Source organism: Mobula birostris, chromosome 4 (assembly GCF_030028105.1).
Source record: "Mobula birostris isolate sMobBir1 chromosome 4, sMobBir1.hap1, whole genome shotgun sequence".
NCBI classification, from domain to species: Eukaryota; Metazoa; Chordata; class Chondrichthyes; order Myliobatiformes; family Myliobatidae; genus Mobula; species Mobula birostris.
The window spans coordinates 23,231,129-23,303,217 of record NC_092373.1 but is presented as its reverse complement, the minus strand read 5'-3'; positions in this window follow the sequence as shown (position 1 = coordinate 23,303,217).

Here is a 72,089-nt window from a genome sequence, read left to right as displayed (position 1 = left end):
AGATCTTTGAAATCAGAAAGATCCATACATGTAATTAACAGAAAGCAAGACTGGGGTCTGTTGTAGACTGTACATGACGAATGCATCAAATAGACAAGTGGATCATTTTTATTTATTCTTAAATCTGCAGTTACACACATTAAAATGCATAAATGATTCTCTAAGAGGTGACAATATAAATATATTAAGATGTCCAATTTTAAAGCTGTAATTTGATGTATTGTTAATGTTCTCTGTTTTCTGGCACAGATGCTGCATATTGCAATGATCCCCGGCGTGCTGATTTTGTTATTCATTAGTTAGTTACTAGAAGTTGAATTTCATAAAGTTAACTTACAATCATCTCCAAGAGGACCACAGTCCCATTATGGTTTGGAGGCTTGTGTGCCTCAATGACCCGAGAGCTATGTTGGCTAGAGTCAGGGCTTTGTGCTTTGGCTTTTAGTAGGATCTCCTGTGCCAAACAGGTCAAAGGGTAGAGGCCAGACCAAGAGCGGTCCACTGGTCCTGCAGGTTTGGGGGCTGCATTGCATTTAGTGTCATAGAGTGGTCTTCACTATAATGGAGAAAGCAAACATGGGTAATTGTTATGCATTCTATGTTCAGTCTGCACAGAGAAAAGTGAACTTCCATTTACCTGTCATTTTAATTTTCCATCCTACTTCCACTCTGATCTATCTGTCTGCACTTTTCCAAAAACACTCATTGTAAGCTTTAGGAACATCATCTCTGCTTCCAACTGACCATATTTCTGTATTTAGACTCAGTCTCAAATTCAACAACTGCAGATTATTCAGTTTCTCCTTCTCTATCAAAACGGGCCAGTCCAGTGTAGATCAACTGTCTGTAATATAGAAACATAGAAACCTACAGCAGAATACAGGCCCTTCGGCCCACAATGCTGTTGCCGAACATGTATTACTTTAGAAATTACCTTGGGTTACCTATAGCCCTCTATTTTAATGAGTGCCATGTACCATAAGCTGAATATTAATACAGCTTTTTTCTTTCCACAACGTTCAGCTCTGAACTGATTCCACAATCTATGAACTCACTTTCAGGGACTTTACAACTCATGTTCTCAGCATTTTTGATTTATTTATTATTACGTTTTGTATTTGCACAGTTTGCCTTCTTTTGCACATTAAATGTTTGTCAGTCTTTGTGTGCAATTTTTCATTGACTCTATTGTATTTTTTTGTGCTACTGTGAATGCCTACAAGAACATGAACCTTGGGATTGTATATGGTGACATACACATTCTTTGATAATAAACTTACTTTGAACTTTGAACTTTAAGACTGCTTGAAATGCTGGACATTTCTTATAGTTCTGGCTAACAGTTCACGGCCTTTAAAGACTCATCTGTTTATTTTCTCTCACTCTCTGCTTTTATTCACGCAGACTCATCACCTTGACAGCCAGCCAGTGCAAGAGTAAACATTTTTATATATTTTATTTATTTACTGGATGTGAAAACTCTTAGAAAGACTAGCATTAACAGTCTATCCTGTTCATTATAGGTCTAAAAATCTTGCCCATTTCAAAGAGTAACTAAGAGTTTGCTGGGGTTCAAGAGTCAAGTAAGAGTGGGTGATGAATTTCCTGTCCTAAAGGATAAGCAAGCCATAACTACACTTGAATATTTGGTTCTTACCATTGCTCCCTACAGCTGAGCACATTGCGGCATTCAGTATTCTATCCTATGTGGATTTATAATATAATCTGAGAGAAAGATAAGAATAAACCTGTGTCTAAAGTTGATAGCAACACACATCAAAATTGCTGGTGAACGCAGCAGGCCAGGCAGCATCTCTAGGAAGAGGTACAGTCGAGGTTTCAGGCCGAGACCTTTCGTCAGGACTAACTGAAGGAAGAGTGAGTAAGGGATTTGAAAGTTGGAGGGGGAGTGGGAGATCCAAAATGATGGGAGAAGACAGGAGGGGGAGGGATGGAGCCAAGAGCTGGACAGGTGATAGGCAAAAGGGATACGAGAGGATCATGGGACAGGAGGTCCGGGAAGAAAGACAAGGGGCGGGGGGGGGGACCCAGAGGATGGGCAAGGGGTATAGTCAGAGGGACAGAGGGAGAAAAAGGAGAGTGAGAGAAAGAATGTGTGTATAAAAATAAGTAACAAATGGGGTACGAGGGGGAGGTGGGGCATTAGCGGAAGTTAGAGAAGTCGATGTTCATGCCATCAGGTTGGAGGCTACCCAGACAGAATATAAGGTGTTGTTCCTCCAACCTGAGTGTGGCTTCATCTTTACAGTAGAGGAGGCCATGGATAGACATGTCAGAATGGGAACGGGATGTGGAATTAAAATGTGTGGCCACTGGGAGATCCTGCTTTCTCTGGCGGACAGAGCGTAGGTGTTCAGCAAAGCGGTCTCCCAGTCTGCGTCGGGTCTCGTCAATATATAAAAGGCCACATCGGGAAAACCGGACGCAGTATATCACCCCAGCCGACTCACAGGTGAAGTGTTGCCTCACCTGGAAGGACTGTTTGGGGCCCTGAATGGTGGTAAGGGAGGAAGTGTAAGGGCATGTGTAGCACTTGTTCCGCTTACACGGATAAGTGCCAGGAGGGAGATCAGTGGGGAGGGATGGGGGGGACGAATGGACAAGGGAGTTGCGTAGGGAGCGATCCCTGGGGAATGCAGAAAGTGGCGGAGGGAAAGATGTGTTTAGTGGTGGGATCCCGTTGGAGGTGGCGGAAGTTACAAAGAATAATATGTTGGACCCGGAGGCTGGTGGGTGGTAGGTGAGTACCAGGGGAACCCTATTCCTAGTGGGGTGGCGGGAGGATGGAGTGAGAGCAGATGTACGTGAAATGGGGGAGATGCGTTTAAGAGCAGAGTTGATAGTGGAGGAAGGGAAGCCCCTTTCTTTAAAAAAGGAAGACATCTCCCTCGTCATGGAATGAAAAGCCTCATCCTGAGAGCAGGTGCGATGGAGACGGAGGAATTGCGAGAAGAGGATGGCGTTTTTGCAAGAGACAGGGTGAGAAGAGGAATAGTTTAGATAGCTGTGAGAGTCAGTAGGCTTATAGTAGACATCAGTGGATAAGCTGTCTCCAGAGACAGAGACAGAAAGATCTAGAAAGTGGAGGGAGGTGTCGGAAATGGACCAGGTAAACTTGAGGGCAGGGTGAAAGTTGGTGGCAAAGTTAATAAAGTCAACGAACTCTGCATGCGTGCAGGAAGCAGCGCCAATGCAGTCGTTGATGTAGCAAAGGAAAAGTGGGGGACAGATACCAGAATAGGCACGGAACATAGATTGTTCCACAAAGCCAACAAAAAGGCAGGCATAGCTAGGACCCATACGGGTGCCCATAGCTACACCTTGGAGGAAGTGGGAGGAGCCAAAGGAGAAATTATTAAGAGTAAGGACTAATTCCGCTAGACGGAGCAGAGTGGTGGTAGAGGGGAACTGATTAGGTCTGGAATCCAAAAAGAAGTGTAGAGCTTTGAGACCTTCCTGATGGGGGATGGAAGTATATAGGGACTGGACGTCCATGGTGAAAATAAAGCGGTGGGGGCCAGGGAACTTAAAATCATTGAAAGTTTAAAAGCGTGAGAAGTGTCACGAACATAGGTCAGAAGGGATTGAGTCGAGGTATGCAGAAACGAGTTCGGTGGGGCAGGAGCAAGCTGAGACAATAGGTCGGCCAGGACAGGCAGGTTTGTGGATCTTGGATAGGAGGTAGAAACGGGAAGTGCGAGGTGTGGGAACTATTAGGTTGGTAGCAGTGGATGGGAGATCCCCTGAGCGGATAAAGTCGGTAATGGTGTTGATAGATCTATTCTGAAATGTTAGTTTTATTTTTTACTTTTATAGACTGTATAAAAATAGCAATGATTTGCCTGACTTATTTACCTTTCCTAAAATCCTTGTGATTGTAAATTACATGTTTAGTTTAGTAGCAGTCCTGCATGAATCAGGATGCTTTGAGTTCACTCAAGAGGACAACAACCCAGGTTTATACTGTGGTGTTCTTGGGAGAACTATCCTAATAGATGGATCAACTTTCAAATTAAACATTTAAAACCTAAAAATAAATGAACGTAGAAATTGAAGTAGGCTGTTCATCCTTTGGCCCACTCTGCGATTCAGCATGATCATGGCTGATCCTGTATCACGATATCAACTTCGTACTCTTCCCCCCATACTGTTGATGCTTGTTTTGGTGTGGGAATCCAGCCATCTCCTGAAGTGACCTTGCTTGCTTTCCCTGCTGAACTCCCATCATTTCATCACCTTCGTACTCCTCATCCATATAGGCCATCCTAAGGCTAGTTGTAGAACCCCCATCCAAAGGGTTCATCCTCCCAGCTTCCTGTCTTTTGAGTCCTGCTATTTATCTAACTCCAGTGAATACAAGCATAGCCCAGCATCTGTAGCCTCACATTTACACTTATCAATTTGTAGCCTCTACCTAAACATTCACCTTCCCCTTCCTCCACTTGCCTCCATCTGCCCTCCTTGTGTTCTCTTTCCTTATCTGCCTCAACCTATCAACCTCCAGCCACTCTCTCTTGACTCCAACTCTCCCCCTTGGCTGGCTTCATTTCCTCATCATCTCCTTTCTCACCTGGATCCAGTTGCTGCCAGCCAACCCCTGTCTCACCCTTTCCTCTCACTTTGTACCAGCTCTCTCACCTCTACACTCTCAATCCTGAAGCAGGGTCTTGCCCCAGAATGTTGACTAATACCTTTGCTCCACAAATGCTGCCTGATCGGGTGAGTTCATCCAGCAGTTTGTATATTTTTGTTCCAAGTCTTTTTTTTTTGGTAACAATCCCTCTAGAAATGAGTCTGGTTAACCAACACCTTTTGGAAGCAAACATTGCAAGCACTATCTCAGGTGAGGCCTCACCAAGGCTCTCTGTAATTGTAACAAATCATTCTTGCCCCTGTATTGAAATTCTCTTGCTATGGAAGCCAACAAAGCATTTGCCTTACTTGCTTGTGCCACTTGCATGGTTGCTTTCAGTGAGTAGGACATTGGTGGGGCCTATTTTGAAGTATTGTGTGCAGTTTTGGTCACCTACCTACAAGAAAGATGTAAATAAGTTTGAAAGAGAACAGAGGAAATTTACAAGGGTGTTGCTGGGACTGGAGGATGTGAGTTATAAGGAAAGATTAAATAGGTCAGGACTTTATTCCTGAAAACATAGAAGATTGAGGGGAGATTTGATAGAGGTATACAAAATTATGAGATAGAGTAAATGCAAGCAGGGTTTTTCCACTGAGGTTGGGTGGGACTACAATTAGAGGTGATGGGTTAAGGGTGAAAAGTTAAGAGTTTAAGGGGAACTTGAAGGAAAACTTCTTCACTCAGAGGGTCATGAGAACGTGGGATGAACTGCCAGCACAAGTGGTGCATGCAAGCTTGATTTCAACATTTAAGAGAAGTAGAATAGTGGAGACGAGGATGACTATAGTCCTGGTGCAAGTCGATGGGACTAGGCAGTTTAAATGGTTTGACACAGACTAGATGAGCCAAAAAGCCTGCTTCTGTGCTGTAGTGTTCTATGACTCTCTGACTCTAGTGTAAAAAACCATCCACATACCATTTTTCACATCTATGTGGGGTCTCCCTGTTAACTTGAATGGTTCTGGTGGGTCTCATGACAATGTTTCAAAGAAGGGTAGAGGAGATTTTTTTTCTTTATTGAGAGATACAGCATAGTAAGAGGCCCTTCAGCCCCAATGAGCCTGTGCTACCCAATTACATCCATGTAACTAATTCACCCACTAATCGGACGTCTTTGGAATGTGAGAGGAAACTGAAGCACCTGGAGGAAACCCACACGGTCATGGGGAGAACATACAAATCCCTTATAAACAATGATGGGAATTGAATCCAGGTCGCTGGCATTGTAATATTCTTATGCTAATTGCTAGGGTACCCGGCAGCCCGGTGCCCTGATAAATATTTATGCCGCAATCAACGTCACTGAAATGTTTTCTGGCTATTTTCACTCTGCTGCCTATGTGTGCTTCTGAATTCACTCTCTTGTATCATAGAATCATATAGCACAGAAACATACCCCACAACCCATTGAACCTGTACTGACTGTCAGCCATCCACTTTCAATAAAATAATTTTATTCTCCCTATATTCCCATCAACTCCACTCCTGCCCCCACCCAATTCTGTCACTCAACAACATACTGTACTGAAGATTGTTTTTTTGAAGATTAGCTTTATTTGTCACATGAATTATTGAAACACTGTGAAATCTGTTGTTTTGCATCAACGACCAACACTGTACATGGATTGTGCTGTGAATCAGTCCTTTTGATTTTCAGGCTCCGATCTCACTGGTCTGCTTTACTTCATTGCATGTTAGAATTGGTATTCTCCTGGCACTGACGTGTTAATGAAGAATTAAATCCACCAAGTCTAAAATGCCATTTGTTTAAATTTAGGTTCATGCTTTAGGGAATTTCGTTTTGAAACTGAGATCAACCAGATGGCTAATAGAATGTTCTCTCTAGTGATATGATACTGTAGTCAGAACTCTGCCAGAAGTTATCAAGAAACATTCTACGAGGCAGTAATGCTATTTTGGGCAACATATATGCATTTACTTATTAATTAGTGGTTTCATCTGACTTTCTCCAGTGACCTGGAATTTGGCAAATCAATAGTGCTTTGTTGTTGTCACCACATAAGTTTCAAATTTTGTAAGGAAAGCAGTATTTTAGTAAATATGGTCCAAAGTGGAAGGACAACCCACCTTACACTCTATGAATTTGTCAGGTTGTGCACTGGCAAAGTTAGAACCTAAGTGTGGAGGAAAGACAAACTCCATAGAAATCTACAGCACATTACAGGCCGTTCGGCCCACAATGTTGTGCCGACCATGTAACCAACTCTGGAAACTGAATAGAACTACCCTACCGAAGAGCCCTCTATTTTTCTAAACTTCCTGTTTAAGAGTCTCTAAAAAGACCCTATTGTATCCGCCTCCACCTCTGTCACCGTGTCAAAAATTTACCCCTGACGTCCCCTCTCTACCTCCTTCCAAGCACCTTAAAACTATGCCCCTTCAGCCCTACGAAAAAGCATCTGGCTATCCACACAATCAATGTAGAGCTGGTGACCAGAGGTTATTCATAAGGATTCCAACAGAACAGCAGTGACTCAGCCAAGTGACACTGCGAGTTGTAACATTTTCAAAACTAGTACTCTGCGATTAGTGCTAATCAGACACCCACTTAAATAATAACAGTAGCACAGAATCCTTGGAGCGCGAGGCGCTGGAAGAAGTGGTGCTAGATGTTTCTGCAGACCTGGGCAACTTCTTCCAGTTCATCTGCAAAACAGCTTATTCTTCTTTTCTCATCTCTCTTCTTTTCTTTTCAAGGTGGTTGAGGTCCTCTCAGAATCCGTGATCTATAGCTGCAGCTGAAACTATGGTCCTCCACAGGTGCTGGCTTCTTGGGGTGCAGCCTTGTGGATGACCCACTTCCTTGTCAATGCCACTGACTGAAGTATCACAGGGGATTGAAATGTTAAGATAGCAGGCAGTGTACGCTGATGTCGAAAGAAGACCCCCGCACTCGAGTGATCCATCTTTCTCTTTCTCTTGCTCTCGTTTGATGGTGAATGACAGCCTTTCAGTTCCTCATTCGGGGGGCTCGGAGAAGCGGTGTGGCAGATTGTAACATTGAAGCAGTGAGCTGCTGGACTCCCCTCTCTTTGTTGTAGGAGTGATCCCTCTGAGATGTCAAAGTATTGGGATGGACAGTAGCTTACTGATGGACTCTCGATCATGGACCTCTTGGGCGCTTTGCTATTGCTTCCATGGGGGTAGGGTGTCAGTGCTTTTGTTGGAGCAAGTGGGAGGGTTGATGCTTTTGCTGTGTCTGAGGGGGGAGGGGGTCTTTGGCTTTCTGATATTTCCGTCACTCATTCTTTGGCTTTTTTCTATTTGGTGTATGTCTGTAAAGAGTAAAAATTTCAGGTTGTAGACACTTGCCCTCGACCTTCCAGCTTGGTGCAGCAAGATCACCACAGGAGCCTGTGCAGCTGAAGTCAGGCGCATCATCGAGGCGCAACGAAAGCGTGCTGTGCGCAAGGCCCGAGCAGCATCCACTGCCACGACAGCACCCACCCACCTGTGTCCCACATGTGGGCGAGCCTTCAGGGCCCGGATTGGCCTCATCAGTCACCTCCGGACCCACAGCCACCAATCTCCCATTTGACTTTGAAGCCGTGGTCAACTTCGACTACGAAGGACGAACAACAACAACAACATACCGTATACATTCTCTGATATTAAATTGAACCATTGAACCATCCCAGAGCTTATCAAAATAAACATTAACAAGTTTAAACAGAAAGCACCAGGAGACCACATTACAAAGTGAGATTTGCTTGAGAAAAAAACACAAAGAACTCTAAACGATTAATGACACTTGTTAAACACCAATTAACCATTTCAGGTGCTCTAAAAGTCTTGGAGTCCAACACTCTCCAGCCTTTGCAGAAGCCCAAAGAGCTCATTACAATGTTCCCTTTGAATACCAACCTGGCTTCTAGAGACAGTTATTAAGAATAAAAAAATAGGGCAGTGAGTAACAATAATGGTTTCAGAAGGTAGTTGATGGACAGAATTTATGAGCAAGCTATCATTGTATCATAATTACAGTATACTATGCCACAGCTTGAGAACAGAATAAATGCAGTCATTGAAATCCAGTATTTGCACACTAACCCAAAGTACCACAGAGTAAATAATGGGGAAATTCATTATTTATGGAATTATTGTTGGTTCTTTCTTGCTCTCTGTCTTGCTCATAAAACCAGCATTAGTAATGAGAGGCCTGAAATTATTGATAACAAAACAGTTAACTTTCTCTGGTATTCCCAGATTACTAAATCGTATATTAGTTATCAATTAGTCCTCACTCCCAGTTCATTTCCCAACTTTGAAACATTGTTGCTGGATGAATTCAGGTAAATGGATGAACCAGGAGATTCTGCTTACTCTGACTTATCTTTTTTCTCCAGTCCTGATGAAGGTCTCGGCCCAAAATGCTGACAGTTTACTTTTTTCCATAGGTGCTGCCTGGCCTGCCGAGTTCCTTCAGGATTTTGTTTGTGTTGCTTGGATTCCAGCATCTGCAGATTTTCTCTTGTTTGTGTTTGAGCCAGGAGATTCATCTTCTGCTGAGGGCTTGATCTATGGCATTCAAGATCATTGATCCAGAACTACACAAGAAATCCAGATCAACCCATGAAGCCTATTTTAAAGGTGAAAGAAACAATTCTGATTGAGGTTAGAGACAGATTCAGATGCAGTTTAGCTCTAGCAGAGTTTGAAGGCCATTCCATCCTACAAAGCGAAAGCTAACATCCTGAATGGCTGTGATGCTTTACTCCTGGATGAGCTCAACATCTCTTATGGGGGGAATTCAAATAATCTGTGAAAATCCCTACAGCATCTGATGACCCTGTGATCTCTGTTGCAGAGGCCAATATCAGAACACCTCTCAAGCAGGTGAACCCTCGCAAGGTATCAAACCCCAATGGTGTATCTGGTGAAGCTCTGAAAACCTGTGCCAACACCTGCTGGAAGTGTACAAGGAATTCTGAATCTCTCACTGCTGCAGTTAAAGGTTCACACCTGCTTCAAAAAGATGACAATCATACCAGTGCCCGAGAAGAGCAGGTTAGCTGCCTCAACAACTATCACCTGGTGGCACTGACATCTACTGTAACGAAGTGTTTTGAGAGGCTGGTCAAGGTCATAATGAACTCCTGCCTATGACCACAATAGGCCTACAGCGAATGCAATATCACTGACTCTCGGCCTTGGATTGCCTGGACAATAGCAATACCTACGTCAGGTTGCTGGTTATTGACCACAGCTCAGTGTTCAGCATAATAATACCCTCAAGCTGCAAAATCAGGTCCTCTGTACCTCCTTCTCCAAATGGATCCTTAACTTTCTCACTGGGAGACCACAGTCAGTGCAAGCAGAAATAATAACACCATAAGACAAAGGAGCAGAAGTCGGCCATTCAGCCCATCGAGTCTGCTCCGCCATTTTATCATGAGCTGATCCATTCTCCTATTTAGTCCCACTCCCCTGCCTTCTCACCATAACCTTTGATGTCCTGGCTACTCAGATACCTATCAATCTCTGCCTTAAATACACCCAATGACTTGGCCTCCACTACTGCCTATGGCAACAAGTTCCATAGATTCACCATCCACTGACTAAAAAAATTTCTTCGCATTTCTGTTCTGAATGGGCGCCCTTCAATCCTTAAGTCATGCCCTCTTGTACTGGACTCCCCCATCATGGGAAACAGCTTTGCCACATCCACTCTGTCCATGCCTTTCAACATTCGAAATGTTTCTATGAGGTCTCCCCTCATTCTTCTAAACTCCGAGGAATACAGTCCAAGAGCGGACAAACGTTCCTCATATGTTAACCCTCTCATTCCCGGAATCATTCTAGTGAATCTTCTCTGTACCCTCTCCAACGTCAGCACATCCTTTCTTAAATAAGGAGACCAAAACTGCCCACAGTACTCCAAGTGAGGTCTCACCAGCGCCTTATAGAGCCTCAACATCACATCCCTGCTCCTATACTCTATTCCTCTAGAAATGAATGCCAACATTGCATTCGCCTTCTTCACTACCGACTCAATCTGGAGGTTAACTTTATGGGTATCCTGTACGAGGACTCCCAAGTCCCGTTGCATCTCCGAACTTTGAATTCTTTCCCCATTTAATTAATAGTCTGCCCGCTTATTTTTTCTGCCAAAGTGCATAACCATACACTTTCCAACATTGTACTTCATTTGCCACTTCTCTGCCCATTCTTCCAATCTATCCAAGTCTCTCTGCAGACTCTCCATTTCATCAGCACTACCGGCCCCTCCACCTATCTTCGTATCGTCAGCAAACTTAGCCACAAAGCCATCTATTCCATAATCCAAATCGTTGATATACAATGTAAAAAGAAGCGGCCCCAACACGGACCCTGTGGAGCACCACTGATAACCGGCAGCCAACCAGAATAGGATCCCTTTATTCCCACTCTCTGCTTCCCGCCAATCAGCCAACGCTCTACCCACATATGTAACTTTCCCGTAATTCCATGGGCTCTTATCTTGTTAAGTAGCCTCATGTGTGACACCTTGTCAAATGCCTTCTGAAAATCCAAATATACAACATCCACTGCATCTGCCTTGTCTAGCCTACTGGTAATTTCCTCAAAAAATTGTAATAGGTTTGTCAGGCAGGATTTCCCTTTAAGGAATCCATGCTGAGTTCTGCCTATCTTGTCATATGCCTCCAGGTACTCTGTAACCTCATCCTTGACAATCGACTCCAACAACTTCCCAACCACCGATGTCAAGCTAACAGGTCTATAATTTTCTTTTTGCTTCCTTGCCCCTTCTTAAATAGCGGAGTGACATTTGCAATCTTCCAGTCCTCCGGAACCATGCCAGGATCTATCGACTTTCGAAAGATCATCGCTAATGTCCCCGCAATCTCCACAGCAAATTTCAGAACACGCGGGTGCATTCCATCTGGTCCAGGAGATTTATCTACCTTTAGACTATTCAGCTTCCTGAGTACTTTCTCTGTCGTAATTGTGACTGCGCACACTTCTCTTCCCTGCCACTCTTGAGTGTCCGGTATACTGCTGATGTCTTCCTCAGTGAAGAGTGATGCAAAATACTTGTTCAGTTCCTCTGTCATCTCCTTATCTTCCATTACAATTTCTCCAGCATCATTTTCTATCAGTACTATATCTACTCTCACCTGTCTTTTACTCTTTTATATACTTGAAAAAGCTTTTAGTGTCCTCTTTGATATTATTTGCCAGCTTCCTTTCATAGTTAATCTTTTCCCTCTTAATGACCTTCTTGGTTTCCTTTTGTAAGGTTTTAAAAACTTCCCAATCCTCTGTCTTCCCACTAATTTTTGCTTCCTTGTATGCCCTCTCCTTTGCTTTAACTTTGGCTTTGACTTCTCTTGTCAACCACGGTTGCATCCTTCTTCCACTCGAAAATTTCTTCTCTTTTGGAAGGTCTTGCACCTTCCTCACTTCTCACATAAACTCCAACCACTGCTGCTCTGCTGCCTTTCCCGCCAGTGTCCCTTTCCAGTCAACTTTGGCCAGTTCCTCTCTCATGCCATTGTAATTTCCTTTACTCCACTGAAATACCGACACATCAGATTTCGGCTTCTCTTTTTCAAATTTCACAGTGAACTCAATCATGTTATGATCACTGTCTCCTAAGGGTTCCTTCACTTCAATCTCTCTAATCAACTCCGGTTCATTACACAATACCCAATCCAGTACAGCCGATCCCCTAGTGGGCTCAACAACAAGCTGTTCTAAAAAGCCATCTCGCAGACATTCTACAAATTCTCTCTCTTGAGATCCAGTGCCGACCTGATTTTCCCAATCCACTCGCATGTTAAAATCCCCCACAATTATCATAACACTGCTCTTCTGACAAGCCTTTTCTACTTCCCGTTGTAATTTGTAGTCCACATCCCTGCAGCTGTTTGGAGACCTATAAATAACTGCCATCAGGGTCCTTTTACCCTTGCTATTTCTTAGCCCAACCCATAAAGATTCTGCACCTTCCGATCCTATATCATGTCTTTCTAATGATTTAATAACATTTCTTAGCAATAAAGCCAAGCCTCCCCCTCTGCCTACCTGCCTATCCTTCCGATACACCGTGTATCCTTGGACGTTCAGCTCCCAGAGGCATGCATCCTTTAGCCAGGTCTCAGTGATGGCCACAATATCATACCTGCCAATCTGTAGCTGTACAACAAGATCATCCACCTTATTCCTTATGCTGCGGGCATTTAAGTATAACACCTTAAGACCAGTATTTGATACTTTTCGCTTTGATTTCACTGCAACTTTATTGCACTGCAACTCATTCCAATGGCTACAAATTTGCCCCATCACCTGCCTGTCTTTCCTGACATCTTTACTGCTCACTATCTTAGATTTATTTCTGTTTTCCCCTTCCTCTGCTCTGTCATTCCATTTCCCATCCCCCTGCCAAATTAGTTTAAACCCTCCCTAACAGCTCTATTAAACTTTCCCGCCAGGATATTGGTCCCCTTCGGGTTCAGGTGTAACCTGTCCTTTTTGAGCAGGTCATACTTCCCCCAGAAGAGATCCCAATTATCCAAGAATCTGAAGCCCTGCCCTCTACACCAGTCTCTCAGCCACGCATTCATCTGCCTGATCCTACTATTCTTGCCCTCACTAGCACGTGGCACAGGTAGCAATCCCGAGATTACTACTCTGGAGGTCCTGCTTCTCAGCTTCCTTCCTAACTCCTGGAAATCTCTCTTCAGGACCTCCTCCTTTGTCCTATCTATGTCATTGGTACCAACATGTACCAAGACAACTGGCTGCTCACCCTCCCCCTTCATAATATTCAGGACCCGATCTGAGACATCCTGTACCCTGGCACCTGGGAGGCAACACACCATGTTGGTATCTCTATCAGGCTCACAGAATCTGTTGTCCGTTCCCCTGACTATGGAATCCCTTATGACTACTGCATTTCTCTTCTCCCTCCTTCTCTCCTGCACAACAGTGCCAGGCTCAGTGCCAGAGATCCGGTCACCGTGGGCGTCCCCTGTCAGGTCATCCCCCTCAACATTATCTAGAACAAGATATTTGTTGCTGAGGGGGACAGCCACAGGTGTGCTCTCCACTATCGGGGCATTTCCCTTCCCTCTCTTGACAGTGACCCAGTTTTCTGACCCCTATAGCCTAGGGATGACTACCTCCCTGTAGCTGCTGTCTATCACCTCTTCACTTGCCCTAATAAGCAGTAGGTCATCAAGCTGCAGCTCCAGATCCCTAATACGGTCTCTGAGGAGCTGCATCTCAGTGCACCTGGTACAGATGTGGCCATCAGGGAGGCTGGAGATCTCCCAGGATTCCCACATCTGACACCCTGAACAAAGCACTCACCCTGCAGGCATGCTATCTAATTCTACAGGAATGAAACAGGAAAAAATAAGTCTACTCACCCACTACCTCGCCAAACAAATGAACTTTTTAAACCGTTACCTCGTACCGTTAGCTGTGTGAGACCTGCTGTTCCTGTCTGTACAGGCCAATAATGTTTCCACCTCGCTAACAATCAACACTGGCGCACCTCAAGGATGCGTGGTTAGCCAACTGCTCTACTCTTTCTGTAGCCATGATTGTGTGGCCAGGCACAGGTCAAACACCAACCTTTTAAGTTTTTCCAGAATCTTCTGAGGCACATAATGTTGTTCTTGCTTCTGTACCAAAGGTTTTGAAGGACTTCCTTGGTGGCAGGCAATCATTATATCTGTGATTGGCATCCCTAGCATTTCCACACATCAAATTCTACAGACTAAATGGAAGTATTTCTGTGCCTAACATCATTGACTGGATGCTTTCATCTCTGAAACTACATGCAAAACTGTCACTGTGACAAATTCAGAAACTATAAAAATTTACTATATCTCAAAAGGTCTTTGAATCCAGTGATGTATTCACACATGGTTTCGTCCAGTTGTCTACCCTCTGCACGAGGTACCTAGCTTTCTACCATTTCCAACAGGTGTGGTTTGAAGTAGTTTTCTAACTTCTGTGGCTTTCTGTGGATGTACAAACTTGGTGCATATGTAGTACACTTTACAGTTGGTTTCCATCAGTTCTCTTTCTATCTTTTACCCCAGGGTCAAGAAAATAATTGACACATTCGCCCTCTGAAAGCAGGATTTATTGGATTTTCCTTGTTCATCATTAAGGATCCTCACCATCTGGGACATGCCCTCTTCTCATTGCTACCATCAAGATGGAGGAACAGGAGCCTGAAGATACGGATTAAACATTTTAGGAACAGCTTTTTCCCCTCTGCCATCAGATTTCTAAAGGGACCATGCACCTAGGAACACTATCTCACATTTTGCTCTCTTTTTTTAATTACTCATTTATTTATATACAGTGGATTCAGGTTAATTGGGCAGCTATTTGCTTGGGACAACTCTTAATGAACAAAAGCTAGATCAAGAAAAAGGCCAGGATTCCTTTCATTTATCTGGCTCACTATGCCAGTAGACAGTTGCCGAACAGTTTCTAGCATCAGTCACGCACATTTCATGGCCTTTATACACCTTGCTGTGCTTAGTTCGAACAGTTTTTAAATAGCATCAGTTACACGTGTTTGTGTTCACTGACTTTATTTTTTCCAGTGATAGCTGGCAAGAAATAAGCAGTAAGACAACTCAGAACTGTTTTGTTCACTATGATTTCAAGCATACAGTCTTGGAGATGCCAGAAACTGCCAGGAGTAAAAACGAAATTATTTCACTACTTCAGCAAGTTAGGGATTATGAAGAATTTGAAGGTATGAATAATCATCTTGAATGTTACATTGAAAATGAAGATTTGGAGGATACAATCTTCTAAAACATTATATGAAGAAGTCCATATTTGCACAAGGTATCTGTACTGACTTTGTTCATTTACAGTCAATCAAAAGAACGCTGCAGGTGAATTCCTCCGTTGATAACTATTAGAAATTAGTACACAGTTTTATAGTACTGTAGAGGTAATTTGTTCTGTATTTCATTTAAATACATTATTCAGTTAAACGGTGTTTGTCTTTTTTAAACTTTTTAACTATTTCTATGAAACTTCGGCTCATTGGGCCAAAATGTACTGGTCCCAAAGTGTCCCAATTAACTGGAATCCACTGTATATACATTTCTTTTTGTAACTTATAGTAATCTGTTATGTATTGCACTGTACTGCTACCACAAAACAACAAATGTTGGTGATAATAAACCTGATTCTGATTTTGACATTCAGCCCATTGCATGTATGCCAGCCCTCAAAGCAATCCCATTCACCCACTTGTTTCCTCAATGACTATTCTGGATTACATGCCCATCAACTCCCCTCTGATTCTCTGAACTCACCAACAACAACGCCTGAGGTCAAGTTTGAACTGAAGTGGCCAGAGTTATGAGGCAGCAGTTCTGCAGTCCTTTCCTATCAAAACAGAGCTATGGTATTCTCCCTCCTGGGTTTGCACTTTAATTCTCATTTTGTTCTACAAATTGCAGACTTACACTGTCTTCCTTGCTTTGAATTTGCTTCAAAAATGTTTTGATGCAATTTAGAGAGTACATGGTGCTGCTTGACAGTGAAGTGAATTGCCTGCAGTTCTCTCTATCTCCCTTTGGTGTGGATCCACACAGAACTGACCTGCACTGCCTGCAGCCAAAGGAGTCAGTATTGAAGGTTGCTATTTGCTGCTTTGCCTTCAGCCACAGAGATCCCACAAAGTCCATGAAGTATGAAAGCTTTCCATAAAGCTGTGATGCTGATTTTTTTTTCTGATCAATTTCCATAGTAGTTCAGTGGTGTATTTGGTAGAGCCAATGACTCAAAGCTCCAGTGGCACCTATTTTGATCCTGACCTCCAGTGCTTGCTGCATCGAGCTTGTATGTCCTTCCTGTGACTGTGTGTGCTTCCCTCCACATTCAAAGTAAAGGCCAATGCAAATTATCCCCTGCAGTGTGTTGATGGGTATCTGATTGAAAATAAAATAGCATGTGGCTATCAAAAAATGAGGAGGATGGAATGACTGGTATTGGTACTGATGTTGATTTATTATTGTCACATGTACCAAGACACAGTGAATTGCCTGCTGTTCATACAGATCAAATCATTACACCCTGCATTGAGGTAGAATAAGGTAAAACAATAAGAAAAATGTGGATGGCACTGTGGTATAGTGGTGAGTGCAAAACTGCACAGTACCAGCAATCTGGGTTCGATTCCCAGTGCTGTCTGTAAGGAGTTTGTATGTTCTCCTCTGCGTGCTTCGGTTTCCACCCACAGTGCAAAGGTGTAGGTTAATCAGTCATTGTAAATTGTCCCATGATTAGGCTCGGGTTAAATCAGAGGATTGCTGGACGGCGTGGCTAGAAAGGCTTATTCCTCGCCATATCTCAATAAATAACAAAGACTAAATACAGTGCAGTAAACGATAAAGTGCCAAATCACAGCAAGGTATTTGTCTGCACCAACCACCGCCACTGGGCTATAACCGTGCAGGAGCAATGTGTGGTTAAGTGCATTGTTCAAGGACACAACACGCTGCCTCAGCTGAGGCTCGAACTCGCGACCTTCAGATCACTAGTCTAACACCTTAACCACTTGGCCACGTACCAACATTGTGAGGTCAAGAGTCCATTCCGTCAAACAAGAGGATTCTTTAAGAGTCTGATAATATTGGGACAGAAGGTGGTGGTACAAGCTTTTAGACTTCTCCATCTTCTGTCCACTGGGCGAGGGGAGAAGAGAGAATGTCCGAGGTGTGCGGGGTCCTTCTTTATTCTGTCTGCTTTATTGAGGCAGCGGGAAGTGTAAACTGAATCTATAGAGGGCTGGCTGGTTCATGTGATGTGCTCAACCCTGTCCACAATTCTCTGTAGTTTCTTGCGGGTATGTGCAGAGCAGTTGCCATACCAAACTGTTATGCATCCAGATAATGATGCTTTCTCCGGTACATCAGTTAAGAATCTATAAGGGTTAACAGGGATGTGACGAACTTCCTTAGGCTCCTGAGAAAGTAGAGGCATTGGTGAGCTTTTTTGGCTGTGGCATCAATATGGTTAGACCAGGACAAGCAATTGGTGATGTCCACTCCTAGGAACTTGGAACTCTCAATGCCCTCAGTCTCAACACACAGCAGCCCTCGTCGAGGGATCAAAAATAGAAGGGGAAAAAATATCAGGTTCCTGGGTGTCAACATCTCTGAGGATCTATCCTGGGCCCAACATATCAACACAGTTGCAAAGAAGGCATGGCAGCAGCTATGTTTCATTGGGAGTTTCAGGATACTTGGTATGTCACAAAAGACATTTGCAAATTTCTATAGATTTACTGTGGAGAGCATTCTAACTGGCGGCATCATCGTCTGGTATGGGGGGGGCGGTACATGGCACAGGATCAAGGTAAGCTGCTTATAGTTATAAACTCAGTCAACCCTATAATGGGTACTAGCCTCCCAAGAATTCAGGATAGCTTCAAGGAACCTCAAAAAGGCGCCATCCATCATTAAGGACCCCCATCACCCAGGACATGCCCACATGCCCTCTTCTCATTGCTACCATCAGGGACAAAGTACAGGAACCTGAAGGCACGTATTCAGCAAGTCAAGGATAGCTTCTTCCCCTCTGCCACACATGATGACTGCCTCGCTATGTTTTTTTCTCTTTTTTTCCACTACTTCTTTAACTTTTTAAGTACGTATATATGTGTGTGTTTGTGTGTGTGTGTGTGTGTGTGTTTGTGTATGCGTGCGCGCACCATTAACTCTTGGTGGAGTTGTCGGGGCGCTATCATGACAAGCTTTTTTGGTATGCTCATCGTACAGCATGTCTTGGGCATCTGAAACCTGGCGAAGCCCATCCCTCTCCAGGGTTTTTTTTTTACGAGGTCAAGTTGTGGGCCAAGGAGCCTGTACTGTGCTGTAATGTTCTAAAATGAAACAGCACTACAACTGATTTCCTAAAACCCAGAAACACTGTTGGCACCCATTTTGGCCTAAGGGCACCAATACTATGCCTGCTATTAATCAAGTCGTACGACCTTTTTATGCTTTTTTTTTGGGAATTCCATCTGGTACAATGGATATTGATGGAATTCCACTAGTACACTATTTGTTTAATAGTGGAATTCCGTTAATTTGTAGTCCACTGCCTGAAGAAATTTGCCCAAAAAAGAATGGATTGCCAGAAATAAAGTTCTTTTACAAATCGCTGCCCATGCTCCAAGCAGCTGCAGCTTGAGATAACTGGCTCGGAACTGAAAGCAGCTTGACTCTATTACTCAAACAGCCTGTTGGACTGTGCTTTTTTTTCACCTTCTATCCATATTGAAATATAGTATCTCCTGTCTTTGATCTGTATAGAGGGGTTTCACTAAAGTGGTAGAAGGCTGAATCAAAAACAAAGCTTGCCTTTGTACCTTTGGCCTACTGTGTATTTCATGACCCAGGACATCCGAAGTTACATTCTGGCAAGTGAAAATACTATACACATAAGCTGTGACACATCAAACACAGCACTGAGTATCTCTGATGCAACATAACACTTTACAATATTCCCATGTGTAAAGAAGGGCATTTGCCTCATCAGATATTTATCAGGTGATGAAATTACGGTATTTCTTTGCACTGCTGTAACTATATGTTATAATTATGTGGTTCTGTCTGTGTTAGTCTTTGGTTTGTCCTGTTTTCTGTGATATCACTCTGGAGAAACATTCTGTCATTTCTTAATGCATGTATGCATTTCTAAATGACAATAAAAGAGGACTGAGAGTTCTCATAATCTAAAAATCTCATCAGTTCCAATTCAAAGATTCAAAGCAAATTTATTACCAAAGACAGTATTAATTATACTCCTTGAAATATAGTCAAGAGGCTGAGTACAGAAGAGTGGTGGATAACGTTGTTGAGTGGTGTGGGCTGAATTGCCTGCAACTCAACATTACTCGGACAAAGGAGTTGGCGGTGGACTTCGGGAAGGTGGAAACACCCTGCATTCCCATCTCCATCAAGGGAACGGATGTGGATGTCGTCCTGGACTACAAATACCTGGGAACTCAACTGGACTAAAAATACAGGGGTTCTGTACAAGAAGGGACAGAGCTGACTGTATTTCTTGAGGAGGCTCCAGTCATTCAATGTTCTACAACTCAGTGGTGGCCAGCATTCTATTTTACGTCGTTCTCTACAGGGGCACTAGGGTGAGAGCAGCTGATGCGAAGGAGATCGATAAGTTCATCAGAAAGGCTGGTTCTGTTCTGGGGGAGGAAATGGATTCCCTGGTAGTTGTGTCTAAGAAGAGGATGCTGCAGATGCTATGGAGCATTATGGACATCCCTCTCTCCCCCTCCATGACATACTGGACAAAGAGAGGAGCACTTTTAGTAACAGATTTATTCCACCAAGGTGCACCACTAAATGCCACAGGAGAATCTTTCTCTCTGTCGTTATAAGACTCTACGACTCCTCCTCCTTATGTATATAAGTATATGGCTTCATTGTACATCTGTATTTTGCACTATTACTTTTTAATGCACATTTTGTATTCTTTTTCATATCACAATGCTTACATTTTGTATTTTAAAGTATATATTCCTGACTGAGCAACTTTAGAACAATAATCTTGTCCTATCTTAAATTGGTCTGTTTACAGGCAGTCACAAAGCATGAAACCCAAATAACCCAATTTAAAAAGAAAAACTAAAAATCACTGCACAGAGAAAGAGAGAGAGAAAAAAGAACCACAAGTCAAGCAAATAATAGAAGCAAGCCAACAGCATTCCAAACCAGAATGAGTCCTAGTTCCGCTCCCAGAGCAGCCAGAGCAGGCCCAAGCTTCGGTCCCAGCCCATCACACCAGCGGGCCGAAAACCCACGCAGCAGCCGGATCAGTTCATGGCCTCAGTACTGCAGAGGAAGAAGTGAACATTCTCAGGAGATCGAGTGAACTCGGCCTGACCTTTGCCTCCATTCCCGACACTTGGGCTTCCAGACTCTCCGTGCCAGTGTTTAAGTTGCCAACGTTTAACCTGCCCCTCCCGTTAGGGTCGGGACACCAGCACCATGATACGCTTGGGCTGCCCAGCCTATAGCTATTCTCAATCTCACCAAATTGGCTCAGTGCCGATTTGTCACCTGTCTCTCTGTAACCTACTCTCTCTCACCTACTCATCAATTTCCCTTTCACTTTCCTGCCAACTACCTGCAGCAGGAACAAGCCCAGAACCTCCCGGCATATTTTTTTCATGTGTGTGGGCAGAAATCAGAATACCTGAGAGAAACTCACCTGATAACAAGAATATGTAAACTCCACAACGGCAGTACATTACACCAGCTGGAATCCAGGCCCCAGGCCACTGGAGCTGTGAAACACCGGTACTACCAGCTCTGGCACCCACTGCTCCACTGGCCAAGAGAGGACTATTCTTTGCAATAACTAAAACAATATTCAATGACCACTGCTTTGTCACAATCTGTCATTATGAAATATTGTAATTTCAAGTATTTTCTCATTTTGTATTGAGACTCATCACCTTGTGGAACTCAGCCTTATACTTCTGTAGCTTGGTAGAGAGGATCATCACCTCATCATTGCGGCGTGGCTTGTGAGTTCTTGAGATCCCAAGGCGGATGCCGCCTGGAACTTATTCCTGATTGGGTCAGGCATGGTGGTAAGGTCAAGGGGGACAAAGAGCGATCCAACCCAGATCTCAACATTTGAACTGGCGGAGGAGGATGGCACATCACAATCGAAATGAACGTGTAGGAAGGCTGCAGCAGTGAAGAGTCACTATTCACATTGTATTTCATGCCACCGGACCCTGATCCTGATCTGTCAAGCTCTATGTATTAGCTTCTCATGCATCAGCCTCCCTCTGTAAAACAAAGTCATACACAAGTGTTCTCCATTTTGGGAATAACCCCCTAGCAGAGCATCATACACAACTTAAGTAATAGCATTACTCCTAATACTCTGTCATTCCCTTGGATACCAAGGTAAGTAAGTCAATTTTTACTGGATATAAGAAGGGTACCAAACTTAATCAAGTCATACACCAATAAATAAAAACATTGTCTAAAACCCAGAGGCTACTTATGTTCATTTCTAATTTTTAATTGCCTTTTTTACCAGCAGTTTCATTAATTCAAAAACTATTCAACAACATTAAAATGCTCATAATCATTTTCACCAATACAAATGGCAAATATGTTCTACTGTAAGTAATAACAACTTCAGAGACTCCTGATGCAAATCTGCAACTAACCACCACAAGTCACGTTAGGAAGTTAACTGGGGTTCTCTGCATAATGTTTGTCCTTTATACCACATGAACAGCCTGCTACAGGCATTGCGAAAGGCTTCCTCTGCTCTTTGAATCCTCATCCAGTCTATGTGCAGTAACCCTTGCAGTATAATGCTGGTGCAAAGTGACTGGTTTGTACAGCGATTAACCAAGCCTAGTGTAAGTACAGAGTTCTTCTCACTACAGCACAAAAGAGAACAAGACTCAGGCTGCATTTACCTTAGAGTACAGCTTTCTGAGGCTTGTACCGCCAAGTGACGTTAAACTGCAATTAGTAATAACCTGGTTGCCAAACTAGAGGCGTTGCCAACTTGGCAAATTTCACCTTAATCATTAGTGTCACACCAATTCACACCCATGTTATATTTCTAGCGTAAATATGACCTCTGCTACATCATTGTCTTTCTCTCTTTCGGCTCAGCTTAACAGTGTAGTGGGTCACTTTGTTATCCATTCTTCTAACAGAGTGCATCATTCTGTTGCAAAAATTGTAATAGACTCACAAGGTTTGTGCCAGGACTGTTCTGATCTGAGAGTAAAGTGATGTTATAATTGTGTTTGCAAAGGCACAATCGTGTCCCTTTGGATTACTACTATGATTCTGCTGAAATACCAGTTAAGCAATTGACTAGTGAATGAGTATGCAACATGGATACACACTGAAAATTTATATCCTCCCTCAGAGTTGTTGACCAATGCACCAAATATGGTATAGAGAATTCTGATATTTAGACAGTTAAAGTCGAAAAGAAGGTAATAACTTTCTCAAATTTAGGAAGTATGAAAGAAATTTGAAGTCACTATTTTTATTGTTTAGATACAGTATTAGTAAAGGAGGGAGCCAGTGAATGTATGGGAGGATCTGTGCTGAGCCGAGTGGCTGTTACGCCGTTGATGTTTAGGGCAACGATGAAGGTTTCCCGCTCTGGTGGTGTTCAGGGCTTCCCTCGTCATGTCTGTAGCTTCCTCTCGGTTTTCTCTACTGCTGGACTCAGGAATCCACCGCACTCAGATGTAGAAAGATTCTTCATTTCTGTTTTCATAACAATTTTGTTTTACCAGATAGTGTTGTTAGCCCTGAACTGAGCCCACGCACCTGGAGAAGTGGTGGACCACTCTTAGTCTGACCTCTACCCTTTGATTTGTTTGGCATGGGTGACCCTACCAACAGCCAAAGTATGAAGCCCTGACTCCAGGTAACAGGGCTCTCTGGGTCATTGAGGCATGCAAGTTGTGGTTGTCTTGGAGAAAGGGAGGATCCAACAGCAATAATAATTGAAATGCTTACCCTACTTTTTTTTTCACAAACCCGGCTAGGCAAGAGCTGTGGTGAGAAACAGTGTATCTACTGCCACCAAGACACCTTTTCTTGCCTTCTCATGGATGCACAGAAGTTGCATTCTTTTCTTTTATACATCTGCCCATGTTAAAGCTGCAAACATAATCATAGTCATAGTCATAGTCATACTTTATTGATCCCGGGGGAAATTGGTTTTCATTACAGTTGCACCATAGATAATAAATAGTAATAAAACCATAAATAGTTAAATAGTAATTTGTAAACTGTGCCAGGAAATAAGTCCAGGACCAGCCTATGGCTCAGGGTGTCTGACCCTCCAAGGGAGGAGTTGTAAAGTTTGATGGCCACAGGCAGGAATGACTTCCTATGACGCTCTGTGTTGCATCTCGGTGGAATGAGTCTCTGGCTGAATGTACTCCTGTGCCCACCCAGTACAAACCCGACCAGTGATAGCATAAAGGGTTCTGATTCTGATTCCTTACCACCGAACCTCTCACACTTCCTTCTACACGAGCCCATAAATTACTTGTACTTCTTTCTATTTATCATTAGCTTTCTTTATTGATCATTACTGACACACCATGGCGTGATTTGATCCTTTTATCACTTGGTGTTTTAAAACCTTGTTTGATGGGGTGGAAATACGTCTCTACCAAGGAGGCATAAGGCATTCCTTCCCTCCGGTAGCCTGCTGGTCACCCTTGGGTAAGGTGTAGCCTTGCTTAATCCCCCCGATCATGGTCATGTGAAGCCATAGGAGTAGGTGATGGAAGGTCAGATGAGTAGCTGGTGCACATCACAAGTCCTGGTTTGTGGCCACTGATGCCAGTCAGACAACCTCTGAAGAGTAATTGATAATGGCTGGGGTCACCCGTCTTGCAACGACACTATCCAGAAGAAGGCAATGGCAAATCACTTCTGTAGAAAAATTTGCCAAGAACAACCATGGCCGTGGAGTCCATAACTGCCCACATCATATGATATGGCACTTAAAGATAATGAAGATACTTTAGAACATAGAACACTACAGCACAGTACAGGCCCTTTAGCCCATGATGTTGTTCCATCCTTTTAACCTACTCCAAGACCAATCTAATCCTTCCTTCCCACAAAGCACGTGTATATCCTAAGAGTCTCTAATGTATTAAAATAATAATAACTTACTTACACAGCACTTTTTATATGTGCTTTACAACAGAATAAAGTGGAAGCATAAAAATAAAAGGCAAAATTATATTAGTTAAAGGCAAGGTTAAATAAATTGGTTTTCAGTTGGCTCTACAATAAATTTAATAGTTTTAATTCCCTGCTATACTTCCATTCTGACCTCTTTGTTCTTAGCCCTTGGTACCAATGAAGTCCCATCAGCACTGAGAAATAGCATCTCCACTTTGAACCCAGCACTCTATAACAGTCCAGTTTCAACAGTAAGTTCAGGCAATTTTGATTGTAACTGTATTTTAGAAGACAGGAGTTTTTCTGTTCTCCTGTTGCCATTTATATCTCCTCTGACTCCCCCTGCCTTATTACCTTCTTTCTTTGGCCTTGCATTATCCACCAACTAATTTGCTCACCCAGCCCATACTTTACCCCCTTTTATAGAGCACTTGCTTTATTTAAGTGGCCCCAAAAGATTCCAGTCTCCGTGATAAAAACTGAGAGTGCTGGAAGCACTCAGCAGGTCAGCAAGCATCTGGAGAAAGAGAAACGGGGTTAACGTTTCAAGACTAAGACACTCATCAGCTACTAATGAGTGAATAGTGTTCAAAATAAAGCACTAACCACAGTTTCTCTTTCCACAAATGCTATTGCTGGTAATTTCCAGCATTTCTGTTCATATTTCACATTTCCAGCATCTTTCTGATTTTCAGGATTGATGGGTGTGACATTACCTGCCAATTACAGAATTATCTGCTTTTATTTCCCATGTTCAAATTAATGTGATCAATCTACTTATCTGATGCTAATTTGAAGAGTATGTGTATACAAAAGGCACTCTAAGAACCTCTTCTGTTTTACTAACACTCTCAACAATTCAACCCTTCCAAAAGGTAGTTTCAACTGTGGAAAACAATAGCCATGTCCTTCAGATGGTTGGGTTGTTTTTTATTAATCATCTTTTACCAATTAATAATATCTCAATGGTACAAAATTTAAATAAAAGCCTAAGAATAGGTTGTACTTAAATATTTATACATGTTTCACCTCCCTTCTGCAATAGGTTAATATGAATGAAGAGATAAGTGGCAAAATAACAAAATGCTTACTTTACCTTGGAAATTATTTTTTAAAAGATTGAGTGATTAGGCAGGCCATCTTTTGAGCAATAAATTAATCTTAATGCTTTATTTCCATTTTACTTCAGCTGGAAGCATCTTGTCATCTATTTCCCTCAATCAGGCAACTTTCCAGCTTTCTCACTGCCAACTTAAGTGGCCATATGGCTGGTGCCCTTTTATCATTCTTCTGGCATTAGCTTGTCACTACCTCCTCTTGGGTAAATCAGGCTCGATGGAAAATCCCACTCTAAAACCTGTGACAAAGTGTGTCACAAAAGAACATGGCATATTACGGCACACACCTATTTCCTCCAGGACTGGTTCACTAGAAACTAGATTATTTTTTGATATTTCTTCATTTTCTTCAATGTAATTATAATGAATTGAACAAATCCCATATTTACAAAAAATGTGACAGACCCTCATCTGCTTTACTCTTATTTATAAAATATATATGCCCTGAGAAGAAAAGAATGTATAAATCTGCAGGAGTTGATGTAAGACTGACTTCACTGTATTATTTTTTTAAAACCTGAAAAGTTAGGGTATCATCTGCCAACTTGTACTTCTCTCCCTTCTCCACCTTTTTATTCTGGATTCTTCTCCCTTCCTTTCCAGTAATGATAAAGGTTATCAGCCTAAAATGTCGACCATGTATTCCTCTCCATAGATGCTGTCTAACCTGCTGAGATTCTCTAGAATTTTGTGTGTGTTGCTCAAGATTTCTGCCATCTACAGTAAAGTGCGGGGTGCCTAAGACTCTTGCATAGTACTGTAGTAATTTTATGTATTGCACTGCACTGTACTGCTGCAAAAAAAGCAAAGAAACAAATTTCTTGACATATGAGAGTGACAATAAACCTGATTCTGATATGGGTCTCTATTGTGGACTGAAAGTGGGAAGGGGGCAGGGAGAGGAGAATCATGGTTGGGAAAAGGGGAAGGGAGGGGGAGTGGGAAGCACCAGAGAGACATTAGGTAATGATCAATAAACTAATTGTTTGGAATCAAAGGACCTCTGCTGGTCTCGCAGGGCTGGGTGTGTCTGCACCCTTGCCACCCCCCAAACCCTGGCACATCTTCTCTTCCACCTGTCCCACATCCCACATGCAGCACTCCATCCTCACCATTCCCAAAAATCTTTGTTCCCACCAGATTTACAAACTCACTCTTGTTCCACATTGACAAATATAGTACTATGCAAAAGTCTTAGGCACCCTAGCTATATATATGTGCCTAAGATTTTTGCACAGTCCTATACAAAATCTATCCTGTCTGAAATATACATTTCTAAATTTCCATATTAGCTGGTTGTTATAATGAACTAAATCATTCATCTTCATAATCTATATCAATAGAAATGGATTTAAAGGTGTCAGACCTGAAACAGTAATTCAGCTTCTCATTCCACAGATTCTGCCTGACTTGCTGGGAGTCAGCTGCTTTAAAATCCCAAGTGTTAACACATGGGATCACCTATTCTAGGCCAGCACATTGATGCAAGCACTAGGAAAAACTGCCACCATCTCCACTTACTAAGAAGGTTCAAGGGATTCAGTGTGCCACTAAATATATTAACAAACTTCTATAGTCATACTATATATGTTAAAGGTATCCTGACTGGTTGCATCATTGTCTGGTATGGCAATTTGAACGTGCAGGAATGTAAGATGAGTAGTCAACTCGGCCCAGTACATCATAGAGTCATAGAATCATAGAACAACTGCAGCACAGAAACAGGGCCATCAGCCCATCTAGTCAATGCCATACCATTAATCCACCTAGTTGCGTCAACTTCTACCCATAGGCACATCCCTTCCCATCACCAATAGCATTAACACAAAGCTCTCTCTCAAGAAGGTTGAATCTATCATCAAAGGACTGCACCATCCAAGCTATGCTGCATTCCTGCACCTACCATTGGGGAGGAGGTACAGGCTCTTGACGTCCCACAGCACCAGATTCAAAAACAGCTACTTCCCTTCAATCACACAAAATGTGGAGGAACTCAGAAGGCCAGTCAGCATCAGTGGAAAGGAGTAAACAGTCGACATTTCGGGCCAAACCCTTCATCCAAAGATGCTGCCTGGCCTGCTCCAGCATTTTCTCTGTATGACTTTGATTTCCAGCATCTAGAGATTTTCTCTTGTTGTAATTCCCTTCAATCATTTAATCCTTGAACAACCCTAATCAGTAACTCAGTATGATCACTTTCACCTTTCTGCATGACTATCAATTTTGTTTATTTTTGTTCCAATTAGGCTCTTACTTGTAAAGTTTGACTATAAATAATACTTAACGTATGTTTTCCTTAAGAATGCTGCTATGTAACTGTGACAATGCAAACTGTACATTGCACTTGTACATATGACAATAATCTCAAATTTGACTTTGATTTTGTATCCCTCATCTTCAATTTTAATTTTTGATTTCTAGCATCTGCTACTTCTTTGTTGATTTTCATTTATCGTTGGGAGGTAAATTGGGAAAGTGAAGACTGTAAAGAAAAACTTTAAAATGGTTGTTAACCCTACCATAGCATTGAACATTTCTTGTTACTCAATGTACTGAAGTCAAAGCAAATTAATATTTTAATAAAGTATTACCTCCCATTACCTCTGTTCTCTTTCCCATACTCTCCCTCTAATCGTCAATATCTCAACAATCATTTTCATACCAAACACTCCCCAACTAGCTCCTGATTCTATCCACCTATTAGCCACGCTGTTCACTTGCCAGACCCCTCCCCCATCTGGTCCCATCTGCCCTTTGCCCCTCCATTAATAATTCTCACTATCAGCTTTCTCACTGATTTGTGCCTTTGTGGCACCACTTATCACCCTTCAGCCTCTGTCTACGTCTTCAACTCCCCTCCCGCATTTACTTTTATCTCCTTGTCTGTTTCCATCGACCTTCTGGCTTTGAGCTTCTGGGAGCAAATGCAGTAGCTTGAAAACCTGGATGACTTAACTCCTTCTCTTTCTTCCATGGTACACTGTCCTGATATATTAGATTTCTTCTTCTTCATGCCTTTACCTGTTATGCCTATCTCCTTCCACCTTTCCAGCTTCTTACTTCAACCCTCCCTCCACCCCCCAGCCACCCATCCACTTTCCCCCTCACTCTGTCACCTACCTGCTTGTGCTCTTTCCTCACCCCCACCTTCTTGTTCTGGCTTCTTCCCCTTTCCTCTCCAATCCTAAAGAATGGTCTTATCGTGAAACTTCTACTGTTCCCCTCCATCCATGCTGCCTGACCTCTGGAGTTCCTCCAGCATTTTGTGTGCATTGCTTAAGACTTCAAGATTCAAGATTCAGGATTCAAAAAACTTTATTGTCATTCTAACCGTACATCAGCTCTGCAGAGCAGAATGAGATAGCGTTTCCCAGGAGCAGTGCAATCATAACATAACAAACTCAACACTAAATAATGAGCATAACAATAAATAGTAAAACACAACAGCCACATGTCAGTTAAAATCAAGTTGTAAGTGTCCAGTGCAAGTTAAAAGTGTCCAAAGCAGAGTCAGGTAGAGCAGCTATTTAGCAGTCTGACTGCCTGTGGGAGGAAGCTGTTTAGTAGCCTTGTGGTTTTAGTTTTGATGCTCCTGTAACGTTTGCCTGATGGCAGAAGAACAAACAGTTCATGGAGAGGGTCTGAGGGGGGTCTTTAATGATGTACCATGTCTTCTGGAGGCATCGACTCTGAAAGAGGTCTTGGACAGAAGGTAGGAAGACCCCAATAACCTTCTCTGCTCCCCTAACCACCCTCTGCAAGGCTTTTTTGTCGACAGCACTGCAACTGGAGTACCAGGTTGTGATGCAAAAGGTCAGCACACTCTCAACCACGCCTCTGTAGAATGTAGTTAAGATATTAGTGGGGAGTGATGCTTGTTTAAGCTTCCTCAGAAAGTGCAATCTCTGCTGGGCCCGTTTCACAATCCCAGTGGCGTTCCTGGACCAGGTGAGATTGTCCGAGATCTGCACCCCAAGGAACTTGATGTTTTCACACCTGCAGAATCTCTTGTGTTTAAGACTAAATAACACCTTCTTCTCGACTACTATCAGACACCTGAACTCATCACCTCTTTCACATTATCTTCCTGGTGGTGCTGCCATGTTCTCAGACTCTTAATTCCACCATTTTTAGTTATTCCGTTATTGTCACCTCAGTGGCCCTTTTTGCTGAGCTTCACATTGTGCTACGATCTTTGCATCATTCTGCTGCGTTAATTGCTGCGTTTATTCTAACCACGTATGTCTGCTTCGTATGAGTAAGGAACATCATTGCACCTGTCATACAATACTGTGCAAAAGTCTTAGACACCCTAGCTCTCTCTCTCTCTATATATAGTTGGATAGATAAGGTGTCTAAGACTTTAGAGACCCATATCAGAATCAGGTTTATTGTCACAGACATATGTCATGAAATTTGTTTTTTTTTGGAAGCAGGACAGTGCAATACATAAATTACTACTATACTGTGCAAAAGTCTTAGGCACCCTAGCTATATATACGTATGTGTGTGCGCCTAAAGATTTTGGACAACACTGTATAAGATGAGAATCAGTCTGAATCTGAGCGTGAATTCAAATCTACCATATACCTCCATGTCTCCCAACTCTATCATCCGCTTCTCCTCCCCTCTCCAACTTGGCATTGTTTTACCCTTTATCCTTCACCATTCCCTGGCCCAACAATCACCTACAAACTCCCACCTCATCCCTTCCCCTCCCCTCTTTATATTGGCTATCTCCTCTTCATTCTCAGCCCTATCGCAGGAGTCTTCACCCAAATTGTCTGCCAGCCCTTTTCCCAACAACCTGAGTTCCTCCAGAAGTCTGTTTCTTTCTCCACAGCATCTTCAGTTTCTTGTATATCCATTAGATAAAGTACTAGCGACAAACAGTTTGAAAAAAAACTCTTTCTTAACTCATGTTTTTGTTTTCACTTTTGAGAACATATTTGTCTCTGTTTCCCAAATAGAAAAAAATCATGCCCCCATTCATCTTCCCACACATTGCAAACAGAGACAGAAAATGCTCTCTCTGGGAACGAGTAGAATGAAATGAAATGCATGTTCTGCCACCAAAGCAGTGTACTGGGCAAACAATACCAGAGCCAACTTGTGAATGCCAGCATAATTTTTCACAGCTATGCAACAAAGGACATTTCATTCTGTAGATAATCTATTAGTTATAGAATTGAACATCTTCAGGCTCATTAATTGATAGAATAGAGAAAAGTCTTTGAATAACAGTTCACTCTTGTACTGTGCAGTCTAGTCTGCATAATCAACTGCTATACTGGAGCAGCAATGACATTGGCACAGACAAGAATTCAGCACTTGAGTTTTAGTGAAAGGTTGAACAGGTAAGGACTTTATTCCCTAGAACAGATGAGGATGAGGGGAGATTTGACAGACAAACACAATGTTCCGCCTAATTTGTAATGACCAGTGTGCACAAAAACCTTGGGCTGTGCAATGTTTTACCCAGTGACAACAAGATGTGCACAATGAATAATTTCTTCAATAAAAACAGTATAAATATGCCAGTTCTAAAATCTGCAGAGAACTCATCGCAAACTCCATGTTGTCAACACCGTCTGCATCAGAAACTGGGAAAGGAAATATGATTGTGCACGATTGTGAAATATACTTAACATGCCAATGAGTTAGAGGGTGACAACCATTTATGCACAGTTTATATTTGTTTCTGCGCTGGTAGCACTCCTTAGAGGGAACATTGGAAGTACAATGCAGTTCAAAAGTCTTAAGCACATATATATATATAGCCAGGGTGCCTAACACTTTTGCACAGTGGAGCGGGAGCTGACAGTGAGCAGCAGGAGTGTGGGACAGATTTCAGACGAGGAGTGCCAGACCTGGGGAACGGTGTGGCTGCAGACACCCAGCCCTGAGACACCAGGCAAGGTCATTTGATTCCAAACAATTTACTTATGGATCATTACAGGATGTCTCTCAGATGCTTCCCTCTCCCTTCCCTTTTTCCCAACCATGACTTTCCTCTCCCTACCGCCTTTCCGGTCTCAGTCCACAATAGAGGAACATTCAGAATCTGGTTTATCATCATTCACATATGCCATGAAATTTGTTTTTTTTATATGCCAGCAGTACAGTGCAATACATAAAATTAATACAGTCCTGTGCAAAAGTCATAGGCACCCTGGCTCTACATATGTGCCTGAGTCTTTTGGACAATATACAAAATTATGAGGTTTACAGAGATGGCAAATGCAAGTAGGCTCTTTCCACTGAGGCTGCATGAGACTAGAAATAGAGGTCATGGGCTAAGGGTGAAGGGTGAAATGTTTAAGAAGAACATGAGTAGGGGTTTCTTCACTCAGAGGATGGTAAGAGTGTGGAAAGCGCTGCCAGCAGAAATGGTGGATGTGATTTTGATTTCAACATTGAGGAGAAATTTGGATAGGTACATGGATGGGAGGAGTACGGCGGGCGCAGGTCCATGGGACTAGGCTGATTAATAGTTCAGCATGAACCTGATGGGCTGAAGGGCATGTTTCTGTGCTGTAGTGTTCTGTGCCTTCTATAATTTCTACTAAATTTAGTCCCAACTTATCCTATGAATGCGTTGTTTAATAAATAATGACAGGGCTTGGAAATCTTCTGGGATTAAAGGATTTTGTTAAACTGATGCTGCACAGGTGACCGATGCTTGTTTCTTCAGCTACATTCAGTGCCCCAGTTTTCAGTCACAATCCTCCTGCAAACAGCTTTTCTTCTGTTCAGCTTGCACACAGTGTGTTCCCAGCTACTGCACAAAGAACACTTGTTACTGCTCATCACCAGACCTCATCCTGCTTTAAGTGACATCAAACCTCCAGATCTTAAATGGTGCCTGACTACTAAATCACACCATCACTGCAAATGATTCCAGGCCACTGTGCTCTAAGCCATGCAAGGGCAGCATGCCCAGCAGAGCAGTCTCTCAGATCACGGCTCCAAACAGACAGAGCGTACATGCAATGTATGCATTTCACTGACTTTGCGAACTGTTCACTTGTGCCATTAATCCATTGAAGCCTATTGTATATTAAAAGGCCTAAAGAGAGTGGACGTGGAGAGGATGTTTCATAATGTGGATGTCTCGGACCAAAGGGCACAGCCTCAGAATAGAACAATGTCCATTTAGAAGAGAAATGGGACTTCTTTAGCTGGACAGGGGTGTGGGGGGTGGGGGGTGAATCTATGGAATCTATGGAATTCTTTGCCTCGGTTAGCTGTGGAAGCTATGCCACTTATATTTAAAACAGATGTCGATAGGTTTTTGATGAGTAAGGGCATCAAACATTACAAGGACAAGGCAGGTTCATGGGATTGAAAGGGAGACTAAATCAGCCATGATGGAATGTTGGAGCAGATTCAATGGGCCGAACGGCCAGCTCCTATGTCTTACGGTCTTATGGTCTTAAAATATCTTTGTATATCTTTAAATGTTCACAGCATGCAGATTTTACTGGGGTGCTGGCATTTATTTCCCAACCACCATCGAACATTGAACTGCAAAAACAATTCTGAGTTACTCAGGTGGATGAGGCTGGAGTCACATAAGTGCTAGTCAGGATGGTTGACTTCCCGGAATGAATTAGAAAATCAAGATGTGGCTTTATGACAATCTACGTTTGTTTTGACAAAGACAGACAGGCTTTGAATTCCATATTTATTTAATTACTCAAATATAAATCCACCTTTTTCAATGACAAGCTTCAAACTTCTGATGATGAGCAAATAGTCTAGAATTCTCTTTACTAGTCAATAATTTAATCAACATTTAATCACTATTTGAACACAAATGCTTTGTGTTAAAGAGGGATTTTTAATTTGCTGAACCAAAACAAAAAAGAAATTCAGGCATCATTCTGTAAATACTTCAGTACTACACTTCTAGAAGTTGTTTGATCTTTTAAGTATATTAAAAGCTAAAGGGTAGCTGGAGGAGAATAGGTTTCATTAGTGATCAGTGCAACTGACTGTATGTGGGACAATGGGAAATGAGTGTGGTCTTCAATGAATACTCCTTGACTGTACTTACCTTGGGGAAGGTCATGGAAGATAGGGAGTTCAGGTAAGAGAATAATGATGCCCTGCAGCATTCAACATTCCACAAGTTGCTGGTTCTTCTTTTTCTATTTATTCATTTACGGGATGTGGGTGTCGCCAGCTAAGCCAGCATTTATTGCCCATCCCTAGTTGCCCTTGTGAAGGTGGTGATGAGCTGCCTTCTTGAACCACTGCAGTCCCTGAGGTGTAGGTACACCCACAGTACTGCTAGGGAGAGAATGCTGCGATTTTGACCCAGCGACAATGAAGGAATGCAATATGTTTCCGAGTCAGGGGGATTTCCAAGTGGTGACGTTCCCAGTATCTGCTGTTCTCATCCTTCTAAATGGTAGTGGTCATAGGACTGGAAGGTGCTGCCTTAGGAACTTTGGTGTGTTGTTGCAGTGCATCTTTTAGATAGTGTACACTGCTGCAAATATTTTTTGATGGTGGAGGGATTGGATGCTTGTGGAAGGAGCACAAATAAAGTAGAGCCTTGTACTGGATGGTGTCAAACTTCTTGAGTGTTGATGGAGCTGCACTCATCCAGGTGAGTGGCAAGTATTCCATTACATTCCTGATCTGAGCCTTGTAGATGATGCACAGACTTTGCGGAGTCGGGAGGTAGTTACGTGCCGCAGAATTCCTAGCCTTTGACCTGCTCTGGTAGCCATGGAGATGGTTATGAGATGCATAAAGGTGGGTAAGTTCCTGGGGCCTTACCAACTATACTTTGGGTTAATGTGCAAAGCAAAGGAAAACATTTTTGTGGCCCTGGCAGGAAGTTTTGTATCTTCCTTAGCATGGGTGACATAATAGATGACTAGAGACTGTTTAATGTTATGTTTAATGTTATGACTTCATTTTAAAAGGACAGAAAAAAACAAGCCTAGGAACTACAGGCTGGTGAGCCCAACATCAGTGGTTGTAAAGTGACAGAAAGGACTCCTGACAGGATCTACTTGTTAGAAAAGCAACAACTTATTAAACAGAATCAACAAGGTGCTCTGTATGCCAATTCCTGCCCCATGAATTTAACTGAGTTTTTGAAGAGGTGAACAAGAGGATTAACAAGGGACGGTAGTAGACCTTCTCTACATGAACTTTATCAAGACTTTTGAAAAGGTTTCATATGCTAGGCTGGTCCTGGATGGACTTGTCAGTTGAATACAAAATAGGCTTGGAGGAAAGTGACAGAGTATGGCAGTGGAGGATTGTTTCTCAAGTTGGGGGCCTACAGCCATTGGCATGCCACAGGGATTGGTGCTGGATAGCCTGTTGTCTGCTGTGAATGACATGACTGAAAATGTCAGTGATGTAATTAGTAAGTTTGCTGATGACATCAAAATTGGTCTCATAGTGGACATTGAAGGTTGACTGAGGTTACAAGAAGATCTACTGAGGAAGAAAGGGTAGGTGGAACGTAACTCATGAATATACAAGCTGGTGCATTTTGTAAGTTAAAGCATGGCAGGACACACACACAATGAAAGGCGGGGTTCTCAGTAATGTTGCAAAACAAGGAAACTCAAAGGTACTACCAAGTTCCTTATGAGTTGGTGAAGAAGACATGCTTGCCTCCACTGGATGGGGCACTGAGTAGAAGAATTGGGATAGCATGTTGCAGCTGCGTTGGTTGCTGGTGAGTATTGTACATAGTTCTGGCCAGCATGCTATAGGGAGGAAGTGATTAAGCTGGAGAGGGTATAGAAAAGATTCACAATAATATTACTGGAGGGCTTGAGTTATGCGGAGAGGTTGGATAGGCTGGGGCTGTTTACCCTGGAGTGAAGGAGGCTGAGGGGTGACCTTATAAATCATGAGGGGCATAGATATGTTGGATGATGGCAGTCTTTTTTCCAGGATGGGACAGTCTAAAATCAGAGGGTATGGTTAATCTGAAAGGAAAGATTTAGAGGTGAAGTGAGGGATAGGCTTTTCACACAGATTGTAGTAGGTATATGGAGTAAGCTGTCAGAAGAAGAGGTAGACTTGACATTGAAAAGACATTTTGACAGGTACATGGATAGAAAAGGTTTTGAGAGGGATGAATCAAATTCAGACAAATGGGACTATCTCAGGAAGGTACTTTGGTTATTAGGAACAAGTTTCTCCTAAATTTCCTTCTAACTCTGTATAACTTTAATAACTGTAGTAATAGTTTCCTGAAGCAGCACTTTGCGTGTAAGTGCATGTTAAGATCTTAAAGTTCATCAGACTGGAAGTGCGGTAATTATTTATCAACCAGGAGGTGAAATCAAACACTTGAATCATTTCTGTTTTTTGGAGAGTTGAAATAAAGAGAATACTTTCAACTACAAAATGAATATTTAAGTAGGATTAGTGTTTTTTAATTATTTAGCAATTCTAATAATATTTCAAATGAAATGAAGAATATTTGGTATATCTAATACATTAAAGTTGGAGTTTGTTTTTGTACAAGTCATGCTTAAAAGCAAAATTCTGCAAATAATCATCTTTAGGTTGCACTGCACTGATTGGTAAATTAGGATTTTTGGGGTAAACCTAGAGCCTTTGGTGTATATTCGCAAAAAAAAAATCCAGGAGCTCGACATGCAGGGTTCTGGAATAAGATAATGATTATGGGGTCCACATAGTTATATTGATATCTTGATATCTTCTATCCTAGGTGCCCTTTGATTAACAGCAGTGGAAATTAATACATTTCATGAGATGTGGAACTGCTGCATACTTAGTCTTGCAGAAACGTGGCTCGTGGACAACATCCAATGCACCATCAATCTTCAGGCCATGCCACTCAGGGAGTTGCACTAATTTTATTTTCTGACTATGTGCTATCATAACTATATGTGCTGTGTATGACTGTATGTACTGTGCTTTGCATCCTGGCCCTGGAGGAAAACTTATGTTTAGCTGTTCACATATATATGCTTGAATGACAATTGAACTTGAACTAATCACTGGATCATCTTCATAGAACATAAGAGCACCAGAGTACAGTATAGGCCTTTCAGCCTGTGGTGTTGTGCCAACCTCTTAACCTACATTAAGATCAATTTAACAAGTCCTTTCTACATAACACTCCATTTTTCTATCAACCATATTAGAGTTTCATCTAAGAAATATACCTTCTTTCTATCATCTAAGAGTTTCTTAAATGCCCCTGTTGTACCTGCCTCTACCACCACCCCTGGCAGGGTGCTCCACACACCCACAACTTTCTGTGTAAAAATACATACCTCTGATATACCCCCATACTTTCTTCCAATCACCCTGAAATTCTGTCCCCTTTTTATTCACCTTTTCTGCCCAGGGAAAATGTCTCTAGCTGTCCCACCTACCCTTGCCTCTTATCATCTTGAACACCTCTATCAAGTCACCTCACACTCATCTTCACCTCATTGACCACATCCTTTTTTTTTTAAAAAAAAAGAAATCAGTTGTGATTTGCATGCAACAATCACAGGTCCCTTGGTGGTGAGCCTCCACCAGCAGTGAAATCAATCAGATCAGATTAGCACAGTCAGGTGTCAAGCTACAAAGGAAAGTGCTGTGTCCTTCTTCTTCAATGTGTTCTTTCCCATCGGTGGATGCTTTACCTGCAGCTGTACAGAGACTGTTCTGATGAGTGTTGTTTAAGTACTAACTTGATTTTCAGCAATCCGCATTGCAACAATAGAGCAGTGCAGAAGTCCTGAGGGGAACCATGCAGTTCCCATTATAACATATGAATCCATGTGCTAAACATCAAACTGTTTCGTTAATCCATTTTAGACCATGTTCATAAATGTATGGGGAAACTAAGCGCAGTTAAGTGCTCAGCAAAACACTTAGCTCTCTAAGAGAGGGTAATCTCTGATTCTAGCAACGCACGCCTTATTCCTAGAAAAATAACAATCTTATTTAACCAAGTATGTAGCATGTAATCAAACACCATGTTTATACCATATGCAGCATTTTGTATTAACATGTATCATATAGATAACAGTGTACCCAGTTTAGTGATGAGCATTAAATTTTATTCATTTCTCTTTTTTACACATTCTCCAGACCTCACCTAGTCTCCCCCAAAGGCAGGCCTTTGTTCTCTCTGTCCTTCCTCTCTTTTTTTGGCAATTTAAACTTATTTTATGACCGACTTTTCTTACTTCTAACAAAGCATCATTGCTTTTAAGTCTTCACTCTTATTCTGGCTCCCTCCACACAATGCTCCAGTTTCCTTGCACATTCCAGAGACAAAGTGATAGATTCATTAGCTATTGCAAATCATCATGGATTGTGGGTTAATGGCAAAAATAATTAAAATGAATTGATGGGCGCATGTGAGAACGAATAGTTTACAAGCATCCAGAGTAATAAGGAAGACGATTAGAAAAAATGGTTTTGCTCCTTTGGGAAACATTTATCCAATGGATTAAATGGACTTCTTCACTATTGTTTTCTTTTCTATAGTTTCCCTTGATAATTCTTACTGTTTCAAACAAATCTGTGAATTCATATCATCATCATCATCATGTGCTGTATCATATGACGTGGGCAATCATCGTCTCATGACCATGATTGCTCTTGGCAAATTTTTCTACTTAAGTAGTTTGCCATTGCCTTCTTCTGGGCAGTGTCTTTACAAGACAGGTGGCCCAGGCCATTATCAATACTCTTTAGAAATTGTCTGCCTGGTGGCATTGGTCACATAACAGGGACTTGTGATATGCACCAGCTGCTCATAGGACCATTACCATAGGACCCACTCCCATGGCTTCATCTGACTTTGATCAGGGGGCTAAGCAGGTGCTACATCTTGTCCAAGAGTGAACTGCAGGCTAGCGGAGCAAAGGAGCACCTTCACCTCCATCAGTAGAGACATATCTCCACCCCGCCACTTAGTGTACATGCATGATTAATAATGGCACTATACAGGTACCAATTTTAAATGACGTTTCAATGACAAACTCTGCCAACTTCTTCAGGGATGATGCCTGGACATGTTTGCTCTGGTGGTCCTTCCTGATTGGTAGTCCTCATCCAGACAGGTTTCTGCTGTCCCACCTTGTTTACAATCAACTTCCAATTCTTACTTGGAACGATACCTTGATCTTTTTAAAAATTCTTTTCCTCTAGTTTTATTTCAATGACTTCCTTCACCAGGCAGTCCCATAAACCACTGGGGCGACATTGTAGTTTTCTGTCATGAAAGTCAATCCTACGATTATTGCGAATGCAATGTTCTGCTACTGCAGATTTCTCCGGGTAACCCAAATGGATACACTTCCTGTGCTCCTTGATGCAGGTATCCACCGTGTGTCCAATCAGGCCAATATATGCTGCTCTACATTCACAGGGAATCTTGTAAATGCCAGCCATCCTAAGTCTCAGGTCATCTTTGATCTGCATAAGCTGTGATCTGAGCTTCCTTATGGGTTGCTTCAGGATCCTGGTGTTCCTACCAGAAACTGTGGAAATATAGGGAGTTAGGTGGTAACGACGGGTTCCTCCTCATTGTTTGTGTTCCTGATTTTCCTTTCGGCCCTTTTCAGGACCTGATTGATTTCCTTCACCTTGTAGACATTCTGTAGGAATGTCATGCGTAATCATCTTATTTCCTCGTGTAGACTCTCCGTGTCTGAAATAGTTCTCACACAGTTAATCAATGTAGAAAGAATCACCTTACATTGAGAGGAGTGATGGTCGCTATTGTTGTTAAAGTATAAGTCTGTGCAAGTGGGTTTCCGATAGATGCTATATCCGAGGCTACGATCCAGGTTAGACCATTAGACATAAGAGCAGAATTAGACCATTTGGCCCATTGAGTCTGCTTCACCATTCAATTATGGTGGGTCCTATTTTTCCCTCCTCAGCCCCACTTTCTAGCCTTCTCCCCATAACCCTTGATGCCATGTCCAGTCAAGAACCTATCAATTTCTGCCTTAAATCCTCCCAATGACCTGGCCTCCACAGCTGCCTGTGGTAATAAATTCCACAAATTTACCATGCTTTGGTTAAAGAAATTTCTCTGCATCTCTGTATTAAATGGACACCCCTCTATCCTGAGGCTGTGCCCTCTTGTCCAAGACTCCCCCACCATGGGAAACATCCTTTCCACATCTAGTCTGTCTAGGCCTCCCAACATTCAAAAGATTTAGATTAGATTTAGATTAGATTATGAGGACACACAGTCCTCTTTTATTGTCATTTAGTAATGCATGCATTAAGAAATGATACAATGTTCCTCCAGTGTGATATCACAGAAACACAAGACAGACCAAGACTGAAAAACGGACAAAAACCACATAATTATAACATAGTTACAACAGTGCAAGCAATACTGTAATTTGATAGAAGAACAGACCATGGGTACGGTAAAAAAAAGTCTCAAAGTCTCTCGAAAATCCCAACATCTCACGCAGACAGTAGAAGGAAGACAACTCTCCCTGCCATGAGCTTCCAGCGCCGCAAACTTACCAATGCAGCATCCTGGAGGCACCCGACCACAGTCCAATTTTCAGTCTGTCCGAAAACTTCGAGCCTCCGACCAGCCCTCCAACACCGAGCACTGAGCACCATCTCTGCCGAGCACTTCGACCCCAACCCCAGCCACCAGCAACAGGCAAAGCCGAGGATTTGGGGCCTTCCCTCCGGAGATTCTCGATCGCACAGTAGCAGCGGCAGTGAACCGGGCATTTCAGAAGTTTCTCCAGACGTTCCTCCATGCTTCTCACGTCCGTCTCCATCAAATCAGGATTGTGCACAGCCCCTATTTAACAAATACGATATCATTTCACCGGAGAGGCCGCGCGCGCTGTGTCGTGCCGTCATCTTCTCCTCCAAGAAGGTTCCCCCTCATCTTTCTAAATTTAATGAGTACAGACCCAGAGCTATCAAATTGCCCTGGTATGATAACTCTTTCATTCCCAGAATTATCCCTGTGAACTTCTGAACCTTTTCCAATGCCAGCATACCTTTTCTTCTATGAAGAGCCCAAAACTGTTCACAATACTCAAGGTGAAGCCTCACCAGTGCTTTATAAAGCCTCAGCATCACATCCCTGCTCTTGTATTCTAGAACCTCTTGAAATGAATACCAACGTTGCATTTGCTTTCCTCACCACTAACCCTACCTGCAAGGGTGTTCTGCTCAACGACTCCCATATCACTTTGCACCTCAGAACTTTGGATTTTCTCCCTGGAGAGAAAATAATCTGCATATTTATTTCTACTACCAAGTTGCATGACTATACATTTCCAACATTGTATTTCATTTGCTACTCTCTTGTTCATTCCCCTAATCTAAATCCTACTTAAGCCTACCTATTTCCTCAACACTACCTGCCCCTCCATCACTCTTCATATCATCTGCAAACTTGGCAACAAAGCCATCTATTCCATCACCTAAATCATTGATATGCAGCATAAAAGGAAGCAGTCTGAACTCCTGTTCCTGCGGAACACCATGTGTCACTGACAGTCAACCGGAAAAGGATCCTTTTATTCCCACTCACTGCCTCCTACCAATCAGCCAATGTTCTAACCATGTCAGTAACTCTCCTGTGTAACCATGGGCTCTTAACTTAGTAAGTAGCTTCATGTGAGGCAACTTGTCAAAGGCATTTGGAAAGTCCAAATGTACAACATCCACTACATCTCCTTTATCTAACCTACATGTAATCTCCTCAAAGAATTCCAATAGTTTCTTCAGGCAGGATTTTCCCTGAAGGAAATCATGCTGACTTTGTACTATCTTGTCCTGTGTCACCAAGTATTTCATTACCTCATCTTTAACAATTTAGTTTATCTGCCATCTTCTTGGCCCCCGTTATTATTTCTCCGGCTTCATTTTCTTGCAGTTCTATATGCACTCTCATCTCTCTTTTCATTTTTACATACTTGAAAAAGCCTTTACTAGCCACTTTGATATTGCTTGCTAGTTTGCGTTAATATTTCATCTTTTCCCTTCTAGTGATTCTTCTAGTTGCTCTCTGTAGGGTTTTAAAAGCTTCCCAATCCTCTGTCTTCCCATTAATTTTTGCTTTGTTGTATGCTTTCTCTTTTGTTTTTACATTAGCTTTGACTTCTCTTGTCAGCCATATTATTTTGCCATTTAAATTTTTCTTCATTTTAGGAATACACCTTTTCTGTACCTTCCTCATTTTTCCTAGAAACTGACGCCATTGCTGCTCTGCTGTCATCCCTGCCAGTATTTCCTTCCAATTTATCTTGACCAACTCCTCTCTCACACCCCTGTAATTTCCTTTACTCCACTGAAATACTGGTATGTCAGAATTTACTTTCTCTCTATCAGATTTCAAGTTGAACTCAATCATGCTGTGATCACTGGCTCCTAAGGGTTCTTTTACCTTAAGCTCTCTAATCACCTCCATTTTATTTCATACCATCCAATCCAGTATAGCTGATCCCCTAGTAGGCTCAACAACAAACTGCTCTAAAAAGCCATCTTGAAGGAATTTACAAACTCACTCTCTTGTGACCCATTTCTAACCTAATTTTTCCAATTGACCTGTATGTTGAAACCTCTCATGGTTATAATAACATTGCCTTTTGAAACTCCTTTCCTATTTCCTGTTGCAATCTGTGGTCCATATCCCAGCTACTGTTGGGAGGCCTGTATATACATGCCATCAGCATCCTTTTACCCTTGCAGTTTCTTAATTCAACCCACAAGGATTCAACATCTCCCAATCCTATGTCACATTATTCTACTGATTTGATGCCACTGTTTACCAGCACAGCTATGCCATCTCCTCTGCCAACATTCCTATTCCTCCTTTACAACATGGACACTCAGCTTCCAACTACAACCATCCTCCAGCCATGATTCAGTGATGGCCACTGCATCATGCCCAACAACCTGTAAAAGTGAAACAAGATCATCCACCCTATTTTGTTGCAATGAACAGGGCAAACACAAATGCAGGACACTGGCACGGAGGTTGAGCTAGGATGCAGACGAAGGTGTGAGAGTGGCTGGAGCTGATCGGGAAACAGGAGGGTGAACAGGAAAGCAGGAAGCAGGCAGAACTTATCTTGACATAGGGCGTAGAAAAGCAAGCAGTAGACGATACTTTTCTTGACACGGAGAGATGGAGTTACACAGGTAAACCTCAGTACTGAAGTAAAACTTAGAATACACAATCCTAAGCAGCCAGGAACATTAATTACCACACTGGCTAAACAACAATCTGGCAACAAGTGGATGCAAAGCCAGGGTTTTTATGCTGCAGGTCTTGATGAGAACCAGGTGTGCCATCATTAAAGGGAATTAGGAGAAAATGGGGAATTAATGGTCAGGACCGTGACATATTTCTTATATCCATGCATTGAGATATAACACGTTGAGTGCTGTATTTGCTACAGTTTTTGATTTTGCATCCCTAATGCACTGATACTCACTCCGCTGGCCGCATTTATGTCCTATCATCGGCCTGCCCTTCCTAATAGACAGACTGCACATTATCTTTGCTTTTTTACCACCCGTCCTATCCTGAGTCCCTTCACTCCAGTTCCCACCCCCCTGTCAAATTAACATAGAAATATAGAAACATAGAAAATAGGTGCAGGAGTAGGCCATTCGGCCCTTCGAGCCTGCACCGCCATTTATTATGATCATGGCTGATCATCCAACTCAGAACCCCGCCCCAGCCTTCCCTCCATAGCCCCTGATCCCCGTAGCCACAAGGGCCATATCTAACTCCCTCTTAAATATAGCCAATGTACTGGCCTCAACTGCTTCCTGGGGCAGATAATTCCACAGGTTCACCACTCTCTGAGTGAAGAAGTTTTTCCTAATCTCCATCCTAAAAGGCTTCCCCTTTATCCTCAAACTGTGACCCCTTGTTCTGGACTTCCCCAACATCGGGAACAGTCTTCCTGCATCTAGCCTGTCCAATCCCTTTAGGATTTTATACGTTTCAATCAGATTCCCCCTCAATCTTCTAAATTCCAATGAGTACAAGCCCAGTTCATCCAGTCTTTCTTCATATGAAAGTCCTGCCATCCCAGGAATCAGTTAGTTTAAACCCTCCCCAACAGCTCTAACAAACCTGCCAGGGAGAACGTTGGTCCCCCTCGGATTCAGGTGCAACCTGTCACTTTTGTACAGATCATACTCTTCCAGAAGAGATACCAATGATCCAAGAACCTGAAGCACTGCCGATTGCACCAGCTTCTCAGCCATGCATTAATCCGTCATATCATCCTGTTTCTACCTCACCGGTGCGTGGCACAGGCAGCAATCCAGAAATTATTACCTGGGAGGTCCTGCTTCTCAGCTTCCTGCTTTGCTCTCTAAACTCTCTTTTCAGAACTTCTGCTTTACTTTCCAATGTCATTGGTATGAATATGTACCAAGACATCTGGCTGCTTCTCCAAAATGCTGAAGACACAATCCAATACATCCCTGATCCTGGTATCTGGGAAACAACCATCTGGGTTTCCCCTTCAACTTCACATCTAAAGAATTTCCTGTCTGTTTCCCTGACTATTGAGTCCCATATCACTACCGCTCCCTTCTTCTCCCTCTTTCCATTCTGTAGCATGGACCCATGCTCAGTGCCAGTAACCTGGTCTCTGAGACATTCCCCTGGAAGGTCATTTCCCACAACAGTATCTAGAGTAATATACTTATTTTTGAGGGGAATGGCCACAGGGGTGCTTTGTCCCAACTGCCTATTCAAATTTCCATTTCTCCTGACAGTCACTCGGCTACTCACAACCTGCAACGGTGAGGTGACTACTTCCCTGTAACTCTGATTATCTCCTCACTCTCCCTTACAAGCCAAAGGTCATCCAGCTGCTGCTCCAGATCCCTAACAGGGTCTTCAAGGAGCTGTCGCCGGATGAACTTCATGCAGATGTAGTTCCCTGGGAGACTCTGGGTTTCCCAAGACTCCAACATCCAGCATGAAGAACAGGCAACAGCCATTTACTACACTAGATACAGTAAGAGGAAATAAAAGGGAACCCCTAACAGAAGCTTATCCAGAGCCAAGCCTCCTTTGAGCCAAAGCCTGACACTCCTACTCTCACCACTGGCCTACACCCAATAATGGCCCGCCGCTTGTCCCATCTGTACTTTTAACCAAGTGTTCCTGACCTGCGAGAAATCTCATCACTGTATCGTGCTCCTGCCTCTGATTAGATCATTGGAATGAGCCTGAATGCCCACGAAGCTCTCCTTTTAAACAAGCATTGCCAACCTGTGAGAAACCACATCGCTGTGGCCTACTCCTGCTGCTGATTGGACCATTGGAATAAGCCTAAACACTGGAAAAGCTTTCCCATTAAACAAGCATCGCCGACCTGCGAGAAAGCTCGTTGCTGTGGTCTGTTCCTTCCGCTGACTGGACCATTGGTTTCTGTTGTATTAGAATGTCCAGGACTGGGTGGCAACCACTCTTCCCAATCGCCATTGTAAACTCAAGATTTGGATGTATGCCGTTCAGATGGTCGTGGAACTGTTGTAGTGCCTAGAGTTAACGGGGCCACACTATGAAGATGTCATGAGGGCGATGAACTCAGCACCCTCTCCGCAAAGTCCTCCATGTAGAAATGAGCAATCGTGGCAACAACGGGAATCCCTTGGCCACTCAGTTAGTTTTTCATAGTTGTTCTCCTTGTAGGAGAAGTACGTTAATGTAAGGGTGTGTTCAAAAAGTTCACTGGTACCGCAGGAGGACCAAGCTGTCCTTAATGGGAATTCTTGTGAACAGGGACACCACGTCGAAACTGACTATTATGTTCCCCAGGGTCAGCTGGATGTAGGTTTTTACGAAGTCAATCGAATTTGTGATGTGATGCTCACAGCCCCCAACAAAGGGAGCTTCAGCATCCACAAACCTGTAAGGAGGCTTAAATCACAGATTATGTGGGTCAAAGATGACCTGGGACTCAAGATGGCTGCCGTTTACAGGATTCCCTGTGAATGCAGAGCAGCATATATCGGCCAGACGAGACGCACGGTGGAAGCCCGCATGAAGGAGCATAGGAGGTGTATCTGTTTAGATTACCCATAGAAATCGGTGGTAGCAGAACATCGCATTTGCAATGGCCGTAGGATTGACTTCAATGGCACAAAACTATTGTGTTGCGCCAATGGCTTTTGGAACTGCCTGGTGAAGGAAGCCATTGAAGTAAAACCAGGGGAAAAGAATGTTAACAAAGGTGAAGATCTGGCTCAAAGTAACAACTAGAATTCGATTTTAAACAAGGTGGGACAGCAGAAACCTGACTGGATGAGGACTAACTAATCAGGAGGGACTGACAACTTGGGTATAAATACTACTGGACTAGGCATGCCCAGGCATCACTCCTGATAAAGTTTGTCATCGAAACATTGGTTAAAATTGATACCTGTACCCAGTTGGGTACAGTGAGGGGATGCCGAGGCCATTCATTTTAATGCTACCCGGCAATGTGTAACCTGGATTTTTAACAAGTAACTGACAAAAAAGAAACCATCCCCTTTGATAAATTGAGGCTTAGTAAATACTTAGCTGAGGTGTTCAAATTAATGAGGGGCTTTAAAAGATAGGGAGAAGCTGTCTCTACTGGTCAGACAGTCAACAGCCTGAAGAAATCGATCGAAAATGTAAAAAAGACAATCAGTGGGTGATATCAGGAACTTTATTTCTGTCTGCTGATTTTTACTGACATAGAATTCAAAGTTGAGTTTTATTGTCATACGCACAGGTACATGTAGGCACGGGTGCAAAGAAAAGTCACTTGCAGCAGCATCAGAGGCATACTGTATAACATCAAATAAGCAATGTTCCCTTGAAAAACATGAATCAGAAATTACGCACATTTTTCCAAGAAACTGCAATTAGAACTAAAGAAAACCAGGTCCGTTGTAGTGCAAAGTGATCAATTTGTTCATAGTGCTGCTAAACTGTAGTTATTATGACTTGTGACAGCTGAATGAAGAACCAAATGGTTGAAGGAAAGTAGCTGCTCTTGAATCTGGTGATGTTGAACTTCACGCTTCCCACTGGCAGCTGCAAGAAGATGGCATGTCTCGGATGGTGGGGATCTTTGATGATAGATGTTGTCGTCTTGAGGCAATGATCTCTGCAGATACTGTCAATGGTGTGGATGGTTGTGCCTGTGATGAACTGGGCCAAGTCGACTACTCTTCTTACATTTCTGCACATTCGAATTGCTGTACCAGATCATGATGCAACCTGTCAGGATGCATTCTCTGACAAGCCAAGCACCTTACTAATGATTGCGAGTCATTTTATATGTTCATGCCTGTGACAAAGACTCATCACTGATTACGGACGGCACATGGCGCACTCAGTAAAACACTCATCCCCAGCAGTAATAATGACTGGGTCTGAACCAGAGCTGCTGCATGGAGCTGTCTCATATGGAGGCAGCAGCAACCTGCACAGGTGTGCTGATGGTGGAGGATACCATCTTTAATTGGATAACTGAGTTAATTAGCTTTTGGTTGGTCTAGGGGGAGGGTCTTAGCAGTTATAAGCCTCACGTTACCAAGGCTTTGGGGTTAGTTTTCTTTTGTGTTTAGTCTGAGGGTAGCTATATATATTTTTTTTTCCAGTTTTTATCTTGTTTTGAGGTAGATAACAGCACCTCAATCTAGCTTTGTGACTCAAGCCATCTTGTTATTTTTCTTAAACAAGTCACCCACAGTTTTTTGTGACAATGCCCAGGAATCTAAAGCTGCTAACTCTCTCCACCTCCAATCCCCCAATATAGACCGTCTTCTTGAAGTCAACAATCAACATTTAGTTTTGTTGGCATTGATTGAAAGGTTGTTGTTGCAGCACTGCTCTACTTGGTGCCCGATCTCACTGTGGAAAACAGATACATAACTAGCTGAGATTCATCTAATATCTGTAGTGTCTTCTGCAAATTTGAAGATGGCATTGGAGTGAGTGAGTGTGGACAATCAGTGTGTGGAGGAGAAGTTGTTACCAACCTTCACTAATTGTGCTGTGCCATTAAGGAAGTTGAACATTTAGCTGCGGAGGGAGGTGCAGCGCCCCAGGTCTTGAAGCTTAATGATGAGTTTGGAAGGGATGATTGTGCAGAATGGAGCTGTGGTTAATGAACAGCAGCCTGGTGTAGAGTTCCTGTTGTCCAGATGGTCCAGAGCAGAGCGAAGAGCCAGAGAAATCACATCTGCTGTTGACCTGTTGTGGGGGGTCGGCAAATTGGAGAAGCACTTTGCTGCCTTAAATGGTCAAATAGGCTCAAACTGGATGCCTGCTTAAAAAAGAAACTGTCATAGAGGTCCACTGGGAAAGTGTAGAGGGGTGGAAATGAACCGAGGCTTTTTCAGAGCTGGCAGAGGTACAATGAACCAAATGAGTTCTTCCTTTGCTGAAAGATTCCAAAAAAAAAGACACTCATCAATGATGAGCGGATGATGGTTGCTGCTCGCTGAACTACCAGTTGGGCATAGGCCGTTTACAAGCTCTTACATAGCCTTAGGATATTTAGAGATTTACAGGGGATTTGACAAGCAGCAACATGTCCCTGCACCCAATTAGATAGAGGAATTCTCAATGAATTATGCAAGCACTAAAGTTGGGGATATAATTTCTAGTAAAATTACTTGCAAAAAGCAAAGGTTATAGAGGGACGGAAAGATAGAAAGTGGGGGACAGAAAGAGAAAGAAACACAAAAAAAATTAAATGTATGATTTAAAAATTATTTAAGATTTTGACAATAGCTACCATGCTATGAAATAATCAGTGCATGGAAGATTGTTTAACAATATTTAAGTTATCAAACCATGATAGATTTAGATGCATAATTCACAGAACTTACCAGTATCTAGTAGGTAAGTAATTCAACTTCATTCCTGTTATATATTTTAAAACTGAACCTGCTAACAATGTACTGATATGGCAAAATTTATGGCCATGCAAGGCAAAACGGATGGCAACTTCAGGATTTTCACATTTAACTGAGCATGTGGCAGTGGATGTAATTGGATTTATATCATATGAAGAATGTGTGATGTTAGTATTGCTATTTCTGTCACAAAATCTGGGCCATTGTGTCAGCCCCAATAGAGTATCAAGAACTGACATAGTTCCACCTAGTTATCAGCCCAAGTCAGCTTTCTCCTGCCACATGCTTCTGTGCCAACAGAGTCAAATAAATAATTAAGATGAACAGAAGGGAGACTTAATAAGTAGATTACAGACATTTAAAAAAAACTAGTTCATTCTCTAGTGGTGTCTAAGAGGCTTTTAGATAGACATGTGAACATACAGAGAATGGAAGGATATGGATCACTTGCAGGCAAAAAAGAGAGTTTAATTTGTCATTGTGTTAGGCAAGATGCTGTGGGTCAAAGGGCAGGATCCTGAGTTGTACTTTTCTAAATTCTAGATTGTTCATGTAACGGGGTACTGACTATTAGGATATAGATAAATATAGCATTTCTGACAGGAATTAACTTTAGTATTACTATATTAAGAAATATTACTCATTGTACTACAATCTTTAATTAATTAGTTAGAAGATTATATTTTAGATCTCCTTCATCTACCATGGATTAAATAATTATGGTAGTAAAAATTCAAGTTAGGCTGAGCTAAATTAAAAATAATTTTCAAGGTTGCTAGCCACCAAAACTACTAAGTCTATTTTTTTTTTGTTTCTTCTCTGTTTGGCTTGCTTATCTTTGTTACTTCCTGCTGGAAATTGAAAATAAATTTGCAGTTACTAAAGATGTTAAAATGACAAAATCAATAGTAGAGGCTTCTTCTCGAGCTCACATGATTAAAATAGGTGCGAAAGACAATGTTTCACATGACCAAAATACACCATATTAAGACCTCATTGTCTGCGTGATATTGAAGAGGACAAAAATGTTAAGTAATTTTTCATGGCTAATGAAAAATCCTAGAAAATCATCGCTTGGTGTTGGCGGGAGGAAGGAACACATTAGTAGCTTAAACCAGCTGCCAAATTAAGCCCTTGATTGCCTCCCTTCTCATGACAGAAACAGAAGGTGCTAGTGGTGATTAGAGTAGCTGTGCCCCTGATGAACAGATGTTAATAACAAAGAACATCCTATTTCTGCTAAATAGCCAAGACTAGCTTTTCAGGCCTATCTGATCAAATACATCTAGGCTAATCTTTTCTTGATATATTTCACTACCCCCCAAATAGGGAATAAGGCTGATCCTCATCAATTTCCATAAATTTTGAAAAGCATCCTTGAGCCAAGGTACAATGCATACTTTAACGAAGGCAATTTTTGGTATCTTTGCTCATATGATAAGCTGATGTTTAAAGCATAAAATGAAATCCATGTGTAACTATACAGAATCTGCTAAGGATAAAGAAGTGTTTTGCTCGTGATAAGCCAAGTGCAGGCCTCACACAACTTCTGCACTTTAGTTTTTTTGATCAATTACAATGTTCAGAAAGGATGTGACAAAATTGAAACTAGATGCTGTAAGCTGCAAGATGCTGTAGCCTGAAGTTGTTGGGAAATGGAAGGAAGACCAAAGTAATTCCAGGCGCAGACAATACTAATTTCATCTTTAAAATGGAGAGTTTGTGTTTCAGGCAAACAGCTGTGACTAGAAATCAGTCACTGCAGGAGGGCACTTCACCAATACGATAACAGCACAATCACCAAAAATTAAGCATAACTGAACATTTTAATTTGCTGTCTGATGTAAATTGTTTTTTGTACATTACTTTTGTAATCCAAGCAGTAAATTATTAAATTATTTGCAGATACAGGTGTAAAATTTGAAGCATACTTTATTTGAGTGTGGTCATGCAAAAAAAAAATATGACTAATGCCTGCCTGGCCATTTCACATATTAAACATTACCTCCTATAATTTGCGATTCTTCACCAGAAACTGTTCAAATTTGTGCTTGGATTCACAATATATGACGGTGTTATGAATGAATCTGTGTTACCTCCCACCCTCATATTAGTTGCTGCCTGTCACATCAATGTGTTGGGAAACAAGGTTCCTTTTGGGAAAGGGTTCAGTGGGACAAAAGTGGGGAGAATGTGTGGGAAGGGATGACAATGTACCATTGTAACTTATTGGATTGTAAAACATACAGGAAGTTTCTCATGTCTGTGTAGTGCAAGGTAACTGATGATAGTTGGCTTCTTATTGTCATACGTGTCAAGATATGGTGAAAAACATTTTCTTGCAAATCATACATACAGATAATTAAGAAACAGAAGTACATTTAAGCTGCGTAAAGAGAAAACAAGAACTGAATAAAGATGTATGGTGTTGCGATAGTGGAGAAATTACCATGAAGGTCAGCAAAGGTGACAATGAGGTAGGGTGCATCTTTATCATACAAGAGCTCCATTGAAGAGTCTTATACGTTTCAATGGGATAGAAGCATTGCTTGAGCCTGTTGGCACGTATTTACAAGCTTTTGATTCTTTGCCTTACAGAAGGGAAGAAGGGAGAATGTCCAGGATGGAAGGGGTGACATAAAATGGAGGAACTGAGTAGGCCCTGCAGCATCTATGGAAAGGAGTTAACAGTCGACATTTTGGGCTAAGACTATTCATCAGGACTGGAAAGGGAAGAGGGAAGAAGAAAGAATAAGAAGGTGAGGGGAGAAGAGGAAGAAGTATGAGGTGGCGGGTGATAGAAACATAGAAAACCTACAGCATAATACAGGCCCTTCGGCCCGCAAAGCTGTGCTGAACGTGTCCTAACCTTAGAACTACCTAGGCTTACCCATAGCCCTTTATTTTTCTAAGCTCCAAGTACCTATCCAGGAATCTCCTAAAAGACCCTATTGTTTCCGCCTCTGCCGCCGCTGCCAGCAGCCCATTCCACCCTCTCACCACTCTCTACATAAAAAATCTTACCCCTGACATCTCCTCTGTAGCTAATGTCCTCTGTGATAGGTGAAACCGGGAGAGGGGGAGGGTTGAAGTAAAAAGCTGGAAAGTCGATGGATGGAAGAGAAGGGGGAATCTGATAGGAGAGGACAGAAGACTATGGAAAAGAAAGGAGCACCAGAGGGGGGTGATGGGCAGGTAAGAAGAGAAGGCGTGAGAGGGAAACACGGATGGGAAATGGTGAAGGAGAGGAGAGGGGGTCTTTTATTATGCTGCCTGCTTTCTTGAGGCAACACAAAGAGTAGACAGAGTCAATGGAGGGGAAGCTGGTTTTCTTGTTAGACTGGGTTGTGTCTGCAGCTTGGGGTCTTGGATAGAGCTATTGATAAGCTAAACAGTGATGTATCCAAACAGGATGCTTTCCTTGGTGTATCTATAAAAATTAGTCAGGGTCTACTGAGGCAGGTTGAATTTACTCAGCTTTCTGAGGAAGTAGAAGCACTGGTGTGATTTTTTGACCGTAGTGTCTAGTCCGAAAGAAACCAGCCCAAGTGCACTTTTTACCAGGAACAACGTTAAGACAAAATTTTATGCAATGCAAAAACCAGTCAATGTGCATGACCTGACCAACAAAAAGAAAATATGTGCAATAATAAGAGTTAGTTCTTGATCACTCTCTGCTACTTTTAAATCATCTCATCAAAAATTACACTGCACTGCTACATGTGAATGGATTTTTTTACCATTTTCAGGAGATTTTTCACTCAACGCTAATGCCAATGTTAGGTTTTATACATGTATCCTTGTTGAACCCCTGGTTTAAGTACTGGAGCAAGCTACCCATCTGACCTCAACCTGGTTGTGGTTAACCCAGTACTAGCATAAACTAAAACATTCAAATATATGGGAGATATATCCCGCGGCCCAAACAATTCGTAAGATAAGAGGAGACTACACCCAGGTTGGGGTGAAAGATTTAAAAAGGAGCATTTGCAGGCTTTCAGTTTTTTTCTGGTGACTCAATTGTATTGTGATTCATTAGTAAGAGGAAAAAAAATAAAAATAAAGTAGGGGCTCCATTGCTGGAAAGGCCATTGAGTGATTGGAATGTGTTAGACTTGGGAGGCTTTGACTTAACAAGCTTGGGTGACGTAAGTTTCTGGTAAGTTTCTTCTTCTGCATTCTTCATTGGTTACTGTGGTGAGAATGGCTCTGGGAGCTGTCTTGTGTACTTGATGTGTGATGTGGGAATTCTGGGAGACCGCCAGCCTCCCGGATAACATATCTGCGCCAAGTGCACCAAGTTGCAGCTCTTCAAAGAACGTGCTAAGGAACTGGAGCTGCAGCTCAATGACCTTCAGCTCATACGGGAAACTGAGGAGGTGATAGATAGGAGCTGTAGGGATGTAGTCAGCCCTAAGCTGCTGGAGGCAGGTAGCTGTGTAGCTGACTATCAGGAGAGGGAAAAGGAAATGTGCAGCCACTGCAGAGTACCTCTGTGGCTTTTCCTCTCAATAATAAGTATACCACTTTGGATACTGTTGAGGGGGACTACCTATCAGTGGAGGAGGGGGAAGGGGGACCCACAGCAACCAAGTCTCTGGGAATGTGCCTCAGAAGGGAATAGGACAGAAAAGGAATGCAGTAGTGACAGAGGATCCCATAGTTTGAGGAGTAGAAACAAGATTCTGTGGACATGAAAGAGACATGCAGATCGTACAATGCCTCCAAGGTGCCAGGGTCAGTGATGTCTTAGACTGGGTCCACAGCATTCTAAAGGAGGAGAGTAAGCAACTAGAGTATTGGTACATATTGGCAGCAATGGCATAGGTAGGAAAAGGAAGGAGGTCCTGAAGAAAGAACTTATGCAGTTGAGGTAGAAAGCCGAAAAATAGGACCTCTAGGATAGTAATCTCTGGATTGCTGCCTGTGCTACGCAGTAGAGAAGTTAAGAATAGGATGAGTTGGCAGATGAGTGCATGGCTGAGGAACTAGTGCAGGGGGCAGGGCTTCAGATTTATGGATCAATGGGATCTCTTCTGGGGAAGGTATGACCTGTACCTTGAGATGCACCAAAACCCAAGGGGGATCAATATCCTTGTGTGCAGGTTTACGAGAGCTGTTGGGATGGTTTAAACCAGTGTTTCCCAACCTTTTTTTGCCCTATGCCCTCCTAAAGCACCTTCATACTTGCCAACGCCCGTCTTAAGCACAAATTACTTTCCAGTACCCCCATAGTGTAAAAACATATCTACCATATACTAACATAAGAAAAATAATTCTGCTTTAAATTTTTATTTGTCTTAAATAGTACCTGTGTGCTGTACATCATCTTCAATATCATTTGATTTTTGAGCTTGATTGTTTTAAGCATGAGCTAAAATATCTGGTTCAAGTTGTGATTGTGAAAGCCTTAAGTCTTCACATGTAAGAATGTCAACCGGTTTCAGTTTTTTTTTGAATATGTGGTTCACTGCACTGAAACGTCTTTCAACAGGGTAGGAGGATGGAAATCCATTGAAGAGTAGTTTGGCTTTTTCTCCTAAGACCAAGAAACTTCGTATGACATCGTAGCCACATACCGCAACAGTTGACATCTTTGAAAAGCATTTTTGCTTCTTCATCATTCTGAATTTTGTCAATTTCTTCTTGCAAGCTTGATTTCTGTTCTTCCACCTTGCAAAGAAGTGAGTTAATTACCTAGTCCAGCATTTCCAGATCATTCAAATCCTCGGATCAGTTCTGAAAATCCTTCTTCAGTGACTGCAAGTGTAAGCAGTACTCTGTCTGTGAAAGAGAGGCAGAGGAGGGTGTGGTGGCTCTGCCGGTAAGAATGAAATCAGATCCTTAGAAAAGATGACATCGATCAGAAGATGCAGAATCCTTGTGGGTTGAGTTAGGAAACTGCACTGCTAAAAATATACTAATGGCAGTTATATACAGGCCTCCAGCAGCCAGAAGCCAGGATGTGGGCTATAAATTACAATGTGCGATAGAAAAGCATGTCATTACGATAGTCATGAGGGATTTCAATATGTAGTTAGACTGAGAAAATCAGGTTGGTGCTGGAACCCAAGAGAGAGAATTTGCAGAATGTCTACAAGAAGGTTGTTTAGAGCAGCTTGTGGTTGAGCCCACTATGGGAAAGGTAATTCTGGAATGGGTGTTGTGCAATGAACTGGATCTGATTAGGAAGTTTAAGGTAAAGGAACTCTTAGGAGACAATGATCATAATATGATAGACTTCACTCGACAATTTGAAAAGGAGAAGCTAAAGTCAGATGTATCAGTATTACAGTGGAGTAAAGGGAATTATAGAGACATGAGAAAGGAGCTGGCCAAAGTTAATAGGAAGGGGACAATGGCAGGAATGATGGAAAAAAAAAGCAATGGCAGGAGTTTCTGGGAGCAATTTGGAAGGCACAAGATAGATACATCCCAAAGAAGAAGAGGTATTCTAAAGGCAGGATGATGCAACTGTGGCTGACAAGGGAAGTCGAAAACAACATAAAAGTAAAAGAGAGAGTATATAGTAGAACAAAAAATAGTGGAAAGTTTTAGGATTGGAAGCTTTTAAAAACTAACAGAAGGTAACCAAAAAATAATGAGGGAAAAGATGAAATATGAAGGTAAGCTAGCCAAAAATATCAAAGAGGATACCAAAAGCTTTTTCAGATATATGGAAAGTAAAACAGAGGAGAGAGTAGATACCGGATTGCTGGAAAATGATGCTCCGCAGGTAGTAATGGGGAACAAGGAAATGATGGAGAAACTAAGAAAGTATTTTGCATCTGTCTTCACTGCGGAAAACACTAATAGTATACTAGAGGCTCAAGAGTTTCAGGGGACAGAAATGAGTGCGATTACTATTACTAGGGAAAAGGTACTTGGAGAGCTGAAAGGTGTGAAGGTAGATAAGTCATCTAGACCAGGTGGACTACACCCCAGGGTTCATAAAGGGTGACCTTGGATATTGTGGAGCTATTGATAATGCTAGTTCAAGAATCACTGTTTTCTGGCATGTTTCCGGAGGAGTGGAAAATTGCAAATGTCACTCTACTCTTCAGGAACAGAGGGAAGCAGAAGAAATGAAATTATAGACCAGTTATCCTGACCTCAATGGTTGGTAAAATAGTGGAGTCAGTTGTTAAGGATGAGCTGTCAGGCTACTTGGAGGAACATGACAAAATAGACCAAAGCCAGCGTGGCTTCATTAAGGGGAAATCTTGCCTAGGAAATCTGTTGGAATCCTTTGAAAAAATAACATACAGGATAAACAGAGTTGGTGGATGTTGTGCATTTGGATCTTCAGAAGGCATTTGACAAGGTGCCATACATGAGGCTGCTTAACCACATAGGAGCCCATGGTACTACAGGAAAGATATTAGCATGAATAGAAGTTGGGCTGATTGGCAGGAGACTAAGAGTATGAATAAAGAAAGACTTTTCTGGTTGGTTGCTTGTGATAAGTGGCATTCTGCAGGAGTCAGTGTTGGGACTGCTTCTTTTACTGTTACACTGTATGTCAGTGATTTGGATTACATAATTGATGGCTTTGTGGCCAAGTTTGTGGATGATACAAAGAATAGTTAGAGGGTCAGGTAGTGGTGAGGAAGCAGAAGGCTCTAGAAGGACTTAGATTAAGAGAATGGACAATGCAAAACAGTGTTGGGAAATGTTTGGTCATTCACTTTGGTAAAAGGACCAAAAGCGTAGACTATTTTCTAAATGGCTCGAAAATTCAAAGATACGAGGTGCAAACAGATTTGGGATTCTTTGTACAGGATTCCCTAAAGGTTAACTTGAAGGTTTAGTCAGTGGTGAGGAAGGCAAATGCAATGTTAGCATTCATTTTAAAAGGACCAGAATACAAAAGAAACATTGTAATGCTGAGGTTTTATAAGGCAATGGAGTATAGTGAGCAGTTTTGGGCCTCTTATCTAAGAAAGGATGTGCTGATATTGAGAGGGTTCAGGTGGGGTTCGTGAGAGTGACTCCAGGAACATAAGGGTTATTGTATGAGGAGCATTTGATGGCTCTGGTCCTATACTTAAAGAAATTTAGAAAAAAATTAGAAAACTAACATTGAAACATATCAAATGTTAAAAAGCCCAGACAGAGTGGATGTGGAGAGGATGTTTCCTGTAGTGAGGAAGTTGAAGATCAGAAGTCACAGCCTCAGAATAGAGGGATGTCCATTTAGGATGGAGATGAGGAGGAATTTCTTTAGGCAGAGCATGGTGAATCTGTGTAATTCTTTTCCACAAGTGGCTGTGGACGCCAGGTCTTTGGATGTACCTAACGTGGAGTGTGATGTGTTCTTGATTAGTCAGGGTGGGAAAGGCTATGGAGGGAAGGCCAGGGAATAGGGTTGAGAGGGAAAATGGATCAGCCATGATAAAATGGTGGAGCAGACTCAATGGGCTGAGTGACCTAATTCTGCTGTTATCTCTTATGGTCTTGTGGTCTTATAGAGATGTCAGTTCCTGAATGAAGAGAATACACATATTTGTAATGTATGAATATTCTTTAGGTTCAAATGAGTCTTAAAGCTATAATGCTCACAAACAGACCCTTTGGCCCAAATCATCCATGCTGACCAAGATGTCAACCTGAGATAGTTGCATTTACCTGAATTTGGCCCTTATCCCTCAAAAACAGAGGTTCACAACTTTCATAATGCCTCAGACCAATAGCATTAAACAAGGGAACAATGGATATAAACCTTTATATCCATGTATCTGTCCAAATGTCTTTTAAACATTGTAATTGTACTACAATCCTGCTGGCATGACAGACTAGTTTCATCCTAATCACTGCAGACTCTCAATCAGTGATTGCATCACCATCATCCACTCATCATCAACAGCAAAGCATTTTGCTTACTGATAGAGTATGTGAAGAAAAGGGTGCGGTATGTGTTGTGTACTTGCAACCTATCTTAGTTTGTGTCTTTATTTCTCATTCTCGCTTCCATGCTCCCTCACATCACATCACGTTTTTCTGTCCCAGACTGATGACATCAGCATCATACTTGACAAGTGTCAAGCTATATGAACTGACCTTATCATTTCAATACATGACATCCCTCTTTTCCTGAGAAATCAACTTCAATTTACAGATTTAACCATTTCAATTCAACACATATGTTCTGAAATGCATAATTATAACCAACACATTTTCTGTTTCAACTTAATGATAACTCTGGAACTGAAAGCTTCACTTTCAACCTAAAACAGATTTCGGTGTTTCAAAACGCACAACTTGAAGCTCTACTTCAATACAAAATTGTTAAGCTTCAGAGGTTGTGCTTTTGCTCACTGTGAACCCGAACTTGTCTGTAACTGTCCATCATATTGTCTTCCTGTCCCGGTACCTCAGCGTCAAATCCTTGCATTTCCTCCTGTTTGTCAAAAGTCTCTCTTGTGTTGAACATTCTTACATCTGTGGTGGTCCTTGAATACTATGCTCCAGCTGGAGGTTCAACAACCACTTGATTTCCTGTTTTTTTCACCTCCTTGTGAGGTGTTGTGTTAAAAGTTGTGGTGAATTTGTCCACTTTTTCCTGCTGGATAAGCACAGTATCCCCAACATTTGCAGTAGAATCTTGTGCTCCTCTGTGATTGTCTGCAAACACTTGTACTTTCCGTTTTGTTCTGCGCCCCGATCTTGTACTTCCAGTTCTGCTGTGAGTACCCCCTTGATGTCTGATAACTTCCCCCTCATTTTGCAGTTGTAGAGAAGTTTGGCAGGACTTTTCCCTGTAGTGGCATGAACCACCTGTCACATACTTTCTCAGTTCACGTTTCCAGTCAAGTCCTTCTGCTTGAGCAGTCCTAATTCTTTTCATTAGTGATGCAGTTTGGAGCTCCACTTCACCATTTGCTGGAGCCCACTTTGGCATTACTTTCAGATGTTTGATTCCATTGCTTTCACAATATTCCTTGAACTGTTTGGATCTGAATCGAGGTCCATTATCTGATTTGATAGATACAGGCGGTCCATGTCTACTAGAAAGTTCTCCAGACTATCAAAAGGCTCTCTGCAGTTGTAGAGGTTAAAATGTCAAGTTCATAAAATCAGCTGTAGAAATCAAGTACTACTAGAATGGAATGGTCCCAGCAAACCAATAGTTACCTCCTGCCAAGGACCATATGGAAATGGTGTCAGTTTTAGTAGTTCTGGAGGGTCGGGTCAAGATACAGTTTGACAGCCGTGACAAGTTTTGCAGTATTTCTCAGCTGCTTTATCCATAACAGGCCACCAAACCTTGGTTCTGAGATGCTGTTCTATACCAACTACTCCCAAGTGTCTTTCATGAGCTACGGCGAGTGCCCGTGCGTGCAAGGCTTTAGGTAATACAATCAGAGGATAAGATGACCCACTACTTACAGCTCATTTGCAATGGGTGCATATGCCTCACAGTTCTCAAAGTGTCTATTCATAATGGCTTTATGCACCTCCTGTAGCTGTGGATCGGTGGCTGACGCTCTCTCCACCTCTCGTATTGTCAGGGCTTTAGGCGTAGCACTCATAGCTGTGAACCTGACATGTTCCTCTGAATCGTCCCTGTGTCTCTCTTTCTGAGCAGTCTCCACCAGTAGCCTCAGCAGTGGGTCTGCAATGTTCTGTTTTCCTGCATGCGTATGACTCTGTCGTCATATGGTTACAATCTCAAGACCCACCGCTCTATGCATGTGTATGGTTTAGATCTTGGGCTGTAAATCGTTCCAAAGGTTTGCAATCTGTGATCAGGTCAAAATTTCTTCCACATGAAGTCTTTCACCAGTCCAAACTAGTGCTAATGCTACTAGCTCATTCACAGTCTATAAGACAGTGGCTCACATAGCAGACAGGTACCATTTCTTCATTTTGTTTTTGAAGGAGTACTGCCCCCAGTCCATCTGGGCTGGCATCTGCTATTATTTTAGTTGGAGCATCTTTATCAAAATAGGTCAATATACCGAGCAACACACACAAAATGCTGGAGGAACTCAGCAGGCCAGGAAGCATCTACTGAAAAAAGTACAGTCAACATTTCAGGCCAAGACCCTTCAGCAGGACTGGAGAAAAAAAGATGAGGAGTAGATTTAAAAGGTGGGGGGAGGGGAGAGGGAAACGCAAAGTGATAGGTGAAACCAGGACGGGAAAGGATGAGGTAACGAGCTGGGAAGTTGATTGGGGAAAGAGATACAGGGCTGGAGAGGGGGGAGTCTGATAGGAGAAGACCGAAGGCCTTGGAAGAAAGAAAAGGGGAGAGGAGCACCGGAGGGAGGCGATGGTTGGGCAAGGAGATAAGATGAGAAAGGGAAACGGGGATGGGAAAGGTGAAAGAGGTGGGGCATTACTGGAAGTTTGAGAAATTGATGTTCATGCCATCAGGTTGGAGGCTACCCAAACGGAATATAGGGTGTTGTTCCTCCAATCTGAGTGTGACCTCATCATGACAGTAGAGGAGGTCATGGATTGGCATATCGGAATGGAAATGGGAAGTGAAATTGAAATGGGTGGCCACTGGGAAATCCCAATTCTTCTAGATGGACCGTAGGTGCTCAGCGAAGCAAACTCCCAATCTACGTTGGGTCTTACCGATATATAGGAGGCCACATCGGGAGCACCAGACAGAGTATATGACTCCAACAGACTCACAGGTGAAGTGTCACCTCACCTGGAAGGACTTTTTGGGTCCCTGAATGATAGTGAGGCAGGAGGTGTAGCACTTGTTCCACTTGCAAGAATAAGTGCCAGGAGGGAGATCAGTGGGAAGGGATGAATGAACAAGTGAGTCACTATGGAGCGATCATTGGGGAAAGCAGAAAGTTGGGGTGAGGGAAATATGTGCTTGGTGGTGGGATCTCGTTGGAGAATTATGTGCTGGATATGGAGGCTGGTGGGGTGGTAGGTGAGGGCAAAAGGAACCCTATCCCTGAATGGGGTTAAGAGCAGATGTGCATGAAATGGAAGAGATGACGTTGAGGGCACTGTACTTGGTGGAGGAAGGGAAGCCCCTTTCTCTGAAAAAGGAAGACAACTCCTTCATTCTGGAATGAAAAGCCTCATCCTGAGAGCAAAAGCAGCAGAGACTGTGGAGTTGAGAGAAGGAGGTGGCATTTTTACAAGTAACAGGGTGGGAAGAGGTATCGTCCAGGTAGCTGTGAGAGTAAGTGGGTTTATAATAGACATCAGTAGATAAGTTGTCTCCAGAGATAGAGACGGTGAGATCAAGATCATAAACTGTTCCACGCAGCCAACAAAAGGGCAAGCATAGCTCGGACCCATACGAACACCATGGCTACACCTTTTGTTTGAAGGAAGTGGAAGGAGTCAAAGCAGAAATTATTAAGAGTGAATGCAAGTTCTGCTAGGCGGAGGAGAGTGGTGGTGCAGTGAGAACTGGTTGGGTCTGATGTCCAGAAAGAGATGGAGAGCTTTGAGGCCTTCCTGGTGGGGGATGGAGGTGTCTAGGGACTGGACATCAGTAGTGAAAATACGATGATGGGGGCCAGGGAACTTGAAATCATTCAAAGGATCCAGAGCGTGTGGTATCATGGATGTAGGTAGGAAGGGACTGAGCAAGGGGGGATAAGACAGAGTCGAGGTATGCAGATAGGCAGATGGAGCTTAGGAAAATAGAGGGCTATGGGTAACTCTAGGTAATTTCTAAAGGAAGTATATGTTCAGCACAGCATTGTGGGCCAAAGTACTGTACGTTTTCTGTGTTCTATGTTCTAAGACCTGGGAAACTCCACAATTCTGTGGTGTTTTGTGGTTCACAAGCTTCCATTGCTGCTCACACTCTCTTCTCAGTTGGTCTGATGCCTTTCTGTGACAAGAGAATTCCCATGTAAACTAGTCTGCTCATGTTGAACTGATACTTCTGCAGGCCCAATGTCAGTCCACACTCTGCAAGTCTGTTTAAGACAGCATACAGTCTGTCATCGTGTGGCTTTTGGTTAGGCGCATATACAATCACATCATCTGAGGTGTTCTCAGCTTCTTCAATTCCAGCTGAAGCATTTGCACATTTGCACATCTGTCCATGAGCTGGGCACTTTGGGTCTCTCCCCAGGTGGTCTGCATTTCCACATCTGTAGCATTTCCATTCATTTGTATTAGTTGACTTTCTTTATCCCTATGTCTTTTTGCCATGTGTTGTGTCCTCACAGTGTGAAACACAGCACAGTCTCTGGATGGCTCCACTGGAGTGACATGGCTGACAATTGTTCCTCTATTTTTTCACATTGTGCCGCCATTTCCAGTGTGCAGGCAACCGTTAGCCTCTACGTATTCTCCAGTAGTTTTCTCCACACATAGACTGAGTTACGTTTTCCCACTATGGCTGTGTCAGTTAGAAAATTACAGCCTTTTTGCTGCCTGCCAAAGGTGAGTAGAGAACTGTTCAACTGTCTCATCTCATTTTTGGGCAAGCTGATGAAAATGCTGCCGGGCAAACATACTGTTGACCTGGAGAACAAAGTTAGCATTCAGCACATCCACTGCTGCCTTGCAGTCTGTGGCGTCCTGTGAATGGTAGTGTTGAGAATATATCCTGCACATCTGGTCATGCAAGGTGCAAAAGCAGTGATCCCCTGCTTTGTTTTCCATTATCCATTGCATTATTATTCATTGTCAGTCCATTACCATTGGCATGAATTTCAAATGAGTTGACTCACCAAGTCCATCGCAGACCTAGCATAGCTGGCTCTGTAAAACATTGGAAGTTTTGGATCCCAGATTTCTCCATTCTCATCAACTAACGTTAAACTTACTTTCAAAGTCCGTATCCTCATCACCGCTGTTGTGTATTTGCAACCTATCTTAATACTTAATTAGATAGCGCATCTGTCAATTCTCGATGCTTCAGGCTCTGAATGTGTCTTTATTTCTCATTCTTGCTTCCGTGCTCGCTCACACCATGCATTGTTCTGTCTCAGAATGATGACATCATCACTGTACCTGATGAGTGTCAAACCACATAAACTGACCATATGTGACAAATGGAAAGTTCAAAGGAAATTTATTACCAAAGTGTACATCTATATACTACCTGCTTGCAGACATTCAGAGTAGAATAAAAGAATACAATAGACTCAAAGAAAATCTGCACATAAAGACTGACAACCACTGTGAAAAAGAAGACAAAATATGCAAATACAAATAAATAAATAATGCTGACAACATGAGTTGGAGAGTCAAAAAGTCATAGAAAAGTACAGCACAGGCCCTTCAGCCTATCTAGTCCATGACAAAACTGCCTACTCCCATGGAGCTGCACTGGGACCATAGCCCTCCATACCTCTACCATCCATGTACCTATCCAAACTCCTCTTAAATGTCGAAATCAAGCTCACAAGGACCACTTGCACTGGCAGCTTGTTTCATACTCTCACCACCCTCTGACTGAAGGAGTTTCTCCTCATGTTCCCCTTAAGCTTCTCACCTTTCACCCATAACCCATAATCTCTAGTTGCGGTCCCACCTAACTTCAGTGGCAAAAGCCCACTTGCATTTACCCTATCTATACCCCTCATAATTTTGTATACCTCTATCAAATCTCCTCTCAGTCTTCTATGTTTCAAAGAATAGAGTCCGAACCCTTTCAAACTTTCCTGATTACTCATGTCTTCCAGTTCCAGCAACATCCTGGTAAATTTTCTCTGCACCTTTTTTTTTCAGTGTAGGGTTGCAGGGTCCTTGAAAGTGAGTCCATTGATTGTGGAATCCATTCAGTGTTGAGGTGAGTGAAGTTATCCACGCTAATTCAGGAGCCTGATGGTTGAAGGGTAACAACTGTTCCTGAAACTGCTGGTGTGTGACCTAATATGAAGATGCCATTTCCACTTGCAGGAGAATCTAGAACTGGGGTCACTCTTTTAAAAATAAGGAGGTTGTTCATATAAGCTAATGATGAGGTTTTTTTTTCTCTCAGCAAATCAAAGAACAATGGAAGCAAAGTCACAAACAGGAGAAAATCTGCAGGTGCTGAAAATCCAAAGCAGCATACACAAAATGCTGGAGGAATTCGGCAGGCCAGGTAGCATCTATGGAAAAGGGTAAACAGTTGACATTTTCGGCCAAAACGTTGACTGTTTACTCTTTTCCATAGATGCTGCCTGGCTTGCTGAGTTCCTCCAGCATTTTGCATGTGCTGCTTTGGATTTCCAGCACCTGCAGATTTTCTCATGTTTGTGACTTTGCTTCCAAAATCTGCAGGTGCTGGAAATCCAAAGCAGCACATGCAAAATGCTGGAGGAACTCAGCAAGCCAGGCAGCATCTATGGAAACGAGTAAACAGTCAACGTTTTGGCCGAAAATGTCAACTGTTTACCCTTTTCCATAGATGCTACCTGGCCTGCCGAATTCCTCCAGCATTTTGTGTGTGGTGCAGTTTTTAGCAAAGTCTTCGGATATTGTTAAAAGGTGGAGCTTATTATACTTTTGATAAGCAACAGTTCAAAGTTTAAAACACATAGACAGGAGTACCAAGATAAAAAGCGGTCAAGATATTATTGAATGACAGAGAAGGCATAGGGAGGCCCTAATCTGTATGTTATGTACATTGTTACATTATCTCATGTACAGCCTGATTAGTAGCACATGAGACTTCAGCCTCATGTGGTTTTATACTTCTGATCAACAAGCCTACATACAAAACCATCTCTGGCTCTTCATGCAGTAACTGTTTAATGTACCTTTGCTAGTCTTGACTCGATTATAGATGTGTATCTTTCATATATTTACCACATAATTATTGTCAATTATAGTAAATAAGCAACTCCTCTTTCTCAAATGAACTTCATTCCAATTATGAGACCAACAAATTAGATATAATTTTCTCTTTTGTGCATTCAGGCAGGATTCAATTTATTTGGCTAAGATTGCAAATGATTCCAGGTAGTTAAAGTGAATGAAGATTATAAACCTGCTGCCATCTTTAAAACAGACCGGATATATTATGCCTATTGGTCATTATCTTGTGATTGTCTTGTACATGCTCTAGCTTCAGACAATATATTCCATTTTAACTGCAGTTTCAATGATTGCATCAACTGCAACATATGAAACAATTAGTTTCTTAACTGCGTAATTACTTCTTCAGCTGCATATTCTAAAAGGCCACAGGAAATCCCACGAACACAAATTTAGCCATCCAGTATTGGTTTTACAAAAAGTGGTTAATCAGGAGGTTATCCAGTCTTGATAGTTCAGACAGGCCATTGTGATGGCGTGTAGTGACAGGGTGTTTTGGTGAAGGCATGGAGTGGGCAAGTAGGGGCACTAATGTGCTTTCTTGGCCAATGTGCCTAGTCCTAAAGAAATCATCTCAAGTGGCTTTTCTACCAGGAGCAATGTTAGGATGACAAAATGCAGTTGCCAGAATTAGTCTGTGTGCCTGACCTGAGTAAACAAAGAGGAAAAATAAGTAATGCTAAGAGCTATTTCATGATCACTCTCTGCCACTTTTAAATTACCTGATGGAAAATTACTCTTGCACTTGGATGTGAAATGACATTCCACAACCAATTGAGGAGATTTTTCACTTGATTATGTTGCTCATGACAGGTACTGTCCTTGGCGGTGATACTTTACAATCTGGTGACGAGGTGTTTTGGTGAAAGTGTGTAAAAGGAAACAGATGGGACTATATGCCACAGTGCGTCTGGGGCTGAGTGGGGTCGGGGGTGGAGATAGCCAAGAATTCCTTCTCTCCGAAACATAATTCACATTGTTTCATTGGCAATCGTTCTAAAGCGGGGCTATGGGATCATTTTCAGAACGTTCATGGCTCCTGGTCATTGGGTTGGCTCTTTTACCCACTGACAGTTGCTGTCTGAGATTTGGTTCTTACCACACTGGGAGGGGTGAGACCTTCACCCTAAACTAGCTCTCACTGAATCATGGTAAGGGAACAGAGTCATGGCTTTTTTTTCGCTATCTTATTTGACTAGAATGTAAGTACTTTGGGGAAGAGCATACTGTTTGCCCCCATATGTTTTTTTACACCAATGGATGAAAAAATCCAGTCCTATTTGAACTTGTATTTCTAATAACTTCCTTTCACGACTACATTCAATAAATAGTAATACTGATTATAAGGCTATTATCCTCAGGGCTGGATAGACAGAGGAAGCAGTTTGAGCATCATTAAATCTGAAAGCTCTCATAACACACACACACACACACACACACACACACACCAATGTATTCAATTACTTTTAGCACAATTTTTGACTTCTGCAATTACAATTAAAAAAAATAAATAATTATTGCTCGTTGAAGATTCAATAGATTCTCAGCTGCAAGTGCCAGTGTTTGCACCATGGTTAATAATTTAGAAAACAGTCCTTTGTCCCATTCATTCCATAGTACAGTGGTTTAGTGGTTAAGTTACCGGACCAGCAACCACAGTTCTGGGCCATTAGTCCTGAGACATGAGCTTGATCATGCCCTGGCATCTGGGGAATTTACATTTAAGTAATTAAATAAATCTGGATTTTTTTTTATAAAAGCTAACAACATTAACCATGAAATTGCTGGTTTGTTGTAGAGAAACATCTGGCTCCTTAATGTGCTTCAGGGAAGGAAGTTTGTCATCCTTACCTCTATGGCTTTTTTGTGCCTGTGCAGTTGAATTTCCACCACCTTCACAGTCCAGGGGTGTTATGGATGGGGTACTGCCAGCAATGTGTTTGTGGTATGAACAAATAAATATACAATATCATGTGGCAATTACATGAGATCTTGAAACAAAGTCACTTATCCTTTCTGTTCACTTTTTATATTTAAGACAAGGACCTTTTAAAAACACAAGATATATCAAGTAGTTGATTTCAATGATTTCATAAAATTGTTTAAGTTGGAGCTCCTTTATTTACTGAAGAAACTATTATGCATTATCCCATTGTAACTCTTATTTCTAACTATCATTGAACCCTTAACTCTAGAGTCTACATACCAAGTGACAAACATTAAGGCCTTCTTGCATTGATAAGCAGGAATTAGAATCTTTGTCGAGCTAACTTCCATCCACCATTGAAAAGATATATTTCATCAACAGTACCTCCCTTAACCACTGAACTTTTCTCTTGCAGTTCCCTGCCTGTTTTCAATTTGGAATGTTGATTTGTTAAAGGTATTGTGTACATGATGCTTCTTGAGCTTTGACTGGTGTAGCACCATGTGTTGCAACATCAGTTTTATTCAGAGTTGATTTTATTGTCATCTATTTATTGGTGAAATTTCAACCATCACAAAGTAGAGATGGGCACTCATAGCGATAGAAACATAGAAAATAGGTGCAAGAGTAGGCCATTCGGCCCTTCGAGCCTGCACTGCCATTCAGTATGATCACGGCTGATCATCCAACTCAGAACCAGCTTGTACCAGCCTTCCCTCCATACCCCCGATCCCTTTAGCCACAAGGGCCATATCTAAGTCCCTCTTAAATATAGTCAATGAACTGGCCTCAACTGTTTCCTGTGGCAGAGAATTCCACAGATTTACCACTCTCTGTGTGAAGAAATTTTTCCTAATCTCGGTCCTAAAAGGCTTCCCCTTTATCCTCAAATTGTGACCCCTCGTTCTGGACTTCCCCAACATCGGGAACAATCTTCCTGCATCTAGCCTGTCCAATCCCTTTAGGATTTTATACGTTTCAATAAGATCCCCCCTCAATCTTCTAAATTCCAACGAGTATAAGCCTAGTTCATCCAGTCTTTCATCATATGAAAGTCCTGCCATTCCAGGAATCAATCTGGTGAACCTTCTTTGTACTCCCTCTATGGCAAGGATGTCTTTCCTCAGATTAGGGGACCAAAACTGCACACAATACTCCAGGTGTGGTCTCACCAAGGCGTTGTACAACTGCAGTAGTACCTCCCTGCTCCTGTACTCGAATCCTCTTGCTATGAATGCCAGCATACCATTCGCCTTTTTCACCGCCTGCTGTACCTGCGTGCCCACTTTCAATGACTGGTGAATAATGACACCCAGGTCTCGTTACACCTCCCCTTTTCCTAATCGGCCACCATTCAGATAATAATAATCTGTTTTCCTGTTTTTGCCACCAAAGTGGATAACCTCACATTTATCCACATGAAATTGCATCTGCCATGAATTTGCCCACTCACCTAACCTATCCAAGACACCCTGCATCCTCTTAGCATCCTCCTCACAGCAAACACTGCTGTCCAGCTTCATGTCATCCGCAAATTTGGAGATGCTGCATTTAATTCCCTCATCTAAGTCATTAATATATTTTGTAAACAACTGGGGTCCCAGCACTGAGCCTTGCAGTACCCCACTAGTCACTGCCTGCCATTCTGAAAAGGCCCCCTTTATTCCCACTCTTTGCTTCCTGTCTGCCAATCAATTCTCTATCCACATCAATACCTTACCCCCAATACCGTGTGCTTTAAGTTTGCACACTAATCTCCTGTGTGGGACCTTGTCAAAAGCCTTTTGAAAATCCAAATATACCACATCCACTGGTTCTTCCCTATCCACCCTACTAGTTACATCCTCAAAAAATTCTATGAGATTCGTCAGACATAATTTTCCTTTCACAAATCCATGCTGAATTTGTCCGATGATTTCACCGCTTTCCAAATGTGCTGTTATCACATCTTCGATAACTGACTCTAGCGTCTTCCCCACCACCGATGTTAGGCTAACCGGTCTATAATTCCCCCGTTTCTCTCTCTTTCCTTTTTTAAAAAGTGAGGTTACATTAGCCACCCTCCAATCCTCAGGAACTAGTCCAGAATCTAAAGAGTTTTGAAAAATTATCACTAATGCATTCACTATTTCTTGGGCTACTTCCTTAAGCACTCTGGGATGCAGACCACCTGGCCCTGGGGATTTATCTACCTTTAATCCCTTCAATTTACCTAACACCACTTCCCTACTAACATGTATTTCCCTCAGTTCCTCCATCTCACTGGATCCTCTGTCCCCTACTATTTCCGGAAGATTATTTATGTCCTCCTTAGTGAAGACATAACCAAAGTAGTTATTCAATTGGTCAGCCATGTCCTTGCTCCCCATAATCAATTCACCTGTTTCTGTCTGCAGGGGACCTACATTTGTCTTGACCAATCTTTTTCTTTTCACATATCTATAAAAGCTTTTACAGTCAGTTTTTATGTTCCTTGCCAGTTTTCTCTCATAATCTTTTTTCCCCTTCCTAATTAAGCCCTTTGTCCTCCTCCACTGGACTCTGAATTTCTCCCAGTCCTCAGGTGAGCCACTTTTTCTGGCTAATTTGTATGCTTCTTCTTTGGAATTGATACTATCCCTAATTACCCTTGTCAGCCACGGGTGCACTACCTTCCTTGATTTATTCTTTTGCCAAACTGGGATGAACAATTGTTGTAGTTCGTCCATGCGATCTTTAAATGCTTGCCATTGCATATCCACCGTCAACCCTTTAAGTGTCATTTGCCAGTCTATCTTAGCTAATTCACGTCTCATTCCTTTAAAGTTACCCTTCTTTAAGTTCAGAACCTTTGTTTCTGAATTAACTATGTCACTCTGCATCTTAATGAAGAATTCCACCATATTATGGTCAATCTTACCCAAGGGGCCTCTCACGACAAGATTGCTAATTAACCCTTCCTCATTGCTCAATACCCAGTCTAGAATAGCCTGCTCTCTAGTTGGTTCCTCGACATGTTGGTTCAAAAAACCATCCTGCATACATTCCAAGAAATCCTCTTCCTCAGCACCCTTACTAATTTGGTTCACCCAATCTATATGTAGATTGAAGTCACCCATTATAACTGCTTTTCCTTTATTGCACACATTTCTAATTTCCTGTTTAATACCATCCCCAACCTCACTACTACTGTTAGGTGGCTTGTACACAACTCCCACCAGCGTTTTCTGCCCCTTAGTGTTATGCAGCTCTACCCATATTGATTCCACATCCTCCTGGCTGATGTCCTTCCTTTCTATTGCGTTAATCTCCTCTCTAACCAGCAATGCTACCCCACCTCCTTTTCTTTCATGTCTATCCCTCCTGAATATTGAATATCCCTGAATGTTGAGCTCCCATCCTTGGTCACCCTGGAGCCATGTCTCTGTGATCCCAAATATATCATATTCACATTATCCACATTATTTTTCTTTCGGTGTCATTAATGCAGCTAATGATGTCACTGGATGATTTATATATTTCTGCCAGTATCGACATATATTGAAACCTAATGCTCCTCACAACAACTGTTGTAAAATAGCCTCACTTGATCACATTATGTTCTTGTTTTCCCTTTGTACTTATCCAAGGGATACCGTCATCTCATTACTGTCTTTGGAGAGGCAGTACAGGAGCCTGAGACCTGCATTCAGTGATTCAGAAATAACCTCTTTCCCTCTGCCATCAGATTTCTGAATGATCCATGAACCCATGAACACTACCTCATTATTCCTTTTTATTCTATAATTTATTTAGTTTAGTAATTTATAATTGTGTGCCTTTGCACTGCACTGCTGCTGCAAAACAGCAACAAATTTCACATCATATGAGTCAGTGACAATAAATCTGACTTACAATTTTTGGGGATATTATAAGACCATAGCACACAGGAGCCAGAATTTGACCATTTGGCTCATTGAGTCTGCTCCACCTCTCCTTTATTTCTCTCTTAACCCCATTTCTCTGCCTTCTCCCCATAACCTTTGGCACTCTGATTAATAAAGAACCTATCAACCTCTGCTTTAGATATACTGAATGACTTGGCCTTCACAACAGTCTGTGGTAATGAATTCCACTGATTCACTACCCTCTGGTTAAAGAAATTTCTCATCATCTCTCTTCTAAATAGACATCCCTCTATTCTAAAATGGTCCCCACTTGTCCTACACTCCCCCACTATAGGAAACATCCTCTCCACATCCACGATATCTAGTTAGGCCTTTCAATATTTGATACATTTCAAAAAGAATCCCCCTCATCCTTCTCAATTCCAGTGAGTACAGGCCCAGTGTCACCAAATGCTCCTCATATGTTAATCTGCTTGTCATGCTTTGTAACTTCAAAACATTAAATTAATTCAAAGAAACTCACAGGAGTCTGAGACTATGGGTGTATTTCAAGTTCACTTTAAGTGAGGTGCTCAAATTATCACATGGTAGAGTGATGATATATGGAATTAACCTATGTTTACGTATAACCTGTAATGAGTTATTTAAATGAACAAGAATGCTTAATCAAACAATATATATGCAACATTGTTCAAATATTATTGAAATATTAAATACTTAGTACTCCTCCCTGCTTAGCTATAAACTCCAACTCAATATAGAATGTATTTCAACTATATACACAGTATATTATACAGTACAACTACTATATACAGACATCTACAGCATAGGAAATTTAAATTGTACCCTATGGGCTTAAAGATTTAATCACTGTGTTGGGTTTCTTACTCTTGTGGGACAACTTCTTTCCTGACATGGGGGATCACTCTGTGAGAGTTGTGAGTGTGAAGCAATCTCAGGTTTTGGTTCCTTCTTGGTGGTGGTTGTAGGAGCTGACCCAGAGACTGCAGGAAGTCGTTCTGACAGCGGTAGTCACCTTTCTTCTCTATCAATTGAATCTGTTCCCCTCAGCTAATCCATATGTCGTCTCCAGATGATATCAGACTCAATCTCCACTGGGTAGGGGAGTGGGCCAGTTCTGAACCTAATCTTTCTGAGTACCCACTTCTCAACACCTCTGTAGTCCCTCACCAGGGTTGTATGGTCAGGAGTGAAATATTGAACCTTCTTGTTTGAGGAGCCTTCAATTTCTCTCGGCTGCTTGTCCTGAATTCTCCTTCTGAGATTAGGTTTGAGAAGGTTGAAGTGTGAGTACAAGGGACAACCCAGGACAGCATAGCCGGTGAGTTGTTGGTTGTAGAGTGTGCTGCATTATGAAATGCAAGGAGGAAATTTGTGAGCTTCCAATTCAGCATCAGTGTAATGGGTTTTGTTGTCATTGCAATGTGTTCTTTAAACTCCGGACAAACTTTTCTGGTGTGGTGCAGGTGTAATCTTATTCCATTTATTTGTAGGAATGATTAAAATTGTTCCATCACAAACTGTGGCCCATCCTCACTGACTAAGTGTTCTAGAACACCAGTCCTTGTGAAGAGACTTCTCAGCAGATCAACAATGTGTGACACTGTAGTGGAGGCTTTGGGGAACAGTTCTGGCTACTTTGCAGCTGCATCCACTACTAAGAAATTTGGAGCAGCAAAATCCACATGAATTCTCTATCAGGGCAAAGCAGGCCATTCCTAGGGGTGGAGAGGCACTGCTGTTGGCATTTTCTGGACATGCTGGCATCCTGTTCAAGCTGCCCGATCTGCTGATCTATCCCGGGCTACCAGACAAAGCTTTGAGGCAACACTTTCATTTTCGCCACACCTAGATGACCTGCATGTAGCTCCTCCAACACTTTAGCTCTCAACTTGGATGATACAACAACTTTCATAATACTCCAAGTGTGGTTTGACCAACGCCTCATAACGCCTTAGCTTTACATCTTGCCTTTATATTCTAGTCCTCTAAAAATGAAAGCTAACATTGCATTTGCCTTTCTTACCAATGATTCAACCTGCAAGTGAACCATTAGGGAATCCTACACAAGGACTCCCAAATCCCTTTGCAACATTGATTTCTGAATTTCCCATTTAGAAA